General features: G+C 35.9%; 4 protein-coding genes across 4 annotated transcripts; 3 read left to right on the top strand and 1 right to left on the bottom strand.

The window, feature by feature from the left end:
* The first annotated feature begins 5220 nt into the window (after positions 1–5220).
* LOC143635982 (protein FAR1-RELATED SEQUENCE 5-like) lies at positions 5221–6572 on the top strand. The gene is made up of 3 exons (XM_077103687.1): positions 5221–5555; positions 5859–6006; positions 6288–6572. The coding sequence occupies exons 1-3, from the start codon at positions 5221–5223 to the stop codon at positions 6570–6572; spliced, it is 768 nt and encodes a 255-aa protein (XP_076959802.1).
* A 10942-nt stretch (positions 6573–17514) lies between these two features.
* Positions 17515–18848, bottom strand: LOC143635937 (uncharacterized). The gene is made up of 2 exons (XM_077103645.1): positions 18326–18848; positions 17515–18217 (listed from the first exon to the last, which is right to left on the bottom strand). Exon 1 carries the CDS (start codon positions 18830–18832, stop codon positions 18335–18337), a length of 498 nt encoding a protein of 165 aa, XP_076959760.1. The 5' UTR covers positions 18833–18848; the 3' UTR covers positions 17515–18217; positions 18326–18334.
* A 19760-nt stretch (positions 18849–38608) lies between these two features.
* On the top strand, positions 38609–39121 carry LOC143635936 (pathogenesis-related protein 1A-like). The gene has a single exon (XM_077103644.1). The coding sequence runs from the start codon at positions 38609–38611 to the stop codon at positions 39095–39097; it is 489 nt and encodes a 162-aa protein (XP_076959759.1). The 3' UTR covers positions 39098–39121.
* Positions 39122–69814: 30693 nt separating this feature from the next.
* On the top strand, positions 69815–70270 carry LOC143635981 (pathogenesis-related protein 1B-like). Its single transcript, XM_077103686.1, has one exon. It carries the CDS (start codon positions 69815–69817, stop codon positions 70268–70270), a length of 456 nt encoding a protein of 151 aa, XP_076959801.1.
* Positions 70271–72089: the final 1819 nt, after the last annotated feature.

Below are 72089 nucleotides of genomic sequence, written 5' to 3'. Positions count from 1 at the left end.
AGATTTGCTTTAAGACTCCTAATATCTTTCTCACTAGCTTTTATTTTTACTTTATAAGTGTTTTCTCTAGCTTTAGTGAAATGATGATCTTCTGTTAATGTTTTAAATTGAGCATCTAAACTAACAAACTGATCAGTTATAGTTGTCAATTGTTCAGACAGATTTTCACATTTAGTACAAGGGAGTTTAGTACTTACCTCGGAGAGCTGGTCTTTCACTTCTGCCATGAAAGCTTCATTTTCGCCAGTCACTTTCTCACTATCTGCAGCTTCGATGTTCGCCAAATTGGCCTGTTCGAAAACTTCCTCAACATGCAGATTCCAGTTGTACTCCCCGTTTTGTCTGGAAATCATGGCTCTATTCTCACTACCACCCCCATTCTGTTGTGTAGACCTGTTTTGACTGCGTTCTACACGTTCATTTGTGCACTCCTTCGCAAAGTGGCCATTCTGCTGACAATTATAACATCGCACCTTTGACTTGTCAAAACCCGGTCTCTCACCAACAAACTTTCTACCTGTCTTCTTCATAAACCTCTTAACCCTTCTCACAATCATCGCCATCTGCCACTGCAAATCCATCTCTTCCAGATCATCAGCATCGATCTGATCATAGTCTTCGTCTAACGTTGCAGGATCAACAATCTTACCTTGAATGTAATTTTCATACGAAGCAATGAAAGATGCATAGAGAGCAAACTGCTGTTCAGCAGATTTAACACTCATGGGCATCTTTGAGTAGTTGTTGTTCGAAACACTTGGGGAAAAACTACTCTTGGTTGCTTGAGGTTTAGAAGCATTTGATCCACCCGCTACAAAACACACATCACCATTCATGTTGAGAGATACATGACCTTCATGTGTTGAGTTAGCGCCCGAGTCTCCTTTTGAGTAGTAAGCAGACGATTCAGACTTCGAACTTGAACTTGAGTTAACTTTTGCACCATACATTCCTGGATCCTGAACCTGATCAGTTGGTGTCTCTTTACGAACCATGTTAAGTTCAAAAGTTCTTAGTTTGTTGACTGCTGTTTCCAAGTCATAGTCGGCAAACTCTTTGTCTTCTCTCATCAAGACAGTGTACATCTCCCATTTCGGTGGGAGAGCATCAAGAAGCTTTTCAACGATCTCATCTTCTTTGTAAGTAATGGAATAGTTGCTGAGTTCGGTCATCAGATGATAATATCTAGTGACGATATCATCAAGTGATTCATTCTTCAAGTACTTGAACACCGAGAATTGGGTTTTAAGTAGTTTAATCTTTGATGCACGAATCCCCACATTACCCTCAAAACGGTTTTCAAGTGCTTCCCAAAGCTCTCTAGCAGTTTTATACTTTCTGAAGGTGTGAAGAATCTCTTGTGGAAGAGCCATTGTTATCGCTGCATGAGCTTTGCTTTCAGCCTAATACATTTTCTTTTCTTCTTCTTCCATCTCTTTGTATTTCTTAATCTGATCACGACCCTCATACTCAGCAGTTGGTGGAATGTAACCATCTTGTATGCACACCCACATCTTAGCATCTTGGTATTTGACATATTGCTCAAACCGATCCTTCCATGCCACAAAATCGGTTCCCTTAAGCATCTTCGGTGCCTTTGTAGCTGAACCCGCTTCCACTTCCATCTTCACCAGTTCTGTAATATTTATTGAAGACATCTTTCACAAAACACAAAGAAACCCGAAAAATAAAAATTTTATTTTTAACAGTACTGTAGGCGAAGTTGTGGATAACTTCACGTAAGTCTGTACTTCGCTGATTCTGAACTTCGCTCCCTTTTTTTTTAAATTCGCCTGATTCGGCGAAGTTGTGTATAACTTCGCTTAAGGTAAGCGAACTTGTGAGGTAGGCGAAGTTGTGGGTAACTTCGCTTAACCTTATATCTTCGCCTAAACCCTACAAACAGTGACGGCAACTTCGCCTGATGAACACGATGGTTTTGCAGGTTTGATTTCTGGATTTTACGAGGTTTATGAAGGTGTAATGGGTTGTTTATGATGGTGGGAAGTGAGTAGGACACAAAAACTCGGTAAACTCGTCCCGCGAATAGTCGAACGGAACGATTTCTACACCCGCGTGATAATCCCGAACCACACAATCACGAGCAAAAGCTCTGATACCAATTGTAGGTTCCCAGCCGGATCTACACGGAATATCTCGTTCTACGTAGGTGCGGAATCCCTACGTAAGACGTTACGAGCGTAGAAGACGATATACGTTAACACGATCAAACACACGTTACAATAAGCAAAGACACGTTGTATATTGCAACTGGAAACACGTGATATCAATCACTGATTACAGGACCTCGTACAATAATGACTCGACCGCTTACAAACTCAGCCGTAACCTAATCCTTATAAACACGACAACTTCGCCTGGCATGTTCAGGCGAAGTTGTCACTAACTTCGCTTATCTAACAAGTTCGCCTATATCAGCGAACTTGTTAGCTAACTTCGCTTAACACAAAATACAAATCCAAACGACTCGATTACAGACACTATATACTGAACTACTGACATCATGTACCAACAATTTTAAATCACACTAACTTTTACTAATCCGTTACATTTAATTTCACTATAGATATAGAAAGTTTGTCCATAATTTAAAAAAAAAGCATATAGACGACTGAATATCTATCGTAAGTTTAAAATCAAACAGTGGAGTGTTAAATTAGTTAAATAATGATTTATGAACCATTATCGTATAATAATATTTATAATAGATATTTAATTATGTGTGTATTCAAATTTCGTTGAGTAAACACAAAATATTTATTCAACGAAATTTGAAACATAAACGAGTTATTTTGTGTTTTTATTTTTTAATCAAGTATTTTACTTCCGTAGCTTTTGTTTCAATTTACATATCATGATGTGCCTTTTTTACATAACTAAACTGAACCTCAAGTTTTGTTTTCATTGCTGATGCGATCATATTCACGTTTTAATCATTTTTTTTCAAACATTGATTATATTCACGGTTTAATAACATTCATGATTAAATAGCTTAAACACAATAAATTGGATGTGACTCAATGATAGAAACACTCACTTTATTAATGAGAGTTTGGGGGTTCAAACCTCATTATCACCAATTTATATGAGAGATATGAGGATGACCTTGTATTGCCAGGATTCGGGTCCTGATCTCACCCGGTTTTACCGGCCCCTCGTTGTCGTGCCGTTTGGCGGGCGTGCGGATATGGTTTTATTCGGAGGATCCCTCAATAGGTGGACCTCTAGGGGACGGACTCGTGGCTGGCTCGGGCTACCTTTAGCCAATGAGACCGCGTACGAAGTACCCGGCGTTACTTAATTGGTCATTAAAAAAAGCTTAAACACAAGATTTCACAATTTTGGCATCCGATGAGATTGCTTTTTTTTTTTTTAACATTATTGTTTTGGGGTAGTGTGATTATTTATTTGAAGTATTGTTTAATAAAAGGTAACAAATTACAATTTGATTTAACTTGCATTCGTAACAAAAGACTAGGAATAAAATCCAAGGTACCAGTTTGCATATTCGTGTTCATGGTTAGGTATGAAATCGTAAAACTGTCTAAATTAGTTATTGGTTTTGTTTCACGAACAATTTTTGTTTCTCAACATTGCCGGTCGGTTTAAAATTTTCAAAACGTAAGAACGGTTTTATTTGCAGAAAACCGTTTGTATAAACCGGACTAGACCTTAAGATTTAATTATATTTTAAAAAAAGTGATTAGTTTATTCAATAACTTTTTTAAATAAAAGAGAAAGAAAGAAAGAAAGAAAATACAAAAAAACCTAGAATCTTTTATCAATACCTATAGATATATATATATATATATATATAGAAAATGGTTAAAATATAAAGACATAGTTTTGTAAGAAGAGTAGAAATAACATAAAATTTAGAGTTAGGAAACTATGTAACCCTAAATCCTAGATCTTAGGAAACTATTTGGTAGTTTAAAAACTATCAATCTCAACCACTAGATCATAGATCCAATGGCTTAGATTTATTCTTACTCTTCCTAGGAAACTATTTTTTTTATTATAACTCACCGCTATATATATATATATATATATATATATATATATATATATATATATATATATATATATATATATAAAGGATCCAATACAAAAATTGGTTATTGTACATCACGTACGCGAGGCTGCCTATCGTTGATTACCAATTTTGATTAATTTGATCGCGTAAGTTAACAGAAGGGTGTTTTTGTCTTTTTACATTACTTTTAAAAGTTAATCGCGCCAGTATATTAAACAGTTTTTGCATAAGTTTTATTCAATTTGATCTTTGTATCCAAAAACTGCTTAACAATTGGCGAGTTTTGTTATTCGATTAGCTTTGACGGTCTTCGTTTGATTTTAACGTCATGTATTACGATCATCAAAGTAAGTAATTCTAGGTTTAATTCTAATCAACTGTTATTTATTTAGCTGTATACTGTAGGTTTTAATCGACGGATAAATTATTTTTCGATTTCTAGGTTATTTTTCTGTTGAATTGATGATCGATTTTTGTATTTTATAGTTGTCAACTAATTGTGATTCGATTAGACTTCAAATTATGTGTATTAATACCAAATCGTGTTTAGGATTGTTGTTTTTCTATTTAGAACGTATGAGAACGTATAGGTGGTTAGTAATTGTGGTTCGATTAGAACATCTTTATAATGTATTTAGCTGTATACTATAGGTTTTAATCGACCGATAAATTAATTTTTTGGATTTTAGGTTTTTTTTCTATTGAAATTTATGATCGATATTGTGTTTTATAGTTGTCAAGTAATTGTGATTTGATTAGACTTCAAATTATGTGTTTTAATAGCAAATCGTGGATAGGATTGTTGTTTTTTCTATTTAGAACGTATGGGAACGTATAGTTGGTTAGGAATTTTGATTCGGTTAGAACATATTATAACGTATTAGAACGTATTCATTTATTTTTGATGTTTAATTATATTTTAAATTGTATCTAGTTTCGTATGCATATTCAGATTCTTCATCAGATCTTGTTATACCGCAAGTTAATGCATCTTGTAAACCTGTAAAAGGAATGATTTTTGAATCTGTTCGTATTGTGAATATGCAAAGAAAGCTGGTTTTTGTGTTTGTAAAGGAGGTTCGTATATGAATGACGGTTTATTAAAGTCTAAATATTTTACCTGTTCGAAAGAAGGTCATAAACCTGCAAACATTTATGATTCTATGGCTGAAAAAGATGGTTCCAATAGACCGTATTATAAAAGAAGGAAGAGACCAACAATTCGGTGTGGTTGTCGAGCTCAATTTTTTCTAAAATCTGATGACGGTTTGAGGTTTGAAATAAACGATTTTGTCGAAGGACATAATCATGAACTGGTGGATGCAAAAGATATGCATTTTGTTCGATCAAATAGGGAGTTGACTCATGTACAACAAGATATTATATATGAGATGTCATCATTGAATTTGGGCCCTGTTAAGGCGTTTAATATTATGAGGACGAAGTTTGGAGGATTTGAGGAAGTTGGGGCTACAAAAGACGATTGTAAGAATTTCAAGTAGAGTTTAACTTATTATATTGGGGAGTAGGATGTTGAAATGGTTGTACAAAGATTAAGTGAGAAGAAAAACTGTTGTTGGTTATTCGCTTGAGTATACTGTTAATACTAATGGTGAATTAGATCGTTTGTTTTGGGCGGATGAAATTTCAAAGAAAAATTAATTGGATTTTGGAGATATTATATCATTTGATGCCACATTCAAGACCGACAAGTATGTCAATTTAATACATTTGTTTTTTAATTTTTTATAATTTTTATATATATTTTTTTAATTCGTTTCCTATAAATTTATTTTTACAGGTACAATATGGTTTTTGTACCATTTACTGCCATTGATAATCACTGTCGTAATGTTACTGTTGGTGCTGCGTTATTATCATCTGAATCTATTGAATCTTATTCATGGCTTTTGAAAGTTTTTCTTGATTATTCCGGTATTGCCCCAAAGGTGGTTGTTACTGATCAAGATCCAACAATGAAGCAAGCAATCTCTTTAGTTTTACCAAACTCGAGACATCGGTTATGTATGTGACACATTATGAAAAAACTTGCTGATAAGGTAACTTTTAATGTATTCAAACTACTATGCATATGTTTCAGAACGTATTAGAATGTATAAACATATTATCATCCATCACTATTTGATAGCTGTATATTTTTTAAATGTGTTAGAACATTTAAGGACATATAAACATATTATTACCAAATTATTAATTTTTGTTACATCAGGTTGGTGCTGCCCTTTGTAACAATGAAGATTTCAAATGTAAAATATGTGACACTGTTTGGACGAATGCAATTTCTCAATCCGATTTCAAAACGCAATGGGAACTTATAATGAAGGAATATGACATTGAAACAAATAAATGGTTGTGTGACATGTTTGAAATGAGATATGATTGGATTCCTGCTTATTATATGGATGAACCGTTGTCTGGTCTTATGAGAACTACGTCGAGATCAGAAAGCGAAAATCATTTTTTTGTCAAGTTGCTAACTCATAGTTATCACTAGTTGAGTTCTTTAGTCATTTTGATCATTGTATGGAGATTCAAAGGCACAATGGTAGGAAAAATGATCATGATACAAGGTACACGCATCCAGATCCGGTTAGTGAAAATCCTTTTGAGAAGGAAGCATAACTGATGTATACAAAGGCTATTTTTAATGATTTCCAATATGAAATGTATCATATTCGAAGCAGTGTTGCATGTTTGAAATCAACTGAAGAAGAAGATTTTGTGAGGTTTTCAGTATTTGACTTTAATGCATATGTTCCAGGCTGTTTGGAGGTATGAATTAGTTAAAGATTCTATTTTTTTTTGCTAGAACGTTGTAGAACGTATTAAAACATTTTTTTTGTAAGTTTGTTTTTTAATTTTGTAACAGACTGTTTTAAAGTATTTTAATATATTTTTGTGTGTCAGGTTTTGTTTAAGAAGGAAGGTGAAAAAGGAATTGATTCGACGATTTCATGCGGATGCAAAAGATTCGAACATTATGGGTTATTGTGTCGTCACAGCCTTTATATTTTAAATTTGTTTAGAGTTACAAGATTTCCAAAGAAATACACGGTGGATCGTTGGAAGAGAGATGCTGGTGTTAATCTTAGGACTGCTCCAATTTCAACTTTTGGTAATGACAAATATTTAAAAGTCAAAGAGATCTCAAGGGAAATAACATTGGCTGGTGAGTATCTCATAAATAGCTATGCAACTGATGTTGATGAACTAACTAAAGTCAGGGATCAAATGAATATAATGATCAAACAATCCGATGAGATAAGATACAAATGAACTTATTTATCAAAAAGGGATAGGTTTGCTGCTATTCTAGGGTATGATCAACCATTAGAGGTGACTGTCCATGTGCCTAGTGGTATAAAAAATAAGGGTTGCGGGTCACATAAACGGATTAAATCCCAGAAAGATATTGCTATAAGTCGGCTTGGGAAGAAATATAGGGAATGCAAAGTTTGTCATAAACAGGGTCATAACAGTCGAACTTGTCCTCAACTTCAACAAGATTAGTTTTTAGGGTTATTGTTTTGTTTATATTTTTTCTTTTTCTATACTTTTTATGTTTTATATTTCATGGAACGTGCAAGTTGCAATAATGGAACGTATAAGAACGTGTAAATAAACTGATACTAAACAGATTTATATAAAACCGGTTGAAAAATGAGGTTACAAAAGAGGATCAACACACCAAACCTATTCACAAATTTATTTTATTTCTACCACACCACCACACCATCACCACACCACACCACACCAAACCCTAGTAGTTGTTGATGATCTCTTGGGCCCCTTCACGCTTGACTCTTTTGTTCACCGTCACCTTGTTAGCCGTTCTCTCCAGCACATCTTGAAGCTGACCATAGTATGAAGCTTGCTTCTCCAGGTAGGTTATAGCCTCTGTTTTGAACCTGCTATCTGGTTGCTTCAGAACTTCTTGGTGAAGAGCAACGGTTTTTCTTGCTTCATCTGTCACACAACTTTTTGTATCTTCAACTACTCCTAGCCTGTTGCAGTCTTTTTCAAGCTCAATATTGATTCTTGCTCTGAAAATGCTTTTAACAGTAACATTTCCAGAATCCATTTTTTTTCAATTTTTTGTTGTGTGTTTGTGGGATTCGTTTGATATTCTTTTATAGACTTTGTTGATTTTTGTTGTTGGTGAATGAAGTTATTACATACTTAATATCTGAACTGAGTATAATTATATCTAGGCATATTAACATTTTAGTAGGCATGATTGCATTGCCATTTTTTTTCAAATTGAGTAGTTGAACGTATTAATGAAATTTTGTAATTACTTTTTTCTTTGTATTTTAATTGGTTGGAGATTTAACATATATCATAATTAAACTAAAATCTGATGAAAATTTTTTAATTACATGCAGTTGTCATTTCAGTAGGGTTATTTTTGTGACCAATCTTTTTAATACTTGGTTTTAGAACGTATGGGAACGTTTTGATAATGTATTCGAACGTGTAAGTGATTTCTTTTGTGTCAGATATTTAAATTATTAAAGTACAAACGATTCACTTTTCCCCAATAATTTATATTCACTGTAGTTTATTTTGTTTTTATGTGTCTTTATTATATCTATTTAATTACAACCACGTCTTTCATCTCACCACACAAAAATTGTGACACTCGTCAGTTTCAGGTTAACTTCATTAATCCGAACTCCGTTAATTCAAACTTAAGATCACACGAACTGTAACGCATGTCTCATTACATTTAAACTAGGGTTTAAATGACACATGACAATCACTACACAAGTAGTCTTTTGGAATTTCACCGAAACACACATGAGTCGACTCAAACTGTTGGTGAATAAATAATAAATATAATTAACAAGTACTTGGTACAATATGTATTAGGTTGTGATAATATTTGGTTATATGTGACTAAGTGCTTTGTTTGTGTAGAAATTGATTAACTAGAAGGTTAGGGGGGTTAAATGTAACATAATTAATATTATAATCAGATTATTACCCAACCCTAACTCCCTCTTTCCCCCCTACGATCGTTCTTGCCCCTCCTCTGTAAGGCCCCGAACCCGGTAGCCCTACTTTAGCGTTGGATTTACTCATAAACACAGTTCTACAAATCAGAGTTTATAAAAACTTTCGCGGAAACGTTAACTTAAATCATTCATTACAAAACATTAAATTTTTTCTTTAAAACCATGATAATAAACATCATATCTAAAACACCATTTCTTTCATCTTCAGATGCCTACCGCTCAATCCGTGCCATGTGCCAACCTCATGCTAGCTCTTTAATCATATTCACTTGCGTGCATACTAAAAGTCAGCTACGCTGAGTGAGTTCTAGTTAATCAGGCGACATACAATACATACACATATCTTACATAAATACATATCTTAACCTTGTATAAATATCCATAAGAGGAACGTGACATAATATCTATTAAAAGAACCATGGCTATTGCCCATGCTATATATATATATATTCCATTGAAGGACGCTCTGTATAAATTCTCCATAGAAGGACGCTCTATATACTTCCATAGAAGAACATCCTATATATTTCCATAGAAGAAACGCTATGCTTTCCATTAAAGGAACACTATGCTTTCCATTAAAGGAACACTGTACTTTCCATTAAAGGAACACTATGCTTTCCATTAAAGGAACATTGTGCTTTCCATAGAAGGAACACTCAATATATATTATCCGTAGAAGGAACTATGTACATAATTTATTATTTAATATCCATATAAGGAGACAACCACTATTCTTGGCAATACATGCAATATCCGAAGATCGTTCACGTACCGACAAGCAATCATCTTTACATTACATACAATATTCAAATCTATATTTATAACATGACAGTACGTGCAATATCCGAAGATCGTTCACGTACCGACAAACCCTCGTCTTTACATTACACACAATATTCATATCTATTTTATTAACCTGACAGTACGTGCAATATCCGAAGATTGTTCACGTACTGACAAGCTTTCATTCTCATTCAAGACATATATAGATAACATATAAATCATACATGGCATACACTTACCATTTAGGGTAAGTGTATTAACTATCACATCGAGTATGCACACAGCCCCGAAAACATGACAAGGAATGGGGCTAGAAACTCACCTGAACTCGGTTACGTTCATTGTTGATGGTTACTCCTTCCGAGAGATGTATACGGCTAACTGTTTAACAATTACACGTAACGATTAACTATCACTACCCATATCACGTTTCTAGTATAACAATAGCCCACAACGAACGAGGGTCCAGGGGCAGCGCCCCTGGCAGCAGGGTTCTAGGGGTGGCAGCCTCTAGCGGGGTCCAAGGGGCAGAGCCCCTGGCTGAGGTTAAGCTGCCAGGTCAGCTTGAAAAATATTTATTTCCATTAACTTTCCTAACACATTTTTCATTAGGATTTTAATATTATTATCCAATTCGCTAACTCATTTGCTATAACGAATTAAGCCTGATTCTCTATCTAATTCGTTATATAACATTCCTTAGTTCGTTATCCAGATTCGTCCCTTATTACCATCTGATTCGTCATCTCAAGACTTGATTCGTTATCTCAGCATAGCGAATGAGCCTATAACGAATCACCAGATTCGTTATCTTATTTAACGAATGAGCCTATAACGAATCACCAGATTCGTTATCTTATTTAATGAATGGGTGATTAATGAATTAAGGGATGATTCGTTATCAATTCACACGAATGCATCCCATTCGTTATGCACGCATAACGAATTGATCCACCATAACGAACTATCAACAGTTCTTATCCAGATCTTTGACTCTAGGGTCAAAGTCAAAATTGATAAGAACAAGAATAGTCAAATTATATCAGATATGCGATTAAACGTTCATTTCTTAACTAAACATCATGATTTAGGTATCATTGGAATCGTCTAAGCAACGCCTACAAACCCTAACCATTCAATCATCCAAATGTTCGTGTTTATAGGGTGCGATTTAGGCATATATATACAGGTTCTATTAGGTTAACAATTAACCCATCAAATGTTAATCAATTTCCATAAGATTTGTTGCCTTGGACTCGTTTATAACATACTAAAACAGATCTATGATTTCCCAAACCAAACCGAACCTATATGAACGATTTCTAAATATAGACGTACCTTAAACGATTCGGTTTACGAACACGGTTAAGCCTTGATGTTATTTTGGTTCTTCACGACGATCTAGCACCAACGGGTTCGGGTTTCCACCTTTGAATCTTGGCTCGGGTTATAGGATGGTGTTTGTGTGTGTTTACCAAGGTGTAGGCTATGGTGTAGATTTGGATAAAAATGGAAAGGATTAGGGTTTAAGGGGTATTTATACTCCCTTAAGCCCATGGACCTAAGACCCATCTTTCCCTTTTGGTCCATAATTAATTCCATCTAAAAGCCTACTTAACCTATCATATTTTATTATTATTATTAACCGAACGAAAAATTGGGATGTTACATTCTCCCTCTCTTGGCAGCCGTAACCCACACACACATACATACAAAGTGATTTCAAGCTTGTTGTGAAGGATTTAAGGTGCTAGATAGGTAATTAACATCCCTTTAGTCATTCTATGAGTTTAATTATGCTATTGAATGTGTTAATCAAAACCCTAAATCTTGAAAGTGATTATTGATGATGAGTTAGGGTTTAATTATGTGTTTGTTGATCATTTCTAGTGAATTGATAACTTGTTGTGTTATTAGTGATTGTTAATTGCATGTTTCTTGAAATTGAACTTTGAAGTAAAACCCTAATTGTGCATGTAAAGTGAAATTGAGATGCATGGTTGGTGGATTATGCATCTAGAGGGTTGTATGTATGAGTTATAGTGCATAGGTTAATTGTATGTTGAGTTTTGATGAAAACTGATGCTGTACAGATTCTTGAATTCGTGTTTAAATGGCTGTAACTCGATGTTAATTTTGTGTTTGTAAGTAATTATTGACTCTATTATGTAGTAGGTCGAGTCTAGTTTCAAAAAAGTCTGAATTTGTAATTTTTGGACGTGTAAAAGTTAGTTTTTATTATTTTACAAATCTGTTGTGCAAGTCTGATTCGGGAAGCCTACTGGTAGGCTGTTTTGCGATTAAGATATCTTATAAACGAAACGACCAATGGGGTTAATTCCACTTCTGGAAGTTAATATTTTGAGTTAAAAATCAAACCCAATTGGTCTTGCATTAATTGGATTTTCCATGTAACAAGAATAACAAATAACATTCTGTTGCGCATGATAATGACTTCTGTGTGTTTACTGTGATATTTTTATCACTGTGAGAAAATCGTATATGATAAAAATATAAAAAAAATATTTTTAGAAACCTAACTCAAGTGTGCTTCTGTGATGATTTTTGGTTATTTATTGGACATGCATTGATTTATGAAATAGAGTAATCTTGTCCAGTGAAAATCTGCTTGGATAAAATAGCTGCTGAATTACTTAAGTTAACATGAAAGGTGCATAGTTGAACGAAAACGCAAACGCTTTATTTATTTAAACCTGTGAACTCACCAACCTTGTGTTGAAACTTTTAGTATGTTATTCTCAGGTAGCCGAGGCGGGGCGCGCGGTATAGAGCATGCATTCGCTAAACACCATTGCTTTAAAAACTTCTTTTAATTTTTATCTTGATAACTTGGATTTTTAAGTCGTCCAGTATGGCGCAACTTTTTGGTTTAAAATTTACGCTTCCGCATTTCATTTAAGACTTGATGTCTTGTTGGTTTTGAAAACTTTAAATATGGTGTTTGATTATAACTAATGATTCCGATCCTGTTAGTTCACACCCTCTGACGGTAAAACTCCGTTAGTTGAATTTGAGGGTGTGACAGATTGGTATCCGAGCCATTGGTTATAGCGAACTAGAAATGCATTCATACTAGACTATAACCGCAACGACCCATTAGTTATAATTTTACGCACTGCATATATAAATGTGTATTATATATTTAGTTATTCGTTTTCTTTATCTCTTTACCTCATTCACTCATACGCGCGTAACCCATACACGACTTATCCTGTAAGGATGTCGACGCCATCATCATCATCATCCGACTCGGTGTCTCATGCCCTGGAAAGGAACCGCAGCTACCCGACCCATCACCACCCCGAGTAGTCCCGGCACTAGCAGCCCCCGCACCGAAAAGGCACCGCTCATCTGGAGACGTGTACGAGGAAAACGTAACTGGAGTTGCTACCCGAGTTTGATTGAGCGATTGGTTTACCGTGAGCAAGTTCCACAACTACCTCTCCCGGGCTGTCCTATGTCCTTCAACACACTACCACCTCTAACACTCCCGATGGAGCACGCTTTTGCAGCTCTCGCCTCCTGTTTAGAGCGTGAAGTTGACATTATGCACTCGACAAGAGCGAATGTTACTGGATTGATAGGGGATGGACCCGAGGATAGGAAGAGAATTTCCTACCTGACTGAAGCTATGAAGGAAGTTCAGGATGCTCATGTGCAGCATATGAAAGTAGTGATCAAGACACAATCAGAGACGATAGACTTGCATGAGGAAGCTAGAGACGTAAGAGGCCTTGCGGCAGAAGCTCTAGCTCGTTGCGAGACACTAGAGGCGCGAATTGCTTCGAACGCAGCGGGACAGGAAGAGGATCCTGAAGAAGATCCCGAGGAAGAACCCGAAGAAGGTCCCAAGGAGGAACCCGAAAAGGAACCGACGGAAGAGCCGGCTGAGGAGGAGGCGCACTCGGACGTGTCCTCAGATGACGACATCTCAGGATGAGATGTGCAACTGTCCACCAGCCAGCAGGGTCAAGTTTGCTGCTGGAACACTTCAAGATTATGCCCTCACCTGGTGGAATACTAATGTGCAGATTCTTGGGTTGGAATTGGCAAATGCTATGAACTGGGAGGAATTCAAGAACATGATGCGAGAAGAGTATTGTTGATGTGCTTGAAGTAGTCAAATAATTATTAACTAAAAATAAGCTAATCTAGACACTAAGTAATAATTCTAGACGCTTAAACTACTAACCGGCAAGTGTACTGGTCGACTCTAGTACAGCTAAGTAAGTCCGAATATCGAACCCACGAGACTCTATAAATTACGTATATTAGCTAATTAGACTTTACTACAAGACGCGACTATTTATTAATAATATTTGAGGGGAATTTAAACTAATTATTTAAACTCTAATAATAATAATTAACTAATGATTACTTAACTATTAAACTAATAATAAACTAATTAAACATAACCCTAATTAATATAATAATAATAAAACATAATCATTACTTATTTACTTATTAATTAACTAATAAAACTTAAACCCTAATTAGTTTTAACTAATAAATAATTTAGAAAACTTGGATTGATTCAGATGATTAAAATAACTACCCAGGCCGGAATCCTCAAAGTTACGGTTTTTAATTTAAATGGAAAAACGCAATTTATGGAACCGGGATCATAAGATAGACTCTTGACAGAAAACCCGAACATGACCCTTGAACTTCAAGAAGACGCCTATGGATTTCTAACAAGTTTTAAGACTCACCAGTTTTATATTAAACTTCCTTACGGTTATTTAATCGCTTATGTCTAAGTATTTTTTATGACGAAAACCTACCTTACAGCGCGGAATTCAAAGATAGCCAAGCAGATTCAATTAACTTAATAGACTAAGCTGACAATCAAACCTAGACGGACTCCTTACGAAGAACTAATATAGCAATCCCGACAAGCAAAGATCTATTAATAGCCTATCACTTTACAGCTTTTTAGACTAGCAGCTCACTTTTATCTATTTACTTGATTTTATTGTTTCTATGATGCATATTAATCACAAACTAGTCAAGAACACACAGTAAATGACCTAACAAAACCCTATCCTATGAAACAATCAACAAGGGCAATGTGAAACAATAAATTCAAGTAAACAAAACCAAGTAATTATATGCATTAATTGAATCAAACTCAACCGTTTACTTAAAACATAAAATCCATAACGAAACGAAAATCCAAATAAAATCAAACCGAACTAAGGTTCATCACGACCTAGGCAGTCTATGGAATTTAGCCTAGCATATTAAAATCTAAATCAAACAAAACAAATAATAACGAAAACATGGTGAAATAATAAAGAACGAAAGATTAAAGTCGATAAAACCCGTATTCTTCGATCTTAAACGTCTAGCTCTTCACCGGATGTTCTCTTGCCTTCAAAAATCACCACGAGACTCGTAAGATGGCTCCAAAGACTTTCTAATTCGGCTGGTGGCTTAAGGTTATGTCAGGTTTAAGTTAAAGGTGTTTAAATAGCGAAAACCAGGCCTGACAATAACCAAAAACGAGTTAAAAACCCATCAGCAGTGTCTAGACGCCGCGCCAAGGGCTTTTTGCCTTCTGCCTAGGCGCAGCGCGGCGTGCTCTTCCATGGGGGCCGGTCAGACAGGCCCGGTCTGACCGGTTCTCTGTCCGGTTCCTTCCTGATGCGTTCCGGATCTCCGTTTCGGCTCGTTTTAGCTCGTTTTTCGCCATTTTTCATCACGAACAAACCCCAGAACCTATGAAACATAAAAACGTTAGTAGTATACAAATCTCGACTAAAAACTAACAAAAACTATTAAAATATTAATTAAAATATATACGGGAAACATAAATATTTAGCATTATATCAAATATCCCCACACTTATTCTTTTTTCGTCCCTGAAAAAGTTTGATGCAGTTGGATCAGAATCGGAAAATATAGTCTAACAAACATATAGGTTAATTTTTAAAGCTCAGAAAAACGCAAAAACCGCGATCACCGATATTGTTGTCCACTTAAATCCATGCCTTAATCTTTACCGGGACAAATATGATCCGACAATTTTTTAGTCAAGGGTTTACACAATTAAGACCCGCTTATTTTTAGTTTTTACCGTACCAGACCACCCCAACTAGACTTAAACCTCAAAAATTAGCAGATTTAAAACTTTTGTTGCTCTATTTTTTCATGAATAGCTAAGACGATCAAGGGTATTGTTTATCCACCTAAGCTTAAGCATCAAAGTCTACCAAGAAGCCATTAGATACGATTAAGGTTCAATTATTTTATTGCTAGTGTTCCCCACAACATGACATACCCCCGTTATCAAGCAACACCCCGAACCCTTCACTATAGGTGAGTATGCAAAATTTCATCTGTAGGGCTTACATATAGCGTGTCCCTTGTGGTCCGTTTCTTAATGGTAATGAGACGCGAGTAAGGGGACCTCACATGGCTAACAGCGTGGATGATCAAGTCTGTAGTGAATTTTGTACTTTTGTACTCTTGTGATCATGTTTATAGACTTATAAGGGTTTGTTCTTTTTGGCTTTATTTGAAATATTCACAACCCCATTTAGGAATTGTGAATACCCAGATGAATAGTCGGCATATAGACCCATGGTCTCCGGACCCGAAGCATCCCATCAATACAGGATTTGAGGTTATAAAACCATACGCCGATGAGGTGTAAAACACTAAACTAGCAGTTTTAAGTTTATATCACAGGCTACACAGCATACTCTAACGTTAAACCTACCCAAGCATCATATGATAACGTATTCAGATTTTTGAAATTTATGATATTTAACTTTTTCATACCAAAATTTGAGGCTTGAGTATGGCCCGACCTTTCATTACTTATCTTCCACGGACAAAACGCTTTATCCACAAAAGATTTCCGTTTTAACCATTTTATCAAATTTTCCCTTTCATTTTCAAGGCGACACATCTCAAGTTAAGTGCGTTTTCTTTTATTTATCTCATATTATTAGTAGTTTAAAAAACCAATTTCCGATAAATATCACCATCTCCCACTTTAACGAAAAAAACTATATTCAAGGGACATTTTTAAAACATTTTTCAAAATTTTTTTTCCAAAATTTTTATTTTATTTTATTTTTTTGTTCAAACAAAAACTCAATTTAAACTACGACTCAAATATTTTATCCCCATACTTAAATTTTGCATTGTCCTCAATGCAAGGATAAGGACGACTTAAAACAAAAATAAAATAAAGTTGGACTACAAAACATTAAAAACCTAAAAATAAAAACAAAAATAATATAAAAAGTTAATAAGCTAGATAATGGAAAAGACTTAGCTGGTAATATGCGCATGAAATATGATGCCAAAGTCTTCTTCCATGAATGCCTTCCAACTACGAACGTGATCAGCAAATAGTAACTCCTTCTCTCACACACGAACGTAAGTGAAAAAAATTCAACAAACAGTATCTAGAAATATATCTTATCAAACTGATAGATATTAATCATTCAAAATATTTTCATCAACCGACACATATATAAAATAATCATGAATAATCAGGAGCAAATAATAAATATAAAGTATACGGCTCCACTGCTACATCATCCCCACACTTGTCTTTTTAATTATATTCTTCCTTGGGATCGTTTCTCTAGCTCACTCAATCTTCAAACTAGCAAAACTTAAAAACGCAAAAAAAAAAAAAAAAACAAAGACGAACTACAAAAACTACGTTAGTGACTCGATTAAATATAAAAACTCTGCGAAACCTCCCCACACTTGAACTTAATCAGGAGGTTTCTCCTTTATCTGGACCCTATCTAACCCGTTTAGTTCCACCCGGAATTTATCAAACATTAATATATCAATGATGGAACCGCAAAATATTAAATTAGAATTAAAAGTCAGTAACGGGTCAGACCACCTATATTTAAACTTACCTGGCAAGAGCCGAATGCGTTGTAAGTATCGAGAAGACTGGTCGTGTTTGACATGCAAAGGTTTTTTCACTCCCGTAGACCATCTCCTAAAATATACGCAACTTCGGTTTTCAGGTAACCTATCGTCCTTAACCTTCTTCCGTGGTTTTGATTCCTGATAAGCATTCAAAACACAGTCCACGGGCCGACAATAGTGTTCTTCCTCTAACACCACATCCTCATCTACACTATCCTCTACAAGGAGGGCCTCGAAAAACGCAACATCCTCATTAACGTCTAATGTGTCTCCCCCCGTCATAATCCGACAATCCATCCAACTCCAGATTCAAGAATTCATCTTCCTCATTAAGCTCATTATCAACCTTAACCATATCCTCAACACCAAACATTAGCTCGAATGACTCTCCCAATTCTATCTCTTCCTCAAACACAGGTTTCACCATAACTGATCTTAGATATGCAGCCCACTCCTCCTCGTCACAATCATCATTGGAGTCACTACAAAACTCAGTACAATTAGCAACATATACCTGTGAAACCTAAGGTGGGATTTCATCAGCCACCAGTGTCTCCGTATCCGGGATGAGCTCCTCTTCTTCATCTACATATTCCATGATTGGCTCTTTCCCTTCTTCTGGAAACGTCGGGAACAACTCGCCTAACCGATTCATGTATCCCAAATAGTTGCCTTCTGCATCATACTTATAACCAGGTGTCGGTTGCTCCTCCAGCTGCACACTCTCCTCTTCATTTATCTCCTCATCAGAGTCACTCCAAAAATCAATAATAGCATGTGAAACCGGAGGTGGAACTTCAACATCCATTTTTATCTCCGTTACTTGAATGATCTCCTCATCTGACTGCTCAACATATTCCAAGGATCTCAACCTCTCCATTTCATCTTCTTCATCCAGTCTTCTAGAAATTTCTTCTACTTGACGTTGGAGATCTGTAATAATATCCTGGTGATTTTTGAAGATGGTATCATGCTCAACAAGCATCTTTTGGGTATCTGTAGCCATGTATTGGACCAACATCTTTTCTATCCTACCCATAGCAACTACATCTTCATCAGAAAGGCTTTTAGAAATTTGATCGTAACACTGCTCATGGTTTTGCTGAGGTTGCTGATACGAATTATCAAAATAATACGGAAAAGGTCCCTGTGAAAAATTTTGTACCGGCTGCAAAGAAGGGTTAGTACGATTATATGAACATGCACGAGTTATATGACAACCAGCACATCTATAACAAATAAAGCGAGAACCCTTGTATGGACAATCATAGTGTAAATGAGGATCACCACACGTATCACAATTAAGGTTACTATTGTATGGACATTTAATGGTAGAGTGAGGTCCATTACAAATTTCACACATAACTACAATAATCTAAACAAGCAAAAGACACGGACAACTAGACACCTACGATTCAAAGAAAAAATAAATAAATAAATAAATAAATAAACACGTAATTATCTAATTAACTAAAACCCTAAAAACTCAAAAGCAAAAACAAAATAGCACGTATATAGCAAGTAAGTCCAATCAAAGCTAGCAATGCAATCGCCAAAAGTCCCCGGCAACGGCGCCAAAAACTTGATGTGCTTGAAGTAGTCAAATAATTATTAACTAAAAATAAGCTAATCTAGACACTAAGTAATAATTCTAGACGCTTAAACTACTAACCGGCAAGTGTACCGGTCGACTCTAATACAGCTAAGTAAGTCCGGATATCGAACCCACGAGACTCTATAAATTACGTATACTAGCTAATTAGACTTAACCACAAGACGCGACTATTTATTAATAATATTTGAGGGGAATTTAACTAATTATTTAACTCTAATAATAATTAACTAATGATTACTTAACTATTAAACTAATAATAAACTAATTAAACCTAACCCTAATTAATATAATAATAATAAAACATAATCATTACTTATTAATTAACTAATAAAACTTAAACCCTAATTAGTTTTAACTAATAAATAATTTAAAAAACTTGGATTGATTCATATGATTAAAATAACTACCCAGGCCGGAATCCCCAAAGTTACGGTTATTAATTTAAATGGAAAAACACAAGTTATGGAACCGGGATCATAAGATAGACTCTTGACAGAAAACCCGAACAAGACCCTTGAACTTCAAGAAGACGCCTATGGATTTCTAACAAGTTTTAAGACTCACCAGTTTTATATTAAACTTCCTTACGGTTATTTAATTGCTTATGTCTAAGTATTTTTTATGACGAAAACCTACCTTACAGCGCGGAATTCAAAGATAGCCAAGCAGATTCAATTAACTTAATAGACTAAGCTGACAATCAAACCTAGACGGACTCCTTACGAAGAACTAAATCTAGCAATCCCGACAAGCAAAGATCTATTAATAGCCTATCACTTTACAGCTTTTTAGACTAGCAGCTCACTTTTATCTATTTACTTGATTTTATTGTTCTATGATTTTAATGCATATTAATCACAAACTAGTCAAGAACACACTAATAAATGACCTAACAAAACCCTATCCTATGAAACAATCAACAAGGGCAATGTGAAACAATAAATTCAAGTAAACAAAACCAAGTAATTATATGCATTAATTGAATCAAACTCAACCGTTACTTAAAACATAAAATCCATAACGAAACGAAAATCCAAATAAAATCAAACCGAACTAAGGTTCATCACGACCTAGGCAGTCTATGGAATTTAGCCTAGCATATTAAAATCTAAATCAAACAAAACAAATAATAACGAAAACATGGTGAAATAATAAAGAACGAAAGATTAAAGGCAATAAAACCCGTATTATTCGATCTTAAACGTCTAGCTCTTAACCGGATGTTCTCTTGCCTTCAAAATCACCACGAGACTCGTAAGATGGCTCCAAAGACTCTCTAATTCGGCTGGTGGCTTAAGGTTATGTCAGGTTTAAGTTAAAGGTGTTTAAATAGCGAAAACCAGGCCCGACAATAACCAAAAACGAGTTAAAAACCCATCAGCAGTGCCTAGACGCCGCGCCAAAGGCTTTTTGCCTTCTGCCTAGGCGCAGCGCGGCGTGCTCCTCCATGGGGGCCGGTCAGACCGGTTCTCGGTCCGGTTCCTTCCTGATGCGTTCCGGATCTCCGTTCCGGCTCGTTTTAGCTCGTTTTTTGCCCTTTTTCATCACGATCAAACCCCAGAACCTACGAAACATAAAAACGTTAGTAGTATGCAAATCTCGACTAAAAACGAACAAAAACTATTAAAATATTAATTAAAATATACACGGGAAACATAAATATTTAGCATTATATCAGGAAGGATTGTCCGAAATTGAAGCCGAATGAGAGCAATGGAGGCAATAACAGTAACGGAAGCGGTAGTAAGGGTAGAGCTTTCGTCATTGGATCGGGCTACTCCCGCAGAGATCCGAATGTGGTTACCGGTAAGTTTCCTGTAAACGATTGTTTTGCTTCTATTTTGTTTGACACTGGAGCTGACAGGAGTTTTGTGTCGAAAGCCTTTAGTGAACTCTTGGACTTAACCCCAACCCCGTTAGATGCTAAGTTTCCTGTTGAATTAGCTAATGGTAAGTCCATAGAAACAACTCATGTACTAGCGGGATGTAAGTTGAAACTGTCGGGTCATACCTTCGATATCGACCTCATACCCTTTACGCTTTGTAGTTTTGACGTTGTTGTCAGCATGGACTGGCTATCCGAGAATAGAGCTGAAATTATATGCCATGATAAGATAGTTCAAATCACTACTCCTTCCGGCGATATCATCTCGGTACAGGGTGAGAAGAGCGGCATGACGACCAGCATCATCACCCTCATGAAGGCGCAAAAATATTTACGAAAGGGTCATCTGGCGATTTTAGCCCATGTTATTGAGAAACCCGCGGAAGAGAAGCGGATCGAAGATATACCGATCGTGCGAAATTTTCCCGAAGTTTTCCCGGAAGATTTGCCAGGACTCCCACCCATACGACAAGTCGAGTTCCAAATCGACTTAGCCCCCGGTGCGGCACCCATAGCACGAGCCCCGTATCGGCTCGCACCGGCGGAGCTTCAGGAGTTGTCCACTCAACTACAAGACTTGTAGGATAAGGGTTTCATCCGACCTAGCTCATCACCATGGGGAGCCCCTGTCCTATTTGTCTGAAAGAAGGACGAGACTTTTCGCATGTGCATCGACTACCGGGTGCTGAACAAGGTGACGATCAAGAACCGTTATCCCCTACCCCGAATTGATGATCTTTTCGACCAGCTTCAAGGATCGAGTTACTACTCGAAGATCGATATGAGATCTGGTTACCACCAATTGAGAGTGCGCGAAGAGGATATTTCAAAGACGACATTCAAAACTCGGTACAGTCACTATGATTTTTCGGTTATGCCTTTTGGCTTAACCAACACACCAGCCGTATTCATGGACCTCATGAACCGAGTATGCAAGGCGTACCTCGAAAAGTTTGTTATCGTTTTCATAGATGATATCCTCGTCTACTCCAAGAACAAGACCGACCATGAAGAACACCTGAGGTTAATCCTGGAATTGCTAAGGAAGGAACAATTGTAGGCAAAGCTTTCGAAATGCGAATTTTGGCTTCGCGAAGTTTACTTCTTAGGACATGTGATCAATGAGAGTGGTATCCATGTCGATCCAGGCAAGGTAGAGGCCATCAAAAATTGGGAAGTACCTAAGAATCCGACTGAGGTTCGACAATTCCTAGGGCTAGCTGGCTAATACCGACGTTTCATTGAGGGATTTTCAAAGATTGCTCAACCCCTCACCGCACCGACACACAAGGGTACTAAGTACAATTGGGGTGACGCGCATGAGTCTGCCTTCCAACTGTTGAAAACCAAACTTTGTAGAGCACCTATCCTAGCTCTCCCTGATGGAACGGAAAATTTTGAGGTGCATTGTGGCTCATCGATACAGGGTCTCGGTTGCGTGTTAATGCAACTCGATAAGGTTATAGCCTATGCCTCTCGACAGCTACGGATCTACGAGAAGAACTATACGACCCATGACTTAGAACTCGGAGCTGTGGTGTTTGCTCTTAAGATATGGAGACATTACATGTACGGTACCAGATTCACCATCTACACTGACCACAAGAGTCTCCAACATATCTACGATCAAAAGGAGTTGAACATGCGACAACGTCGTTGGGTCGAGCTACTTACGGATTATGATTGTGCCATCAAGTACCACCCTGGCAAGGCCAATGTAGTGGCCGATGCTCTCAGCAGAAAGGAAACCGTTAAGCCTAAAGGTGCGAGTATTACAACTCACGATTCATGCCAACATGCCTGATCGGATTTGTGATGCTCAACTCGAAGCTTTGAAAGACGATAATCTCCCTTCAGAAATCATGCGAGGCATGTATAAGCAACTTGAAACCAAAACGGACGGGCTCCGATATTTCGAAAACCGGATTTGGGTCCCTCGATACGGAGACTTGAGAAATCTGGTGATGGACGAGGCATACAAGTCCCGATATTCCATTCACCCTGGCTCAGATAAAATGTACCATGACCTAAAGGCACTTTACTGGTGGCCAAACATGAAAGCCGACATTGCCACCTACGTGAGCAAATGTTTAACCTGTGCAAGAGTCAAGGTGGAATATTAGAAACCATCTGGTCTATTGCAACAACCGGAACTCCCAACGTGGAAATGGGAACACATTTCCATTGATTTCATCACGGGATTATCCAAAACACCGACGGGATGCGATACTATCTGAGTGACCATTGACCGGTTGACGAAGTCTGCGCATTTCTTAGCGATCAAGGAATCCGACAAAATGGAAAAACTGACTCGCATACAAGATAGAAGTAGTGTCCAGACTCGGAGTGCCCGTCTCAATCATATTTGATCGAGATTCCCGTTACACTTTGCACCTTTGGAAGTCACAATAGAGCGCACTAGGCACCCGCCTTAATATGAGCACATCATACCATCCTCAAACGGATGAGCAGAGTGAACGCACTATTCAGACTTTGGAAGACATGTTGCGTGTTGGATTTCGGAAAAGTTGGGAACCCCACTTGCCCTTGGTAGAGTTTTCGTATAATAACAGCTACCACGCCATCATTTAAGCAGCGCCATTTGAAGCGTTGTACGGACGAAATTGTCGGTCACCCCTTTGCTGGGCAGAGGTGGGTGATAGCCAAATCAATGGTCCAGAATTAGTGCTTGAAACATCAGAGAAGATCGTCCAAATCCGGAATCGCATGACAGCAGCACGGGATCGCCAAAAGAGTTACGCCGAAAAGTGCCGAAAACCTCTGGAAATCCAAGTGGATGAAAAAAGTTTTACTGAAATTCTCACCTTGGAAAGGTGTAGTTCGCTTTGGAAAGCGAAACAAACTCAACCCACGATACGTTGGCCCATACCGGATAACTGAACGTATTGGTCCAGTAGCGTACCGATTGGACTTACCAACGGAACTCAGTGGCGTACACAACGTTTTTCCATGTATCCAACTTGAAGAAATACATTTCTGACGAAACACAAGCAGTTCCTTTGGGCGAGTTGCAAGTTGATGAACAGTTACGCTTCATTGAAGAACCAGTCGAAGTTTTGGATTGGGAAACCAAAACACTCAACACAACAAAATTTCCATCGTTAAAGTTCGTTGGAACTCAAGACGTGGACCAGAGTTCACGTGGGAACGCGAGGATCAAATGATGAAAAAGTATCCTCACCTTTTTGAAGGGCTAACCAAACACCGAAAACCGAGAAAGCCGACAAACCGTCAGAATACACCAGAGATATGAAATAAATTTCGGGAAGAAATTTCTTTCTACACGGGGATGATGTGACAAACAGAAAATTTTTGAGTTTTTCAGACACCCGTCGCGACTTGACACAAATTTTCGGGACGAAAATTCTTTCAACATGGGAATGATGTGACACTCGTCAATTTCAGGTTAACTCCGTTAATCCGAACTCCGTTAATTCAAACTTAAGATCAGACAAACTGTAACGCATATCTCATTACATTTAAACTAGGGTTTAAATGACGCATGACAATCACTACACAAGTAGTCTTTTGGAATTTCACCGAAACACACATGAGTCGACTCAAACCGTTGGTGAACAAATAATAAATATAATTAACAAGTACTTGGTACAATATGTATTAGGTTGTGATAATATATGGTTATATGTGATTAAGTGCTTTGTTTGTGCTAGAAATTGATTAACTAGAAGGTTAGGGGGTTAAATGTAACATAATTAATATTATAATCAGATTATTACCCAACCCTAACTCCCTCTTTCCCCCCTACGATCGTTCTTGCCCCCCTCTCCCTCTCTTGGCAGCCGTAACCCACACACACACATACAAAGTGATTTCAAGCTTGTTGTGAAGGATTCAAGGTGCTATATAGGTAAATAACATCCCCTTTAGTCATTCTATGAGTTTAATTATGCTATTGAAGGTGTTAATCAAAACCCTAAATCTTGAAAGTGATGATTGATGATGAGTTAGTGTTTAATTATGTGTTTGTTGATGATTTCTAGTGAATTGATAACTAGTTGTGTTATTAGTGATTGTTAATTGCATGTTTCTTGAAATTGAACTTTGAAGTAAAACCCTAATTGTGCATGTAAAGTGAAATTGAGATGCATGGTTGGTGGATTATGCATCTAGAGGGTTGTATGTATGAGTTATAGTGCATAGGTTAATTGTATGTTGAGTTTTGATGAAAACTGATGCTGTACAGATTCTTGAATTCGTGTTTAAATGGCTGTAACTCGATGTTAATTTTGTGTTTGGAAGTAATTATTGACTCTATGATGTAGTAAGTCAAGTCTAGTTTCTAAAAAGTCTGAATTTGTAATTTTTGAACGTGTAAAAGTTAGTTTTTATTATTTTACAAATCTGTTGTGCAAGTCTGATTCGGGAAGCCTGCTGGTAGGCTGTTTTGCGATTAAGATATCTCATAAACGACAAGACCAATGGGGTTAATTCCACTTCTGGAAGTTAATATTTTGAGTTATAAATCTAACCTAATTGGTCTTTCATTAATTGGATTTTCCATGTAACGGGAATAACAAATAACATTCTGTGGCGCATGATAATGACTTCTGTGTGTTTACTGTGATGTTTTTATCATTGTGAGAAAACCGTATATTATAAAAATATAATAAAAATATTTTTAGAAACCTAACTCAATTTTTCTTCTGTGATGATTTTTGGTGATTTATTGGACATGTATTGATTTATGAACTACAGTAATCTTTCCAGTGAAAATCTGCCTGGATAAAAGAGCTGCTGAATTACTTAAGTTAACATGAAAGGTGCATAGTTGATCGATGTTTGCTATGTGTATGACTTAACTGCCCTTGTGGGAGTTAGTTTACTAGTAATGTACAATAGTAACACTTGACACGATATTTGTTCACGCATGTAGCTTATCACCAACGTGTTTGTCGAGTCACACTTATTTCACAAACGAAACACGAAACGTATCTCATGAATAAGTTTATTGTGCTGAGTCTAGGGACTCACTCGTAGTATAAATACTTAGAAAATCTCATTTTTGTTTTAGAGCACTAGTGAGGATTTTCTGTGACGCACACCTCTCTCGGATTTTTTTTATCTTCGCAAACAGTGAGTTTCACGGCCCGTTTTACTCTTTTTAAACGTTTTTATTAGGGGGAGATAACATACTCCACGCTTTAGATATTGTTATTCTTTATATATCACTTGTAAGGCTAAGTGGAAACAAACCAACTAAAGTCCTTCATAACATCGAACCAGTTAATATTGGGATAATAGCGAGTCACTGTTGAGTAGTACTACTTGGTTTGACAAACCCCACCCAACTCTAAGCTCAACTGTAGGTCGAGTGGGTGTAATCTTGGCTAACACATTACCATGGTCGTGGTTGACATGGTGGCAAGGCAATTGATAAACAGTCAGCTTCGGTGTCAAACACTTAGTAATGCATGCTTGATAGGTTAGCTACCTATTGATATATAAATGACTTAACACTATCTGGTAACGCAAACGAAAACGCAAACGCTTTATTTATTTAAACATGTGAACTCACCAACCTTGTGTTGACACTTTTAGTATGTTATTCTCAGGTAGCCAAGGCGGGCGCGCGGTATAGGATATGCATTTGCTAAAAACCATTGCTTTAAAAACTTCTTTTAATTTTAATCTTGATAACTTGGATTTTTAAGTCGTCCGGTGTGGGGCAACTTTTTGGTTTAAAATTTACGCTTCCGCATTTCATTTAAGACTTGATGTCTTGTTGGTTTTGAAAACTTTAAATATGGTGTTTGATTATAACTAATGATTTCGATCCTGTTAGTTCACACCCTCTGACGGTAAAAGTCCGTTAGTGGAGTTTGAGGCTGTGACAAAAATCAGTACAAGATATGGATTGCGAGGGTTCCTCTTCTTCATCAGCTAAGGATTTTTTGTTGAAATAGATTCAAGCGCAAATCCTTGAAGATACAAAGAATTGGGCTGCTTTACAACATCAGTTTATCGTCACCGCTGGTGTAAACATGGATATGAAGGATGAAATAACAAAGTTGCTATCAAACATGCCTGATAGTACTATTAACTATTTGTGTGCTTTGTTTTTGATTGACACAGGTAAAAAGGAAGTAGATGAGTTGAAAGAGTTGTGTAAGGCGATAAAACTTCTGAACAGCTCTATTGAATTGAAGACCGAGTTTCTTAAATTTATCATGTAATAAATGGATTTTAGGCTGTCTGTTTCTGGTTACCCAAATAATTGTTGGTTGTTTATTTTGTATTTGTTTTATGTTTTATGTGGTTTTGATAACATTTCTATGTGTGTTTATGTTATTTGGTATTTTTATGTGTTTTCTTTTTTGATGAATAACTCTATGTTATCTTGTAAACAATTAAGCAAAAATAAGATATGTTAACTAGAACGTATAAGCAAAATACAATAACTCTAAGTTATCTTATAAACAATTAACCTAGAACGTATAAGCAATTATTGTAATAACTGAGAACGTATAAGCCAAATCTAATAAAACTTCATCATATTTCCATACAAGGTCTGTTAACTTCATCGTACAACCAAAATCTAACTAGAACGTATTAGCAAAATAAAGGCCATTTCTATACAAACATAATAAAGGTCAGTTTCTATTTATCTTGCCTCTCATCAATTTTAGCAGTTAAATTTGTTACTGAACAGTGTTTTCTCAGGTAATGCATCATATTCCTTTGCCAGTCTAACTAAATCTGATTTGGCTTTGCTGATATCGGATAGTAACACCTTTGACAAGTATTTTATCCTCAAATCGTTTAGTTGTAGTTTTTGCCTTGGACACTCTTTATAAAATCTGCATGTCCACGGATACTTCCCTTTGTAAGTTTCCATGTGTCTTATAGCGAAGACACCACAATCGAGTTCATTGTTGTTGTTCTCCAATCCATCTGCAGTCTCTTGATCTTTGATATCTCCAACCTCGACGCAATCGGGTGCTTCTTTATCGATAAGTACATGCAAAAAATATCTCTTTGCGGGCAATCAAACGTATTAATTTTTTTATATATTATTTAAATCAATTTTACAGAATGTTTAAATGTTTACCAGTTTTTCTGGGACACCCTTATATCTTACTTCCAAAGATTTTTTTGTGACATCTGCTCTTTCTTGAGCTGATTTAAAGCGAGCAGTTTTTGATATATCGACGTTAGCCATGTTGTCAATCAGCTCAATTGTACCTGTTTTTAAATTGAAAATAACCACATAGAAATGGTATTCCTAAAGTACTTGCACAACAAACAGTGTAACTGGGTGGAGTGACTTGAATTTATACAAAGCCATTATCTTGTCAAGGTTGTATGTGAAAACTTCCAGTATTTTATATTCCCTGACGTTAGCTCCCTTCAAATAGTAATCACTTGGCTTCATGTATCAAAAAGAAAATTTGATATAATTAATATGTGTATACATTTTTGTTAACGTATAAATAAACATGTAATACTTACTATAAGCGTTGATGTAGCAAAAAATCTTAACGGGGATAATTTTCATCTTTCTTCTTCTCTTCATGGTTCAGCAACTCTGTGTAAATGTCCATGGCACCAGACAAGATGTATATATCCGGACAAAAGCATTCAAACACAAATTTGAAAGCAGTGACAGATTTTGACTTGTAAATCACTTCAAATTTATGTTTATCAGAAAGATCACCAATAACAAATCTTGAAACAATCCGCTAATCTATTGTTATTTTTTCAGTCATTCCAATTTCCCGGTTCAGATAAGATGATTTTAATGCCGGTGCTAGTCTTTTTTCTCTTTCTTCTCGTTGCAATTTATCTATTTTATGATAACTTGCAGATGGTGTAGGAGATGTAACAACAAGGGGCAATTTTTTTGATTTAGATTCAGGAGTTCTAAGTTCTGTTGATTGATTGAAAAACGGAGTTTTCATTATCACTGAATCCAAATCTTCACTGTCATATTCATAATTTTCTTCAACATTAACATCAACCAGCCCTATAATACGACTAAGTTAGAATACACATTTATTTGTTTTTGTGTGTTTTTTGTGATTGTATATATAAAACTTTTTAATACTTTGAGTAGAGTTGTTGATACTTTCTTTGTCACAAATTTCTGCATTTAATTCTTCCACTTCTGTAACTACATACCATTTTTTGTTAGTATATTTTTTAAATAATATTTTAAACAACATGTTTTTTAATTAATTACCTCGATTGGGTTCTTCCGTTTGTCTTTCAGCATTTTCTTGTGTTGATGTACTTTGACTATATCTCTTTTCTTTATTCATTTCTTCAATTTCTACTATTGCAAATTATTTTTATAAGTTTTTTTTACTTTAAATGTACTATAATCAATAGTTTTTTTTTTTTTTTTAAAATTACCTTGAATTATATCAGTTGTTTGTCTTATAGCATCGTCATCCTCACATCCTTTGTCAGCTACATCATTCAATGGATTTTTGCTGCAATTGAATATTTTTTTATTAGAACGTATTGGAAAGTATTAGCATTTTTCCTTGGATAAAAAATTAATTAAAAATTATGTTATAATCTTAGAACGTATCAGAACGTTTGACCACCTTTTATTTTTTTTTGAAATTTTCTTGAAATTCTCTTCCACTTCCTTTTTGCTCATGGCATCAACAATGTCATAGTTTATTCCATTATCAATCAAGAAGCCACACTTCCCACTAAATCTTTTATATAATTCAGTGGTTCGTTTATGATCATCATCAAACTTTAATTTTATCCTATGCTTCTCTTTTTCATTAACCTCTTCTCTTGTAGTCTTGTACATCTTTTACAAATCTTCAAAGTTCAAGTGATCCGGGTGTTTCTCAGTGAAGTTGTTCATCCTGAGATATTTATGATATGTTTCTGTAAGTTTGTCTCTTTTATCCTTCAACTTACCTTGAGTTTGATCTTTCCTGTCTTCATATCCCTCATTTTTTTCAACTTTTTGGTTCTCATCAACTTCAAATAATTTTTTTAATATCAAATGAAACAAGATTTAATAAGCTAACAAAACAAAATTACTATCTTAGAACTTCTTAGAACGTATAAAATATATGCTTTTTACCTTGTTTTTTACTTTGTTTATTGGTTACCGCCATTTGATTCTCAACGTCCTTTTCTACTTCTTTTGTTAAGTTTTTTGGATTCTCATAGACTTGGCTAATATCTTTTTTGCTCATATTATCTGTCTCATTTACATACATATTAAATAAAAAAAATTTAGATGCAGATGGATAGAACGTATAAGAACTTATAAAGGATATAGTATTTTTTACCTTGTATTACCCCTTGATTCTGAACATTCTTTTTTTCCTCATTGGCTAAGGTTCTTGGATAACATTCTGAACATCTTTGTCATTTAAAATACCTAGTAAATAAAAAAAACCTAAACTGTCAAAATGTAGAACGTATAAAACGTATAAAGAAGATGGTATATTTTTTACCTTGAATTACCCCTTGCCCTTTGGTTACTTCAACTTGATTCTCAACATCATTTTCTATCTCATTGGCTAAGGTTCTTGGATTCTCATTGTCTTGGATAACATTATGAACATCTTTGTCATTTAAAATACCTAATAAATAAAAAAAAAATTAAACTGTAGATATGTAGAACATATTAGAACGTATAAAGAAGATGGTATTTTTTTACCTTCAATTACCCCTTGCCCTTTGGTTACTTCAACTTGTTTCTCAACATCAATTAATACCTCATCTTTTTGATTTAAAATACCTTATAAATAAAAAAAAATGTAGAGATGTAGAACGTATAAAAACGTTAAAGCAGGGTTCTTACCATCTTTCTCATTTGTTACATTGCCATCTTTCTTAACATTCTCAACATCATTTAATACCTCATCTTTTTCATTTGTTACATTGTCTTGATTCTGAACATCTTTCTCACGGTCAAGGCTCATTTTTTCGGTGCTCACATCATCTTTGTCATTTACACAAATAATAAATATAAAATTTTTGATCAGGACGTATAAGAAAGTGCATACGAGTAGAACGTATATGAACGTATTAAGAAGATGGTATTTAATACCTTGAATTCCCCCTTGCTTCTTGGTTACCTCATGGTCTTTGCTCACATCATTGTCTCCCTTGTTGGCATCCCATGAAACCACACCACAGTTGCTTTGACTTATTGAAAGATCAACATCTGCAACTAGAATTTTATACAGGGGTTTTGGTTAGGTATTGTAGTATACAATTAAGGTTTAGTTAGGTATTTTAGTATACAATCAAGGGAAACAAATGATGTTTACCTAATTCATTTAGACCTCCTCCTTCAGATTGAGATCCAAATGGTGTTTCTTTGGAATAATGGTTTTGATTGAGTTTAGCTTCCCAAGCACAACACTTGTAAAATAACCATGTGTTTGTTTCATGTCTTTCTTTACCTCTCTTTACCAACTCATTGATTTCAGAGACAATTTTATCAAATTCCTCTAATTTTGTGTCCATTTCTTTGTTCCAATTCTGTAATATATATTTTCGTTAATATTTTTTTATAAGGAAATATTTTGTATGTTTTAGAACTGTTACCTGTTCCTCTTCGGTGAAAGGTTCTTTAGGCATATATGTAGACAATCCAGACAACTGCGGTTAGGTAGAGTAGTAGTCATATTTTTAACATTTAAAAATATATAGTTACTTACATGAGTCTTCGTTGTCTTCCTCGGCATCAGTTAATGGACCATTTTTATACAAGTAGCTATCCATGCTCATAAGAGTTGCTGAGGTTATGTAGCTAATTTCTGGTCTTCTGATTGGCTTCTTAAATTCTCCATGACGTTTCTGATACTCGTGTGTGTAAATCACTGCAAGCAATGTTGCCGGACCATTGAATTGTTCTTGTTTTCCGTTTTCTTTTATACCTTTCTAGTCGTTTTTTGATTTCTTCAAATTATGAATCATGTAGCTGCACCAATTCATTTTTGAGATTCCTGAAAAGTCATCAATCAATCGATGTGACAAACATTAAATTCACCGTTGTAGACTTTGTTATCAACCAAATGCATGTTTTAAACAACACAAGGAAATTCAGTTTGAACTCTTCTCTTTTTCCATTATGTTTTTTCATTCTATCCAACACATTTTGTATACTCATCCTTGAATGCTCAAATTGATTTCTAAACATATCTGCACAAATGCTTGAGCCTACTATTGGTCTGTTTTTTTCTACCACTATTTCTCCACAAATTGGTATCCAAAAACCTCATAAACTAATTGTGGTGTTATCTTAACGATATGGTTTCCCATATTCAATTCATTCAAATCAGGATCGTAGTTCATAACCAACCAATATGCCAGTCGACCAGGAATTGTGGTAATCTTCATTTTTAACAAAGACCCAAATCCCATTTCTTCAATCCATATTTTTTTTCATTCATCACTTTAATTGCTTCAAAGATATTTCCAGGTGCACACCTCATCCAAATTTTTGTATCTATATATTCTTGAAAACTTTTTCTACAACGTGTTGTTTGAGGTTTTTGCTTTTTGGCTTTTTTCCTTGGTGTCTCAAAGTCTGAATCAGAATTTTGTAACTCTCTTTCTTTTCCCTTTTTTTTTCTTATTTTCATGTTGCTTGTTATCCACCATTTTCTTCTTACATTTCAATGATTTGATTGGTGTTTCAAAGTCGGAGTCGGAATTTCTTTCTTCAGCTTGTTTTGTTTTCGCTTTCTTATTTGCAGGTTCGTGCTCTTTTTCCTCATTTGCATCTTCATTTCTTTTTTTTATTTTCGACATCTTCATACACAAAATTATGACCAGTGTGATCTAATACACTTTTTAATACCTAAAATTTTTTAAATGTTCTCATAATTTCTGTCGATATTTTTTATTAACACAACCATTATTTTACTAAACAAATTTGAACATAAACACGTTCTGCTTCATTTCAAAAAAATTTTAGTAACTGCTTATGCTAATTTGTTTATTATTACATATAACAAACAACTAACAACTTCAAACCTAATTCAATATATGTTCTAGGTTAACAAAATACAAGATATATTACCTGATTTTTGTACGTTTTGATGTCGGTCGTTAATTGATTTTGACCTTCGTTCTTTATCCTTAACAACAAGCTTAGTTGAATTAGGATTTCCTGCCGAGCTCGCATTTAACTCCATTGTTTGTTTTACTGGTGTTTCGACATAATCGGTCTATTGCGAAAACGAAATTTGAGGTTTTTCTGAAAATTGATTTGGGGGAGGGTGGGGAATTTGGGGGAACTGATTCGCTAAGGGGGAGGTTAAGCTAATATATTTTTTGGACCGAATTGCCCTTTTGTTAACCGTTTTATTGTCAATTTCAAGTTAATTACAATTATGCCACCGCCTTCTTTTGTACGTTCTAGATCCTCTCGTATGTATTGTATGATAGCCTATTATTGTACATTAACCACCCTATATATATATATATATATATATATATATATATATATATATATATATATATATATATATATATATATATATATATATATATATAAACGAAAACATAAAAATCCTACATGTCGCGATGTGGTCGCTCCCCCTTTTTTTGGAGTCACCAGATTTGCTTGATTCTTAAATGGAGACTCCTCATGCATTTTACCCGAATTTATGGATATGGGTCTTACCAAACCCAGATATTCCTTAAACGGGTTATAACATCTCCATAAATAAAAAAATATTCTCACCAAATTATAAATTATTGATGTAAAAATCCTATAAAATAGGATATACTAAAAATTAATATCTTATTTATTTTAAAAAAAGATATATATATATATATATATATATTATTTAAATTAAAAAACCAATTTGATAGTAAAAAAATAAACGGGTCTTGGGTTTCATCAAACTATAAGTATATTATTAACTTTCATAAATATTATTTATAATTAAAAAACCAATTTTATAGTAAAAGAAATAAACGGGTCTTGGGTCTCATCAAAACCATATAATTTTTAAACTGAGTTATAACATCTCATTTATTTGTCAAACAATTTATCATCAAACCATAAGTATATTATTAACTTTCATAGAATAAAAAAATATAAATACAAAAAATAAATAAATATTAGAACAAATAATACAAAACAACCCCCGTAATACGAGGGATAAAAACTAATATATATATATATATATATATATATATATATATATTTGTGTTTTCTTTAACAGCCGCCATCATCGTGAGAATTCAACAACTGCACTCAAAGTTTCCAGAACAAATTGGTACAATATGGGTTCGTTAATTTCTAAATCTGTCTAATATAGTTATATCGAAAATTCTTCTATATACATATAATCCAACAGGATAAGGTTCGATAATATCAGTAGTGAAAACCTGGATATTTGATAAAACAAATAGACCATATAAAGTTTTAACATCCTATAAATTTTAAAGTGGTTACATGTGGTCTATTTTCCTGTACTTCCGTCGCTGTACAAATTTGTTGTTTTTGTATGTTTATGAACTTGCTAATCTGGATGTTCATGCTCCATATATTCATGACGCGTTTGTTTTAGCTGGATTGTATGTAACTTGTTTTCTACGTTATAATTTTGTTTTTGTTTTTCTTGTTCTAGCTAAAAAGTTGATGTTACATAAATCTTCCAGAAACCCTAGAATTTGGATGTTCATTAGGCATTTGGTTTTATCTTTGCTAGTTTCTTTCACATTTAGGAAAAGGTAATATTAGTTAGGTTTCCATGAAAATGTATGCATATTTTTGGGACATAGGTGTATATACACAAAATATTTGAATCATTTAGGGAAACATCTTGGAAATTCTCTTTACCGGCCGGTCGTGTTTGTTTGTTAAGGCGAAAGAAGGTATGCTTGGCTGTTATTATAGTTTTATCTTGTCTAATTTAACTAGGTAGTTATAATTTGGGACTTATTATTAACAGGTGATTGGTTTAGAATTTAGGCTAATTTGAAACACACGCACATAAATATGGTTGTTAAAAGGTACTCTTGTTTCTGTCGATTTCATTTTTTCCCTCTTTTACATTGAGATGAAAACCTATATTTTGCTTGAATAGAATACAAGTAGTGTTAACTCTATTTTATTGAATGTAACATGTGAATAGACTAGAGCATTGGATAAGAAGTTGAGAAGTGTATTGGAAGTTCAAGGTAAATATATATAATTTGGTTATTAAAACCTCACAATTCATGTAATTCAGTTTTGTTGTTGGTACATTTTCACTTGTTAAGAACTGCTTTTTGCATACTTTAGTTTCACTTTACATTTGTTAATGACAGGTGTTTCGACTAATAGCTAACCTGTTAATCAGTTCTTCATGTATATAATAGAAAACATGAATATTATGATAAACCTACAACTAAAACATACCTGTCACAGCAGAGAGAGAGGCCACGGCTAATGAGAACGATCCAGACAACATGACAGTCAGCTTGGTCGGGTTCCCCTTTAGGATGTATATTAGTGATGGGGATTAGGGTTCTTGAGAAACCGAATAATATAGAGGGAGAGAGGGTCACGAATTATATGTGAGGTTTAGGTTATTTTCAATGATATTAATTAGTCTATCCATATATTTATATACACCCAAGGGGAAACCCTTGATTAGTAAGAAAGGGTAATTTGGTCCATCAACAATTACCTAGCTAAATAATAATAAGGTATAATTAATTAACTTTGATCTTATTATAATATAAATAATCATATAGACCATTCATAAATATATATATCCATATATTTATTCTTACATAACCAACTACATTATGTTAATACCTTACACCAGTGCTTCTCTTACACTACAATCATGTTATAGGAGAATTAACCTTCTTAACAAATCAAATTCTAGAAGGCAAAACCTTGTTGTTCCTTTATGTTCCATGACTAATTTTACCAAGCTCACAAAGGATGTAGCTCAAAGGTACGTAAGCTAAGCACAACCAGTTGTCTAAAGTAGTGGTGTTTAATGAATTGAATTTCATATATTTGAATTTTAAAATTTTGAAGCTGAATTGTAGGACTCCAAATTTTTTAGTTATAACTAATCATGGTTTTAATGTTTAAAAGTTTTTTGTAAAATGATTATGTTTAGAATATTAAATTAATAATTCAAAAATTAAATAGTCACATGATTGAAAATTTAAATTAAATAGCATAATTAAAAAATTATACATATATAATGTGAGAAACTTTGTATAATTCAAACTGAATTCACGAGTTCTTTTTGTTTATAATTGTTAACTTCTTTAATAAAAACTAATGTATAGATTAAGTATATTTATATTTTAGATATTAAATTGTTGTAGATGATCATTAATGTGTGCATAATATCTTCAAACATATTGAAAATATGGTAACTCATGGGTCAAACTATTTTCTCCTGTGACCCATATATAGCATGGATTATAGAGAAGATAGATTAATAGATTTATGCTATGATTGAATGTGGTTGAAATAACAAACCAACACTATTTTTGTTTATCGGTATAGTAAGGTAATATAAGATGTAGTCTGATTATCTTTTTCCTTTTTAATCGAACAAAAAAAATTATTATATAGTGATAGAAAATTATCCGTAAATTTCCGCCCCTCGTAAAAAAAATTTTATTGGATCCATCACTTTCTATAACATTCCATATGTATTGATTCTTGTAATTTTATTTTGAAAAATATATAGAAGTTACAGTTTTACATCTCAGATTTCAAAATGTCAAAACGAGGCTCGTGTATGAACTAGATGAGAACCTCACGAGGACGATGACTGAAGGGATACGTGACTAACCTAAATCTTTTTAGTATCATAAATAATTGAGTTAATGGCCATTTTCGTCCCTGTGGTTTACTACTTTCGCCACTTCAGTCCAAAATTTTTAATTTTGTCAATTTAGTCCTCATAGTTTTAAATATTAGCCAATTACGTCCCATCCGTCTAACGGCATCCAGCTATGCCGTTAGTTTAAGGGTATTTTTGTCTTTCTCCTTTTAATTTTGAGTTAATGGTCATTTTAGTCCCTGTGGTTTGATATCTTTGCCAATTCAGTCCAAAGTTTAAAAATTTGTCAATTTAATGTTTAATTTAATTCAGTTTTTTTTATTTTTTATGTTTTTTGTTTATAACCCTGAAGAGCATAATTCAAGCCCAAAACCATCGAGCAACCTCAAATAATGGTATGCATTTACTCTGTTGACAACAGTAATCATACCCCCCCCCCTTATATTTAGTTTCTAGACATTTCCTAAAATCTTCTCCATGGTGGAATTCAATGGTAAAGTGGTCAAGGTAATTCCCTGAAACCGAATTATACAGAAAAAACTAAAAATTGTTTTGTTGATTAATGTATAATAGTTGATTACGACCCAGATTTTCGTTATGATATGTTAATCTCTAAACCCTAAATATTATGCATTCATCAAAGAAACGATTTTTAGTTTTTTCCGTACAATTCGGTTTCACAGAATTGCTTTGACCACTTTACCATTGAATTCCACCATGGGGGAGAGTTTAGGAACCGTCTAGAAACTAAATACGAGAGGAGGGGGTATGATTACTGTTGTCGACAGAGTAAATGCAGACTTGTTTTGGGCTTGGATAATGCTCTCTAGGGTTATAGAAAAAAAACTGACTTAAATTGACAAAATTTCAAACTTTGGACTGAATTGGCAAAAGTATCAAACCACAGGGACGAAAATGACCAATAACTCAAAATAAAAAGGAGAAAGACAAAAATACCCTTGAACTAACGGCATAGTTGGATGCCGTTAGACGGATAGGACGTAATTGGCTAATATTTAAAACTATGAGGACTAAATTGACAAAAATACAAATTTTGGACTGAAGTGGCGAAAGTAGCAAACCACAGGGACGAAAATGGCTATTAACTCTAAATAATTTGGTACATTTATCCAAATTGTTGGTGAAATTTATATACTTATTTTTTTGTTGATCGGCTAAGAACGAACTATATGCATTTGGAAACAACACAATATACAAAAGTAATATAATAGTAATTTATATACGCATCATGCACGTTATCATGAGATTGGGCGGTGTATATTGTATAAGCACAAATGGGGAATGAATTTGTAGCAAGTGGTGCATGTATTAATTTTAAGATTTGAAGCAAAGGCCACTTTGCTTATATTGGTATGCTTATTATTAACAACTAAATAAATAGCCATTTATATATATAGTAACACGTAAAACACATCCCATCTATAAATAGCTAAGCCATAGTCCATGTCTATCCATCATCAAACACCCACCGACCAATTATTAACTTACCAAATGACTTCACTACTTAACCTCTCGCTCGCTCTAATTTGTTTCTTAACTACTCTAGCCACCACCATCCATGCACAAAACTCGCAACAAGATTACTTAGATGCTCACAATGCGGCTCGTGCCCAAGTGGGCGTTGGAAACATGGTATGGAACGCCACTGTGGCCGCCTATGCTCAAAACTATGCTAATCAGAGAATAGCCGATTGCAACCTAATCCACTCTGGGGGACCTTATGGTGAGAACCTAGCCGAGGGTAGTGGTACCTTCACGGGCGCCGCAGCTGTGAATTTGTGGGTGAATGAGAAAATGTATTATGATTATACAACAAATACTTGTGCTAGCGGACATGTTTGTGGACACTATACTCAAGTGGTGTGGCGTAATTCGGTTCAACTTGGTTGTGCTAGGGTGCAATGCACTAATAATGGCTGGTGGTTTGTTATTTGCAGCTATTATCCTCGTGGAAATTACATTGGCCAAGCTCCTTACTAGTGAACACTCAACACTAAACTATATGTTTTGTCTATGTACGTTGGTTGATTGCAAGTATTTGAATCTATCTATCTACCTATCTACTTTAAACAAAAATAATAAAGATGATGTGTTTTAACCTTATTTAATCCTTACTTTAAATTCTTTCTTATTTTCTAATCTTTACTCTTCTTAATCCATGCTATCCATGAGTCATGGGCTTAATTAGTATGACCCATTAGTTGTAAGTTGTAAACCATATGAAAAAAATTGGTATTTCATGTAATTTTAAATCACAGTAACTTTTACTAATCTGTTACATTTAATTTCACTATAGATATAGAAAGTTGGACCATGATTTAAAAAAAACATATGGACTATTGAATATCTATCGTAAGTTTAAAATCAACAATGGAGTGTTAAATTAGTTAAATAATGATTTATGAACCGTTATCGTATAATAATAGCGACCAATGTTTATGATAGATATTTAATTATGTGTGTATTCAAATTTCGTTGAATAAATATAATATTTATAATCTTACAATTTGTAAAACACTATTTACCAAGTTATTTTGTGTTTATTCAACGAAATTTGAAGCGTAGACAAATCTGTTTACCGATTTTAATTAAGTATTTCACTTCCGTAGCTTTTGTTTCAATTTACATATCATGATGTACCATTTTTACATAACTAAACTGAACCTCAAGTTTTGTTTTCATTGCTGATGCGATCATATTCACGTTTAATCATTTTTTTTTTGTCAAACATTGATTATATTCACAGTTAATATTCATGATTTAATAACTTAAACACAATAAATTGGATGTCATTCAATGATAGAGCATTTACTTTATTAGTGGGAGGTTAGAGGTTCAAACCCTATTATCACCAATTTATATGGTAGATATGAGAGATGACCCTGGCTAGCCAGGATTCGAGTCCTGATCTCACCCAGTATTACCGGCCCCTCGCTGTCGCGTCGTTTGGCAAGCGTGGGGGTAGGGTTTTATCCGGGGGATCCCTCAATAGGTGGACCGCTAGGGGACGGACTCGTGGCCGGCTCGGGCTACCTTTAACCAATGGAAGCCGCGCACGAAGTACTCAACGTTACTTAGTTGATGATTAAAAAAAAAACTTTCACAAAATTTCACAAATTTGGCATCCAATTAGATTGCTTTTTCTTTTTTTTACATTATTGTTTTGGGGTGTTTGATTATTTATTTGAAGTATTGTTTAATAAAAGGTAACAAATTACAATTCGAGTTAACTTGCATTCGTAATAAAAGACTATGAATAAAATCCAAGGTACCAGTTTGCTTATTCGTGTTCACGGTTCAGTATGAAATCGTAAAACCGTCCAAACTGATTATTGGTTTGGTTTCACGAACAATTTCTTTTCTCAACGATTCCGGTCGGTTTAATAATTTTCAAAACATAAGAACGGTTTTATTTGTAGAAAACCGGTTGTATAAACCCGACAAGACCTAAAGATTTAATTATATTTTAAAAAAAGTGATAAGTTTATTCAATCATTTTTTTTTAAAGAAAGAAAGAAAATACAAAAAACCTAGAATCTTTATCAATACCTATATATATTTTTGTTTTTTTAACAGCCACCATCATCGTGTGAATTCAACAACTGCACTCAAAGTTTCTAGAACAAATTGGTACAATATGGGTTCGTTAACTTCTAAATCTGTCTAATATAGTTATATTGTAAATTCTTCTGTATACATATTATCCAACAAGATAATAATGATGATAAAACAAATAGACCATATGAAGTTTTAACCTCCTATAAATTTTAAGGTGGTTACATGTGGTTTATTTTCCTGTACTTCTGTCGCAGTACAAGTTTGTTGTCGTCGTATGTTTATGAACTTGCAAATCTGGATGTTCATGCTCAATATATTCATGACGCGTTTGTTTTAGCTGGATTGTATGTAACTTGTTTTCTACGTTATAATTTTGTTTTTGTTTTTCTTGTTCTAGTTAGAAAGTTGATGTTACATAAATCTTCCAGAAACCCTAGAATTTGGATGTTCATCAGGATATGTTAAGTAATCATTAGGCATTTGTTTTTTATCTTCTGCCTTGCTAGTTTCTTTCACATTTAGGAAAAGGTAATATTAGTTAGGTTTCCATGAAAATGTATGCATATTTTTGGGACATAGGTGTATAAATACAAAATATTTGAATCATTTAGGGAAACATCTTGGAAACTTTCTTTACCGACCGGTCGTGTTTGTTTGTTAAGGCGAAAGAAGGTATGCTTGGCTGTTATTATAGTTTATCTTGTCTAATTTAACTAGGTAGTTATAATTTGGGACTTATTATTAACAGGTGATTGGTTTAGAATTTAGGCTAATTTGAAACACGCACATATAATATGGTTGTTAAAAGGTACTCTTGTTTCTGTCGATTATTAGCTAACCAACTACATTATGTTAATACCTTACACCAGTGCTTCTCCTACACTACAATCATGTTATAGGAGAATTAACCTTCTTAACAAATCAAATTCTAGAAGGCAAAAACCTTGCGGTTCCTTCATGTTCCATGACTAATTTTACCAAGCTCACAAATGATGTAGCTCAAAGGTACGTAAGCTAAGCACAACCAGTTGTCTGAAACCAGTTGTCTGAAGTAGTGGCGTTTAGTGAATCAAATTTCATATATCTAAATTCTAAAATTTTGAAGCTGGATTCAAATTCAAATTGACTTTATTCGAATTCAGAAAAAAAAACTATATAAATAAGTTTATAAAACAAATATTCCGTTCAAGTTCAACATCCAAAACATCTTAAATTTCAAAATCAAAACACCCAAAATGTTTTAATGTAGTAACATCCAAATACATTTTTTTGAACGACTAACAAAATTTTTATTAATCAAACTAGCAAGACGCTAGAAACACCATTACAACCACAAACACCTAAATACAAAAAGCACGCCGCCAAAAGAACAAGAAAGACACAAGTAATGAAACCACAACCCGCTATACAATAAACCGACACCAATCCTTCCAAGTAAGACCCCTTCTTTTCCCCCTATTTTTTATCCAAAGAAATCCCAATACCTTTATTTCCTCCATCAAACTTACAAGACGAATTGGGCTTCCCTTGTGAACTAACGCATTCCTCATTTTCCACAAAATCCAAGTCGCAATCAAACACACCGCGTGGAAAACTCTTGCCTTTTCCTTTGGGAACTTCGAAAACTTATGAAGTTCTAAAACATCCCGAAAGCTAAAAAGGAAGAAGGCTGGTATTTTACACCATTGCGTAACCAAACTCCACATACACTGTGCAAGGCCACACGACAAAAACACATGTTCAACTGACTCTTCTGTCTCGCCACAAATTGGGCAAAGAAGCGACCAAACCGGGATATTCTTTTTTGTCAAAGCATCAAAAGTTGGCAACCGACCTAAGACTACCCACCACGCCACAAAACCCACCTTTGTTGGTACCAATTTGTTCCATTCGAAGACATAATTAGAGGTTACATAAGGGATCAATTGAAGGCCTTAACACTCCCAACCGAAAACATACCAGTAGGGTCACAAGCCCAAACCACCACATCCTGACCCGATACAATTAAAACCCCTTGACACAACTAAAGTAAATCTTTTAGTTCCTCAAATTCTGCCATACCAACCGGCTCCCTCGACCACTCCCAACGACCGCATATCCACCCATCTAGTATGAAAAGACGTTCTGCCACCAGACATTCTTTAAATTTCTCAAGAGCAAAAAGCTTTGGAAACCGAACCCTTAGCGGAACCGACCCTGTGCCAATCCATGTGTCTAGCCAAAACCAAGTCTTTTCTCTGTTCCTCACCACATGTTGAAAACAACTACCCAAGTCAACTCCTGATTCTTTTAACACCGTGATAGGGTTATAGAACAAGAAACTAATAGAGATAAAGAAGAAAAACCGATTTCTGAATAATTCAGAAAATAATCGGCTGCTAGGTTATATCATCAATCACAAACTTATTCAAAGTTACATAGACACCCCAACAATAAAAAGAAAATCCATACCGGTCCTTGACTCAGGCAAATAAAACAAAATAGCAAAAGATACGAAAGTAAACACTCTGTTCGTATCAATATTCCCTCCTTAACTCACTTCTTGTCCTCAAGAAGTAAGCTCGTCAAAGTCGGGAAAACGCAGCTTCAATTCATCAAGAAACTCCCATGTGGCATCTTGCACTGCTTGTCCATTCCAATGCACCAATACTTTCATCGCTGCCATGTTACCACGTTTGACTAATTTCCTTTCCAACACCTCATGTGGCTGCAAATGGAACCGAGCATCTGCGGAAAGTGGAACTATCTTGGTCGGCGGCCCGCCGACATCTTTCAGTAATGAAACATGGAAAACTTGGTGGATCTGAGCATCGTCCGTCAAATCCAACCGGTAAGCAACATTTCCCACCTTTTCCACAATAAGAAAGGGACCAAAATTCTTAGGAGTTAACTTGGAGTGCTTGTGAACCTGTAAGGAATTCTTCATATACGGTTGTAGCTTAAGATAAACCCACATGCCTACTTCAAATACCCTCTCAGTGTGGTGCTTATCCGCTTGTTGCTTCATACGGTTCTGAGCTTTAAGGAGTGATTGTTTCAGTACCTTCACCGCTGCCTCTAGATCTTGCATCATATCATCAACTTCCTTATCAGTAGTGTCCTTGGGAATATAGGGTATATGAAGAGGTGGACGGTACCCGTATAAAGCCTCAAAAGGCGATTTCCCCAGTGACGAATGAAAAGTAGTGTTGTACCACCATTCCGCCAACGAAACCCATTTCACCCAGGTGTGAGGACGCTCCATTACCATACATCTCAAGTAACCTTCTAAACACCTGTTAACCACTTCCGTTTGACCATCGGTCTGCGGGTGGTATGTCGTGGACAACTTGGCGGATACTCCTTGGAGCTTTAGAAATTCCGTCCAAAACGAACTTAAAAAAATAGGGTCTCGATCTGAAATTATAGAATTTGGACAACCATGCAATTTATAAATATTATCAATAAACACCTGGGCTACATCCTTGCCCGAGAATGGATGACCCAGTGTCATAAAGTGACCATATTTGGTGAGTCGATCGACCACCACAAATATGGTATCCTTTCCTTTCATCTTCGGTAACCCACCAATGAAATCCATAGAAATATCGGTGAAAATAGTGTCGGGTATAGGTAACGGTTGCAACAACCCCGGCGAAGACACGTTCTCATGCTTAGCCCGCATACACACATCACAACTCTGTACCATATGGGGCACCCCCTTTGAAATGCCTTTCCAAAAAAATAACCCTTTCACTCGTTGTACTGTTGCCCGAACCCCGGAGTGGCCGCCCATCGGCGAGTCATGACAGATCTTAATTATTTCAGCTCGTAGTTGTGTGTCACCCCCTACTACCATTCTGTTATCTTTAGTCAACCACTTACCATTCCATGCAAATCTTGGTAAGTTCACACCTGCTTTCACTTTATGAATAATAGATTGAGCTTCGATGTCATTACTTTGACTATCCATCACCCTTTGCAATAATAATGGTTCAATTTGTGATATAGAAGTAGTAAAAAGTGTGGCCCCTTGGAATCTTGATAGCGCGTCAGCTACAACATTCTCTCTACCCTTCTTGTATTCGATGCAATAATTATACCCCATGAGTTTCGCGAGCCATTTGTGTTGTGATGGAGTCGTCACCTTTTGTGTCAAAAGGTGTTTGAGGCTCCTTTGATCAGTACGAATCACGAACGGGCCGGTGATAAGGTAATAATGCCATTGTTTAACCGCAATCATGATGGCGAGTAACTTCTTTTCGTATACCGAAAATGCGTTTTGTTTCGGAGTAAGAGATTTTATTAGGAAAGAAATCGGGTGACGATTGAGAACCGCCCCTAGACCACCCGCCGAAGCATCGGTTTCGACTATAATCTGTTTGGTGGGATCGGGCAAGGATAAAACCGGTGCCGAGGATAAAGCTCCTTTAGCTGATCGAACGCGTTTGTGCGTCCTCCCCCCATCGAAAACCAACTTTTTTTAACAACTCGGTGAGTGGTTTAGCAATGATACCGAAGGACCGTATGAACCGACGGTAATACCCAGCTAACCCCAAGAAGCCCCGGAGCTGTTTAAGTGTTTTCGATATAGGCCATTGTTGAACCGCCTCAATTTTATTCGGGTTCGTCTTCACTCCCTCCCAGAAATAATATGACCCAGATACTCGACCGCGCGTCCTCCGAACACACATTTAGACTCCTTAGCAAACAATCTGTTTCCCTTCATCACAGATAGGGCCTGCCTCAAGTGTTTCATATGTTGCTCTTCATTCCGGCTATACACCAATATGTCATCAAAAAACACTAGAACCCCCTTTCGTAGCATTGGTCGAAAAACGTGATTCATTAGAGCTTGGAAAGTGGCCGGTGCGTTTGTAAGGCCAAACGACATGACAAGAAATTCATAGTGACCCTTGTGAGTTTGGAACACCGTTTTATGGACGTCTTCAAGTACCATTCGAACTTGGTGGTAACCGGAGCGCAAATCCAATTTCGAAAAAAATGTGGCTCCGAAAGCTCATCTAACAGTTCTTCTATTAAGGGAATAGGAAATTTATCTTTGATTGTGGCCTCGTTCAACCGCCGGTAGTCCATACACATCCGCCATTGCCCGTCTTTTTGCTTAACCAACACGACTGGTGCCGCAAAGGAGCTCTGACTATTATGTACTATTCCGGCATCCAGTAATTCGCGAGTCGTTATATCTATTACATCCTTCTGCACGGATGGGTATCTATAGGGCCTTTGACTAATGGGTTCGGTTCCATCCTTAAGAATAATCCGGTGGTCAAAGGGCCTTGTGGGGGGCAGCCCGTTTGGTATCTAAAACACCTCCGGAAACAAACGAATCACTTCCCTCCACTGAAGGTCCTCTTTTTTTTTTTTTTTTTTAATTTTTGTCACACACTATTTTGGATTGGTATGCGGGCTCCGAGCTTGCTAATTGGAGGCTGAACAATTGTAGTGAGCAATCCTTAGCATGCTGATGCACCAACCCATCCATTTTTTCCATCGAACAAAAACTGCCAGCTTATTATTTGGAGTCCTTTCAATTCATAATTTTTACCATCCACTACAAATTGCATAGTCATCTTCTGAAATTCCAAAGGATATCGTGTAATGGAAGGAGCCACTGCACGCTAAGTATCATGTAATAATTATCCAAGGCGAGAAGTAATACCTCGGTAGTGAACCAATGACCTTGCATGGTCCATTGAGTGAGGGAAGCGATCTCTTCCAAGGGATCCTCAAACATGGCGTTGGAGAACCTGCTCGAAATAGCTTGAACATAATCATTCCATGGAACCTCTGCAACGGTAGCCCCACGAGTGCGCATAAAAGACCGATGCCATTGTATTGCATCCCCTTCTAGGTGGACAACGACACACCTAAGTTTTACCTCTTCCGGCGTTTCATCAAGTTCGAAAAAATTCTCACAACGATAAACCCACGCGTCCACGTCTTCTCCCGAGAACTTGGGAAATTCCACCTTCCCGATCCGCATGAGTCTGCTACCTTTCGATTCAGCGTCAGCAAAAGAGAAGGAAGAACCCGAGCTACCATCGTTTTTCGGGCCGCTAACCACCTTGAGTATCTCTTCCTGATGTTTCATTAGAGCCGCTAAGGACCCTTGGATATCCGAGATTGCTTTATCGTGCTCCTTGAGAGTTTTGTCAACATCCTGATTACGAGTGTTCGTCATGACAGCGAGAGGGTTCCCGATCGGTGATCGAAACGGCTCTGATACCCTTGATAGGGTTATAGAACAAGAAACTAATAGGATAAAGAAGAAAAATCGATTTCTGAATAATTCAGAAAACAATTGGCTGCTAGGTTATATCATCAATCACAAACTTATTCAAAGTTACATACACCCCAACAATAAAAAGAAAAGCCATACTGGTCCTTGACTCATGCAAATAAAACAAAACAGCAAAAGATACGAAAGTAAACCCTCTGTTCGTATCACACCGAGTCGAGTTTTATAATATGAGTCCAAGGACACGACGTCGATAACCTTTCAAGTATATAAGACCATGACCTGGATGCATGATGTAACCTGATGTGTGCTGCGTGTGGTAGTAAAATTATAACAGATGGTTTGATTTGCTTTTGCACAAGATCGTGTTTTAAATTTATAAAAGTGATTTCTACAAAGACTAAACACACACAAAATAGGCAAGTGTACCTATCGTATATGTAGAACAGTATTGGTAAGAACCAAGTATCGATCCGTGGACACAAATGTTTCTAAAGATAAATCGTTGTTTTACTTTAATCAGAGGTTTTAATCATTTTAGGGTTAATTTTTTCGAACTTTTTTATAAAATATAAATGCTTATATATATATAATATAAGTGACCAAGACAAGAGATTCTAAACGTGTATTTCAATTACGTAAAGGTTACCATCTAAGATCAAGAATCCACTCCATTTTAGCATTGATAATTAATATTCAAACATGTGGTAAACTTGCAGTAGCAATATATGATAGATAGCTCCTTAAGCCTTAAGTGAGCATCTTTGGCACTGGGGAGGTAATGTGCGCATTTTAAAGTCGACCCTTTCCTAATGTCATGCCACCTCCAAAATGTCAATTTAAGTTGGCAAGTAGTTTCGTAAAGTAGAAAGATTAGGATTGACTTCGATTTCTCAAATACCAATTCTAACAACTTCGGGTGGTTGTAGTTTAGTCACACAACCTCCCCTTGGTTGATTTAAGTAGGTTGTACTTACACATTCCATTAACATATGATTTCTTTAACTAGCATGATATCCTAAGCAAAGCCATTTTCGGATTACCAAGACTTAGAGAAATACATCATACCTTATATCTCATCATTTCTAAGTACAATATAAGGATCCATGTTTTGATAATGTATCAAAGTATTTGATGCTTGCGTGCGTACGTGTAAAATTATAAGAGGTTGGATGATTTTCTTTTGCACAAGATCGTACTTTAAATTTATAAAGGTGATTTTTACAAAGACTAAACACACACAAAATAGGCAAGTGTACCTATCGTATATGTAGAATAGTATTGATAAGAACTAAGTATCGATCCGTGGACACAAATGTTTCTAATAATAATTCGTTGTTTTACTTTAATCGGAGGTTTTAATCATTTTGGGGTTAATTTTCTTCAAACTTCTTATAAAATATAAATACTTATATATATAATATATAGGTGACCAAAAAAAGAGATTCTAAACGAGTTGTTCAATTATGCGAAGGTTACCATCTAAGATCAATAATCCACTCCATTTTAGCATTGATAAATAATATTTAAACATGTGGTAAACTTGCCGTAGTAATATATGATAGATAGCTCCTTAAACCTTAAGTGAGCATCTTTGTCACTAAGGAGATAGCATGCGCATTTTAAAGTCCACCCTTTCCTAATGTCATGCCATCTCAATAATATCAATTTAAGTTGGCAAGTAGTTTCGTAAAGTAGAAAGATTAGGATTGACTTCGATTTCTCAAATACCAATTTTAACAACGTCGGGTGGTTGTAGTTCATCACACAACCTCCTCTTGGTTGATTTGTGTAGGTTATAATTACACATTCCATTAACATATGATTTCTTTAACTAGCTTGATATCCTAAGCAAAGCCATTTTCGGATTACCAAGATTTAGAGAAATACATCATAACTTATATCTCATCATTTCTAAGTACAATATAAGGATCCGTGTTTCGATAATGTATCAAAGTATTTCTATCTTTCAAGAACATGAATCGATCATGAACGATTGCCAATAGAATTGACAACCACCAACTTTGAATTAGTGATTTAAGATGGTGAAACATTTCTCATCAAAAGATAATTGTAATATAACCATGTACTTTACTAGACTACACGACATGTTTTTCATTTTTATCAAGCAAAACAAAGCTTCTTCATAGATTTTAGATGGTAAAAGGAGTTTAGCTCATAATGAGCATAATGATAAACATTAAGATGAATGATGAAACCAAATATATGATTAAACTTAGAATGATCTAACCAAATGTAGATGAATCTTCCTTGTTAATGATGGTGATGATGGATGATGATGATGGTTGATGGTGATGATCTCCAAACCTTCAAACTCTTCACTAAACCTTCTATATAAGTGTTAGTGTGTGTTTTTATAAGAGAGAATCGGATAGAAGTCTTTTCAAGGCACACTCTTCAAATGGCACAAGAGCCTCTATTTATAGGCAATCTAGAGTGTGAAGCACGGCCCCGTGCTAAGCGGGCACGCCCCCGTGTATTTTTATGACATGTGCCAGATTTGTTTTGTCTTTTCTGAAAGGTGACAACGACCCAGTGCTTACTGATGCACGGCCTCGTGCTTTGTAATGACATGTGCTAATTCTTTTTTATCTTTTATGTGTAGGCGTCCACGGCCCCGTGGTTGAGAGGCACGACCCCGTGCTTTTGCTTCTAGATTTTGTTTTTTCTTGTGTTCAGAAGCATAGGGGCGTGTTTCTTGAGGCGTGGGAGCGTGTTTCTTTGTCTTTCCTGTGCTTTCTTCCGTTTTTCTTCGTCTTTTCGCTTGTTTCTTCGTTTGGGGATTGGTTTCACCTGAAATCATATTTTATTATGATAAGTAGCCTTTTATGCTATGTTATTTGATAGAAATTGCAGTTTTTAGAGATTATTTGATGCTTAAAAGATGTATATTTCGATGTACATCAGTATTTCTATCTTTCAAGAACATGAATCGATCATGAATGATTGCCAATAGAATTGACAACCACCAACTTTGAATTAGTGATTTAAGATGGTGAAACATTTCTCATCAAAAGATAATTGTAAGATAACCATGTAATTTACTAGACTACACCACATGTTTTAAATAATCATCAAGTAAAACAAAGCTACTTCATAGATTTTAGATGGTAAAATGAGTTTAGCTCATAATGAGCATGATGATAAACATTAAGATGAATGATGATAACAAATACATGATTAAACTTGGAATGATCTAACCAAATGTAGATGAATCTTCCTTCTTAATGATGGTTGATGGTGATGACCTCAAAGCCTTCAAACTCTTCACTAAATCTTCTATGTGAGTGTTAGTGTGTGTTTTTATAAGAGAAAACTGGACATAATTCTTTTCAATGCACACTTCTCAAATGACACAAGAGCCTCTATTTATAGTTTGTCTGGAGATAGAAGCACGGCCTCGTGTCTACGTGTCCAAGTTGCATGTTGTCAGATCGTACATGATGACTCACCACGACCCCGTGCTTCCTAAGGCACGACCCCGTGCATTTTTATGACATGTGCTAATTTTATTTTGTCGTTTCTGAAAGGTGACCATGGCCCCGTGGGTGAGAGGCATGGTCCCGTGCTTTTGTTCCCAGTTTTTTGTCTTTTTTGGTGTTCAGAAGCATGGGGTCGTGTTTCTTGAGGCATGGGGGCGTGTTTCTTTGTTTTTCTTGTGTTTTCTTCTGTTTTTCTTCGTCTTTTCGCTTGTTTCTTCGTTTAGGGCTTGGTTTCACCTGAAATTACATTTTATTATGATAAGTAGCCTTTTATGCTATGTTATTTGATAGAAATTGTAGTTTTTAGAGATTATTTGATGCCGAAAAGATGTATAATTTTATGTACATCAAACATCCCCACACTTGAACATTGCTTTTCCTCAAGCAATCTTTTTATAAATATTCTCTAAAAACAGCAAACTTGGATTATAGCCATCCCTTAAGCGAGCTCCGAGAAAATGGAAACAAAATAACCATTCTTAATTAGTGATAAACTAAAAAAAATTTTGTTTTTATGAGCTTCCGTTCATGCAAAACGTCACGTTCTCACAATGTTCACTCACACTCGGTTTTATATCTGATCATACCTGTGATGTATGTATGTGAACACTCTTAGTCAGAATGAAACCTGTAATAAATAAGCTTGTAACAAGTTCAAACCTCCTCCTTTGTGAAGGGTTGCATAAATCAGAAGGTAATACGGGTTGGTTTTGTGTGAGTTGGAATTTTGGTATTTTTTGTGGTGGATAAGGGCTCTTGGTGGGGGATGGTAAATACAACTTTTCTGGTAATCGGGGATTCTGAGATGTCTTCAATAGTTAGCTTTTCATCCTAATGATAGATTTATTTTTTTTATTTTTTTAGAGAACTTGTGACTCTTATAAGGTCAGATCGTCAAGACCAGTTTTGTCGAGGATGTGGATCAGTTCTTCCTCAATCTTGTTCTAAACATAACTTCCAACTCTAGTGGACCGTTCGGCTTTGAGCCTAATAGCCCCCACCCTCATTAGTTCGGTATATTCATGCTGAGACTGAGTTTGACTCCTTCTACATCTTCCTTCGTGGGACCAGTTTCCGCAACCTAAGCATCGTTCGTATCTTTTTGCTCTTCTCTTCATTGCGTTTTTGGAAATTCCGCAAAATGGTGGCCTTTAATCCTCTTGGCGCCACTTTTACCTCACCTCATTGCTAAAGAGAAAGATTCTCTCCCTAAGTTCTGGAGGCAACCTAGGATTTGTGAATGTATGCAGCAAAGAAAATTGAAATCGAAAGAATGCATTTCCAGTTCTTTTAGGGTCTGCCAGTAAAAGACCAGTGTTCTATTTTACCTGTGAGATGGATGAAGTGGTAGGGTTTAGGTTAAGGTTTTTGGGTTTTGTAATTTGGCGAATGGTTTGATGGAATTGTGATAACAATACCTTCTTCCTTATACAACGCTTCGTGCGGTCTTGAAATGAATAATTGCAACAAGTTCTAAATCACATGAAACATATGACTCACTCAAAGCTTCCGAAAAATATTTATATGGCATGAGGTTTATCTCACAGTAACGGAGGAGTTGGGTATTAACGCCATATTTTGCATAAATTTATTCTCAATATTACAGAATTTCTTTTTACTTTTTTCACTTCCCTTTAGTAATTGGTTATTTGAAAAAAAAATTCTTGGATTTCTCTTCTGGTTTTCTAAAAATAATCTTAGTTTGCTGCAAAAATATTTGTTGATTAGAGAATTTTTTATAATTATTTGAACAAACAATTGGTCAAGTAATTCCCCTCCCCACACTTGAATCTCACATTGTCCTCAATGTGGAAAGATTCATTAAAAGATAAAAATTCTAATTGAGTATAGTGGGTTAAAATGGAGAGTTAGTTCCCTACGGGTTAACGAAATCTCGACAGAGCGTCCCCTGTTTATCGTCCGTTTTCCTGTTTTTGTACCTGTATAATATAAAACTGCAAACAACCACAAACAACCAAGCATAAATTGCTGAAAATTGGGTATGGAATCCTCCATCCCTTGCCCTATCGGGCTAAATTAGTACCTATAATAATGTCTCGGCACCTACGGCCATAAAAGTATTCAAACCAACAAATAAACAAACAAACAAGTACGACAGAAAGTAAATTATTTAAAAAACACACATAATAATGTCATAAAGTATTACCAAACCATGCCCATACCCATGCCCGACCTACCAGTGCTGCTAGTCATCAGTTACCCGTGTCCGGTTCAAATGGTCCCCACTGTCTGTCCATGCGATAGCCCGAACGATCAATCTCTCACCTCATCTCTGCATATTCGGCTGCTCGTTGTGCATCTGAGGCAACCATCTGCTTTGTAATCCTGTTAAATGAGGCGGTAGTGTTAGCTGAGAATTGATCAATGAGTCCATATTTACCCTCGAAAGAGTATCGGCTGTCGTGTGACGAGCTGGGGCCGGCCTTTGATGAAGATGGGCCTCCTCGCTGACGGTAGGTGCGGCGGTGGTATTGTCTGGGCGGTGATCCTCTCCTCTCGTGCACATCCTGAAGCATCATTTCTGCAGGGTCTTCGGGGTCCCAAACCCGGTTATATCTGTCACAAAATCTCCACACATCTGGGTTCTGCCCGATTTGCTGAATCATCTGCATGCTTTCACAATAGACAAGGCTGAGGGCTATCGGATCTGGGCTTCGGGTCCCTTCTGTGTCTGCATTGTAAGCCCTATAAAGGTTATAGATCCACAGGCCACCAAAATGGGGGTATTTCCTTTGGCAGCTGCATTTATCGTGAAAAGTTTGCAGAATAACATCGTGATATTGCAATGTATGTCATTCTTCATGCAGTACAGTGACCAAAGATCCCTCAGGTTAACCACCCCCTCACTTTGGCCTCGAGCCGTGGTAGTGTGACTGAGCAGATGGTGAATGTATCTCATGGGCGGGTCACGTAGTGCTGTGCTCTTTGAGACGCTTGCATTGTATTCTTCAGTTTCATAACTTAGTTGTTCCCAAGCCTCTAATCTCGTGTTTCCTGCTTCAGCTTCATCATCAGCATCTTCATCTGCAAAGTTTGTTTTAGCAGTAAACCAAATGTCTGAGTCGGTTTCCTCGGTCGTGTAGATTCCCAGATCAATTCCCAGTTGGGTGACAGAAGTTGTATGCCATTCACGCCCACATCTAAACTCGATTGCATCTTCATCCCACATGTCAAATTTCTTCTTCTTAATGTTGAAAGAGGCCAGGAACTCCTTTGTCAGTTCTGTCACCGCCTTTCCCATTTGTTCAAAAACCCTTTTCCACGGCCCTTTCACAAATGTGTTGTATCGGTCCCATTGGTTAACTTAGCGCAATGTGTCTTGGCAAGCGTAGAAATTTGGTTCTGGGAATCGTCTGTTTAGGTAGGTTAGTCTTGCATTAGCCTGTCTGTCCCTTGTTCTTCGTCCGGAAAAGACTAAGAATGCATGAACATCGTCTTCATACTCGGCCATCTGCAAATCATACCCAAATTGGTCAAAATTTTGACAAAAATTTTTAATTTGTTGGAACAGAGAGCAAAGCACGGCAGCGTTCTTTTAGAGGCACTGTACCGTGCTGTTGCTGCTGTTCATTTCCTGTTGATTTTGACTTTTGGTTGACTAATGGTTGACCACGATTCGTGTTGTTTCGGGCACGGCTCGTGTTTTTAATACTAATTTCTACCCTATTCAGATTCGAACCCTCGTTTCTAACCGGTTATAACAATTGGGTTTATTAGTTAGTTGGATATTCATCTCAAGATCCAAAACCCGAATTGTTCTTCTCAATAAACATTAACAAATAAACTTTCAATAATTCATCCATCCTATGCTAATAGAATAACCCATATTATTTTCGGGTTTAGACCTGATTTGGTTAACTCGAGAGTTTTTAGGGTTAAACTAAACCTGGAATGATGAAATTGAACAATATAATTGTTAGATTAACATACCTTTTTGAGGATTCGATGAAGAAATTAGTGTAATATGGAATGGTCGGCGGTTTATCGTCCAGAAACGAAGTTGGTGTTAGGGTTATTGGTCTGGAAAGTTATTTTATTAATTTAAAAACTCGTAACTGTATTGTAGTCAAAAGCATGGTGCCGTGCTTTTACAAGCACGGTACCGTGCTGCATTGTGCAGACAGTATTTCTTTTGATTTTTGTTTGTTTATAGAGTTGGTTCGTTTTTTTAACTGATTTTCCTTGCTGGTTAGTTTAAGATAGTAATTAAAAGTCATAAATTTCATTAAAACATCAAACATAAAACATAAAAACATAATTTAACCTAGTGGAAATGAAAAGTACAACCACAATCCAAGATCGTAATACATAACACTAGCGGGAGTAACTTCAACGTGAAACAAATTCGGGATTTCAACGACCACCATTCCGGAACAAGTCTTGGATGTGGGGAGGTGCTCGTTTGGCTTCCAAGAGTTCGGAGAGCTTTTTTTTCGAGCTTAACGATTTCTCGATTGAGAAAGTTGAGCTTGGAGGCCACATCTTTGTCGTGGCCATCCACAACATGGAAGTTTTCGAACCTCAGTAGTTCGACTTTGTTGATTAGCTCGATTACGCGAGCTTCGGTTTGAATGTTGCTTCCAACATGGTCTCTCATGATTCATTGTAGTCTCATGACCTCCTCCTCAAGATTTGAGGAAGATTCATGTTGCTTGTCTTTCCTCACTGGTCTCCATTCAACCTTCTTGCTTTCCATTTCGGTAATGTTGTGTTTTGTGTGAATGGAATAGTGAGTTTATGCATGCATTATATAGAGACTGGAAAGTTGAACACGGCCCCGTGGTTATGGAAACACGGCCCCGTGCTGCTAGGGGAATAAATGTTTCTGATTCAGAGAATTGTACGGAGTCAGCGCGTATCATGCTGAAGATTCTAGGGTGACCACGGCCTCGTGCTTATGGAAGCACGGCCCGTGCTTTTTTGTCACATATGATTTTCTTGTAATTTTCAGCAAAACGCGAGGGTTGGAATTCTTAGAATGATGTTTAGTATGATAATTTAGAAGTTTAGTCATCCTAAAAATTACTTTTCATTAAAATCAAAAGGTCCTAGAACAAATACGGGATAAGCTCGGTTTTCCTAAAATAAGAAAATATTCGGGTTAAGCCCGAAATCCTAACACATTGTGCGTAATACACTTGTTTAAATATAAAAGTAGAAAGTTAAGTTTCCTAGATGTTCCCGAAAGGTTCTCCTCCTCCGAATGGTCCTGGTGGTTGAAAGTACGTGAAACCGAGAACTTGGAACTGGTGTTGTTCGTTGATGTGAGCTAAATTATATAAAAATACAATAAGTATTTCCTACAATTTTAATAGTTTTTGAGTTAGTTTCTTATCAAATATTACTCTCATGTGGTTAGTATATAAATTTTAAAGATTTCATGAGACAATAAGCTAAAAAATGAAACAAATTAACTCAACAATAATAACTATTAATTTTGTTGTACCTATTTGTTGGTGATGCGTGCATTCATACTATATTTGAATCATATTTACTAGATTATAAATGCATGTATTATTTTTCTTTATTAGTTAATTTTGTTTTGTAGCGGAAGACAATATGAAGTAAAGTTTACTTGTGGTTACAATTTGAAGTTAATGAATTGGATTTAAGGTTGCACGTGGGAGTTGGACTTCAACGAAAATTCAAGTGGGCTGTAAATGCAAGGAAAAATAAACGAGTCTTTTTAGTGAAATTTTTATGAACTGTAAAAGATTAAATATAACAATTATTGGAGGCTTGGAGCCCATGAATAGAATAAACCCTATTACTCCCATTATATATGAGGCCGCAAGTTGCAGACGGAGGTTTTTGGTGATTATTATTGTTTACGTGATTTTTTTTTTTGGAGAGCCTCACTACAAGCAACTGCAGCACATTATTATTATTATTATTATTCTATTTTAGAGTGGTGATTGGGGTGAAGAAAGTGGGGGCCGCCATTAGTGAAAGGCAAACAATATCATTATTATTGTTATTCACGTGGGTGGAGACAAGGTCAAACAGCAACAGAACGCAAGATATTATTATTATTGTTCTATCCCTACTTTAAGGAGCAGACGAAATTTAAAGAGAAAGAGGAAGCGGTTTGGTGTTCGGGTTCACATCTACTTCAAGATTGGTTTGATTTTATTATCTTTATTATGAACTCCATTGTTGAACTTATTTATTTTATTGTTTTGAACATGATTATTGGCTAAACCCTTTTTAGTTATCTAGGCTTGTGATGATGTTTTGTTGATTGCTTTGGACTTGTCGGTTTGCGGGTTTTGTTTATGGGATTTTTATTAATTAAAAGTCTTGAATATATTTATTGCATGTGTCTCATGCGTATTTATTTTTAATTTGTGTCTAAATGAATGTTTCACATGTTACTTTATTGAATGTCATTCAATTATAGGTTGCATGTTAGGGTTGTTTACTGTGTGTTTGCAACTTGTTTATGGTTTATTGAGCTCATTTACCATAGAAACTGATTTTTGGCATATTATTAGAAGTTTATATTCTTACTAGCTTAAATATCCGACGGGTGATAAGTTGTCGGGTTTGTCTGCGTTGTTAGGGTTTTAGGTTAAATTATCTGACATGAGGTTTGCCTATTTTTGCCTTAATTTCACTGTTTACCCGTGTCCTTTGGACTGTTCAAAAACCACCCCGTGTACTTAGGACTGTTCAAAAACCACCCCGTGTACTTAGGTGCATTGAGATAGTGAAACCGACGGGTTAGCTGTTTTCTAGGGTAATTAGTCATAGTTGGTGAACTGACAGGTGAACCAATAAGCCGGTGTTTTTACGTGATCTCTAAGATTTCTTTTTAGGTGACATCTTGAGAGTGATTAAGGATCCATTAAGTTTTCTAGAGCTTCATATCCTTAGATTCCCGGTTCCCATAGCATTTTCCCGTAACCGATAAAAGCCCGAGTCGTCACAATTCGGATTCGTTGCCTAGGTAACTCTTTCTCATATTTGAATTTACTAAAGTTTTTATTCGGTAATTTAGTTTTCTAGTTTACTCTTATTTAATTAAGTAATTAGTTTAATTAATTATTAGCTTTTAAAATAAAATAAATAAAAATCCAAAAATATATATTTTCTTAATTATTACTTTAAATTAGCTTTTAGAACTAGTCTCGTTGATTTAATTAGTGTCTCTAGGGTTCGATATTCCCGATCTTCCCATAGCTATTCTATACCCGATAGGTTCACTTGCCTGTTGCTAGTGGTTTGGTTTAGGGTATTCTAGGTTTTTATTACTCGTTGTGCTTGGTCATTATTTGCTAAATTTTTATATACCACTTCACGCACATCATTCGTTGATATCTCGGAGGTCCATTTTCATATTTTCCACTGATTCAGTGAGTTGAACGAGGCGCATCTCGGCAAGGAGATTCATTTCGGTGAGCTCTTTGACGAGTTCTTGAAGTTTCAAGAGAAGCTCGGTTTTGGAAACATGACGGGCATCGTTTCTCGGGTGTCGAGAAACGGGGATTGCTTCACTCATTTCAGTCGGCATGTTGAATCTTCAGAGACTATTGGTTTGGTTTTGGTTGGTGCAAGGGATGCAATGACACAAGGTACCTTTTATAGCCAACCAGTGTCCTAAGCACGACCCCATGCTTTTAGAAGCACGGCCCGTGTCTTTGTTCTGGCAATTCTGTTACAAACCAGTCTGACTGAGATTTTTGCAGCGAAGATTCCGGTCCGCGATTTCTGGCACGGGGTCGTGCTTTTGAAAGCACGTCCCCGTGGTTTTAGCTTTTTAGTTTTTTTTTGTATAATTATTTACAAGGCCTAGTTTTACGAAGGTCTTGGCTAGACCTTGTTTTCTTGATTTCCTATTCAGGGAGTTGGAGGGTTAATACCTCCAGAACTTCTTCAAATGTTCCATTGATATATGTTTTTAATCGATGTCCATTTACTTTGAACTTTTGGTCATTTGAATTAGAGATCTCAACTGTCCCATAGTAAAAAACTGATTCAACTGTGTATGGACCTGTCCATCGAGATTTCAATTTTCCTGGGAAAAGACGTAAATGAGTGTTGTATAACAGTACACGGTCGCCAGCTTGGAATTTCTTTTTTCCTTTTAAATGGGTGTCGTGCTGGTGTTTAGTCTTTTCCTTGTAAGACCAGGAATTTTCATAGTCCAATGTCCTCAGTTCCTCGAGCTCGCGAATTTGATCTCCCCGGTTTATGCCGGCGGACGTTAGATCAAAATTTACTGCTCTGAGAGCCCAGTAGGCTTTGTGTTTTAATTCTACCGGTAGATGACATGCTTCCCATAAACGAGTTTGAAGGGGGTCGTTCCTATGGGAGTTTTGTAAGCCGTCCTGAGGGCCCACAAAGCGTCATCTAATTTTTATGCCCAATTCTTGTGATTCATTCCTACAGTTCTTTCTAGAATCCTTTTAATTCCTCGATTTGAGACCTCCACTTGCCCACTAGATTGAGGGTGAAATGGTGTTGCCAATCGGTGGTGAACCCTATATCTTTCTAAAGACTTTGTCCATCAGAGCGTTACAGAAGTGGGTACCTCTGTCGCTGATTAGGGCTTTTGGAGTGCCGAATCGTGAAAATAACATTTTCAGAAATCTCACAACTACTCGAGCATCGTTAGTGGGAAGAGCTTGTGCCTCTACCCATTTAGATATGTAATCGACTGCTACAATGATGTATTTATTTCCGAATGAGTTAGGAAATGAGCCCATGATATCTATTCCCCATACATCAAAGATTTCACAAATTTGAATGCCTTTTTGAGCCATCTCATTTTTGGATGAGATGTTCCCGGCTCTTTGACAAGCATCGCATGCTTGGATCAAAGTATGTGTATCTTTGTATATGGTGGGCCAGATGAATCCTGCATCAAACACTTTTTTGACCGTAGTGGCGGTACCGTGGTGTCCACCAGTTGGTCCTTCATGGCAGTGTTTGAGAATATCTAAGGCTTCCTTGCCTGCTACACACCTACGAATAACTTGATCAGCACCTATCCTAAACAAGTATGGATCTTCCCAGAAGTAGAACTTAAGGTCGGAGAAGAATTTCTTCCGCTGTTGATGAGTAAGTCCTTTTCTTAGGATTCTACAAGCTAGGTAGTTTGCGAAGTCAGCATACCAAGGACTTTCATCTTTCTCCTCTATGAATGCTTGGATATGCATGAGAACTTCACGTGGAAAATTGTCATTGATGATTTCCTCGTGATGTTCTTCTGAAGCTGGGCATCATGAGAGATGGTCTGCGGCGACATTCTCTGCTCCCTTTTTGTCTTTGACTTCTATGTCGAATTCTTGGAGTAGTACGATCCATCGGATAAGTCTGGGTTTGGCATCTTGTTTGTTGAAGAGGTAACGTATTGCGACATGGTTGGTGTAGACTATGGTTTTGGAAAGAACTAGGTAGGATCTAAACTTTTCAAAAGCAAAAACTACTGCTAGTAACTCTTTTTCTGTTGTGGTGTAATTCTCTTGGGCATCGTTAAAAGTCTTACTAGCATAGTAGATAGGGTGAAAGTGTTTTTCTTTGCGTTGTCCGAGTACGGCTCCAACTGCAAAGTCACTTGCATCGCACATGATTTTGAATGGAAGGGTCCAATCGGGTGTAGTCATGATTGGTTCATTGACAAGTTTGTCTTTCAATATGTTGAACGATTCAACACATTCTTCAGAGAATATGAAAGGTGCGTCTTTCTCCAGAAGTTTGGTCATAGGTCTAGAAATTTTGGAAAAGTATTTTACGAAACGTCGGTAGAAACCTGCGTGACCTAGAAAACTTCTAATGGCTTTAACTGAAGTTGGCGGTGGAAGTTTGGATATGGTTTCTATTTTGGCTCTATCAACTTCTAGTCCTTCTTAAGATATCATGTGACCTAGAACGATGTCTTCCTTTACCATAAAGTGGCATTTTTTCCACTTGAGCACTAGATTTACTTTTTCACATCTGGTTAACATTTTGTCGAGGTTGGTTAAACAATGATCGAAGGAATCTCCAAATACTGAGAAGTCGTCCATGAAGACTTCCATCGATTTTTCGATCATTTCATGAAAGATGGCCACCATGCAACGTTGGAAGGTAGCCGGAGCATTACATAGTCCAAATGGAATTCTTCGATAGGCGAAAGTTCCATACGGACATGTAAAGGTTGTTTTCTCCTGATCCTCAGGAGCAATGGGATTTTGAAAGTATCCGGAAAATCCATCAAGAAAACAGTAGAACATTTTTCCAGATAATCACTCAACCATTTGACCGATAAAAGGAAGTGGAAAATGATATTTTCTTGTGGCGTCATTAAGCTTCCGGTAGTCAATGCAAACTCGCCAGCCTGTGATGGTCCTCATTGGTATTAGCTCGTCCTTATCGTTCATTACGACCGTCATTCCTCTCTTCTTGGGTACTACTTGAACGGTACTTACCCAAGGTGAATCCGAGATTGGGTAGATTAATCCGGCATCAAGCAGTTTGATTACTTCCTTCTTCACCACATCTTGCATGTTGGGATTGAGACGTCTTTGATGTTGGACCACGGGTTTGTATTCTTCCTCCATGAGAATTTTGTGAGTACAAAAGGAGGGACTGATGACCTTGATATCCATGATCTTCCATGCGATGGCCTTCTTATGGTTCTTGAGAACCTTAAGAAGTTCGTCTTTCTCTTCTTTAGAAAGGTGAGATGAAATAATTACTGGGAGTTGAGAGTCTTTTTCTAGAAAGGCGCATTCGAGATGATTTGGTATTCTTTTAACTCTAAGGCTGGTGGTTCTTCGATTGATGGTTTTAATTTTTCATTACATTCAGTGATTTCATATAGTACTTCTGATGCTCCCTGATAATCATCTTTGATATTTTCGTTTTCTAACATGGATATGTTGAGTGTTTGTCTAAGACTTATGTTTCTAGCGGTTTATCGATGGAGGAATCTCGCATACAGCAACTTACGATGGAATCTATGATGTCAACACAGTATAATGTGTCATCATGCTGTTGCGGATATTGCATAGATTTTCCTATGTCAAAAGTGATTGCTTCGTCGTTGACCCTGAGAGTGAGTATGCCGGTGCAAACATCAATAATAGCCTTTACGGTGGCTAAAAAGAGTCTTCCTAAAATCAGAGGTATACTTTTGTCTATGTCTAAAATCACAAAATCTATTGGGAAAACAAATTTGTTAATCTTGACAAGCATGTTTTCAACAATGCCTCGAGGATATTTAACAGATCGGTCAGCTAATTGAATGCTCATGTGGGTGGGCTTTTGTTCTCCTATCCCTAGTTTTGCAAAAACCGCATAAGGCATTAAATTAATACTAGCTCCTAGGTCAGCCAACGAATTGCTAACAGACAAATTTCCTATAAGACAAGGGATAGTAAAGCTCCATGGATCGGTCATTTTTGTTGGCAGCTTGCTTTGGAGGACTGCTGAACATTCTTCACTTAGGGTGACATGCGAGAGTTCCTCCAGCTTCCTTTTGTTTGTCAGCACTTCTTTGAGAAACTTGGCATATTTTGGCATTTGAGCGATGGCTTCGACAAAAGGGATGTTGATATGGAGTTGTTTGAAGGGTTTTAAAAACTTCCCGTACTGAGCTTCCAATCGTTCCTGCTTCAGTATTTCAGGGTATGGAATATGTGGAACATAAGTTCGGACTGGCTCCTTGGGTTGTACGGTGCCCGCCGGGGTCAGTCTTTCCTGCGTTTCATTAGGGGACTCCTTTTCCGTAACTGGTTCTGAAGTGGGTGAGGTAACAGTAGTTGTACCGCTTCTGAGTGTAACACCATTAGCTGTTGCATTCAGGTTGGTGATTGTGTTGCTTGGAAGAGCGCCAGGTGGTCTTTCGGATAATTATCGGGCAATTTGTCCGATTTGAGTTTCTAGATTAAGTAGTGATGCTTGTTGACTTTTGAGATCGGCCTCATGTTTTAATAATACTCCGCTGATATCAGCAGCTCTTGAGTCGGCCTTCTTCTCTGCTTCATTTGTTTTCGTTATGAGTTGGATTAACATTTCTTCGATCTTTGAGTAGCTCGGGTTTTGATGGCTACTAGAACTTTGATCTTGAAATTGAGGTTTAGGCTGGAAGGGTTGATTTATCGGTCTTTTTTCGAATCCTGGTAAGGGTTGAGTGTTACCTCCGTCTTTCCAGATGAAATTCGGGTGGTTTCTCCATCCTGGATTGTAGTTGTTGCTGAAAGCGTTGTTCTGTCGAGCGATGAAATCGACTTCTTCCATGGCCATGATGACTTGTTTGCAGTCATTCATCTTATGACTTCCTCCACAAGTGTCACAGGTGAGTCTGGTTTTTGATAGCTCGGCTTGAAGTTGTTCAAATTTTTTAGAAAAAGCTTCAAGCTGTGTTGTGACAAGAGTATTGGAGTCGATGTGATGTATTCCTTTATGGGTAGGTCTAGATCTTGGTGGGTTGTAAGTGAAACTCTTCTTTGCGTCATTCTCCAGGACTTCAAATGCTTCGTTAGGTGATTTGGATCCCAGGTCTCCACCAGCGCTTTGGTCGATGGCCTGTTTGTTTTGATAGGATTGTGTGTCAAAGAAAGTTTGTACTTGCAACCATACGCTCAGTCCATGATGTGGGTATCTTCTCAGAAGACTTTTTGTATCTTTCTCATGCTGCGTGTAACGACTCATCATCATCGGTCCGGAATCCGGTAATGCTGGCTCGGTATTTGGCAGTTTTATCAGGCGGAAAATATTTGAGGAGAAACTGTTCAACCATCTGGTCCCAAGTGGTGATGGAACCAGAGGAAAGTGATTCTATCTATTCTAAGGCTTGAACCCTTAGAGAGAAAGGAAAGAGTTTGAGTTTGATTTGATCTTCTGAACAGTTTTGAATTTTAAAGGTTCTGCAGATTCGTAAGAATCGAGATATATGAGAAAGAGGGTCTTCATCATGGAGACCGTGAAATTGAACTGAATTTTCCATCATGTGAATGGTGCTTGATTTGATTTTTAAATGTTCGGTGATATCGGGTGGAGCCACTCCATTGACGTAGCCTTCGAGATTTGGCTTGGCATATTGGCTCATGTTCGGCTCATTGTTCTGGGCCGCCATCATTTCTTCGGTTTGATTTTCTCCTGATGTGGTGGCGTCTACTTATTCTTCTTTGATTGCTTCGGCGGTTTCTGTTGTCCGTTTACGTGTTCGTCACCGAAAGAGTTGTTCCGGTTCAGAAATTGGAGAAACAAGCTCGGGCTCAGAAGTAGAGGACATACATAGGACTAAATCAAAATGAAAACTAAAGTAAAAAAAATTAGCTAAAGTTAGTCTAAATTAAACTATGAGTTAGGCTAAGCTATTTTAAACTAAACTAAGGTCTAAATTAATTAAGCTAGAGTAAAGTAAGGTAATTAAAAGTAAAAAGTAGGCTAGCCGTAAAATTATATATTTTAGTATTTAGTAAAAAAAATGAAATAAAATAAAATAGAAGTTAGAAATTTGTACAATTATTGACAATGATTAAATTAAAACTTGGATCGTTCTTAGCAACGTACCGTGTCCCCGGCACGGCGCCAAAAACTTGATGTGTGCTGCGTGTGGTAGTAAAATTATAACGGATGGATTGATTTGATTTTGCACAAGATCATGTTTTAAATTTATAAAAGTGATTTCTACAAAGACTAAACACACACAAAATAGGCAAGTGTACCTATCGTATATGTAGAATAGTATTGGTAAGAACCAAATATCGATTCATGGACACAAATGTTTCTAAAGATAAATCATTGTTTTACTTTAATTGGAGGTTTTAATCATTTTAGGGTTAATTTTTTCGAACTTTTTATAAAATATAAATGTTTATATATATAATATAGGTGATCAAGACAAGAGATTCTAAACGAGTATTTCAATTACGTGAAGGTTACCATCTAAGATCAAGAATCCACTTCATTTTAACATTGATAATTAATATTCAAACATGTGGTAAACTTGCCGTAGCAATATATGATAGATAGCTCCTTAAGCCTTAAGTGAGCATCTTTGGCACTGGGGAGGTAACATGCGCATTTTAAAGTCGACCCTTTCCTAATGCCATGCCACCTCCAAAATGTCAATTTAAGTTGGCAAGTATTTTCATAAAGTAGAAATATTAGGATTGACTTCGATTTCTCAAATACCAATTCTAACAACTTCGGGTGGTTGTAGTTTAGTCACACAACCTCCCCTTGGTTGATTTAAGTAGGTTATACTTACACATTCCATTAACATATGATTTCTTTAACTATCATGATATCCTAAGCAAAGCCATTTTCGGATTACCAAGACTTAGAGAAATACATCATAACTTATATCTCATCATTTCTAAGTACAATATAAGGATCCATGTTTCGATAATGTATCAAAGTATTTCTATCTTTCAAGAACATGAATCGATCATGAACGATTGCCAATAGAATTGACAACCACCAACTTTGAATTAGTTATTTAATATGGTGAAACATTTCTCATCAAAAGATAATTGTAAGATAACCATGTACTTTACTAGACTACACCACATGTTTTAAATAATCATCAAGTAAAACAAAGCTACTTCATAGATTTTAGATGGTAAAATAAGTTTAGCTCATAATGAGCATGATGATAAACATTAAGATGAATGATGATAACAAATACACGATTAAACTTGGAATGATCTAACCAAATGTAGATGAATCTTCCTTCTTAATGATGGTTGATGGTGATGACCTCCAAGCCTTCAAACTCTTCACTAAATCTTCTATGTGAGTGTTAGTGTGTGTTTTTATAAGAGAAAACCGGTTAGAATTCTTTTCAATGCACACTTCTCAAATGACACAAGAGCCTCTATTTATAGGTTGTCTGGAGATAGAAGCACGACCCCGTGCTTTATCAAGCACGGCCTCGTGTCTACGTGTCCCAGTTGCATGTTGTCAGATCGTACATGATGACTCACCACGACCCCGTGCTTCCTGAGACACGGCCCCGTGCATTTTTATGACATGTGCTAATTTTATTTTGTCGTTTCTGAAAAGTGACCACGGCCCCGTGGTTGAGAGGCACGGTCCCGTGATTTTGTTCCCAGTTTTTTGTCTTTTCTTGTAGATTTTTGTCTTTTCTAGTGTTTAGAAGCATGGGGGCGTGTTTCTTTGTTTTTCTTGTGTTTTCTTCTGTTTTTCTTCGTCTTTTCGCTTGTTTCTTCATTTGGGGCTTGGTTGCACCTGAAATTACATTTTATTATGATAAGTAGCCTTTTATGCTATGTTATTTGATAGAAATTGCAGTTTTTAGAGATTAATTGATGCCGAAAAGATGTATAATTTTATGTACATCATAACCCCCATATAACTTTCCACCACAATCTTCCTTTTTCATTTTTAAAACACCACCACCATTTTACCAAAAATGATACATTTGAATCTCTTAACCGACCAAGTCCAAGACCACCGTAGTCAATCGGGGCAACTACCTTATCCCAGGCGAACCAATTCACCTTGGCTTTCTCTTCCATCCCCCCCCCCCAAAAAAAAAAAAACAATCTCCTTAAACTTTCCAGTTTATTCACAACGTCTTCTGGCGCTTTAAATAACGGAAAATGATGTCGGTAATGCATTAAGTATTGACTTTAAAACCGTTATGCGACCACCGATTGAGAGTTGTTTAGCCTTCCACGGTGACAAGCGTTTTCTGAAAATCTCAACTACCGGATCCCAAGCTTTGATTCCATTCATGTTTTTACCAACCTGCAAACCAAGATGAATAAATGGTAAATCACCCACTTTACACCGGAGCACCTCTGCCAAACTATTCTTTTCAAACTCAGACACCTCAGTTCCAAATACTCAGCACTTGGATAAATTAATCCTCAACCGCGATACGAGATAAAAACACCTTAAAATTCTGCACATATTTAGCGCATTCAAAATATTCCATTCACCAACAAAAATTACATCGTTCGCGTATAACAAATGTGATTATATTGGGCCGTCCAACCCACACTTCAGCCCATGAAACAACCCTTTATCCAGAGCTTGCTTCATCATGCTTGTGAGAGCTTCCATGGCAATAACGAATAAGAATGGGGACAACGGATCACCTTGTCGTAAGCCTCGGAAGCATTTAAACTCACGGGTTTGGTGAACCGTTCACCAAAACCGAGGCACGGCTCGTCGACAATATGGCTGACACCCACTTACGCCATCTATCCGGGAAATTCATTTGTTCCATAACCGAGTCTAAAAAAACCCAATTCAAAGAGTCGTATGCTTTCTCAATATAAACTTTGAAAATCATACCTCGTTTCTTTGCTTTGTTTAGCCATGATAACACTTCATTAAGAAGTAGGGGGCCATCGAGGATACTTCGGTTAGCTATAAACGCCGATTGCTCTTAAGAAATAAGACCTCCAATAACGTTTTTTAGCCTGCCAACCATCACCTTTGAGATCACTTTATTCACACACCCAATTAAACTAATAGGCCTAAACTCGTTTAGAGATACCGGATCATTTGCCTTCGGTATTAAAGCAATAAAAGATGACATACATCCGAAACTGAACGAGTCCGAGTTGAAAAAATCATCAAAAAGTCTAACGAAATCATGTTGTAAGCAATTCCAAAACCGCTTTAAAAACTCAAAATTAAACCCGTCCGGACCCGGAGCCCGGTCCCCAATACAATCCCACACGGCCTCCTTAATTTCCACTAACATAAACGGAGCTACCAGCGATCTTGCTTCCACCTCGCTCAACCTGGTGATATTGGCCAACTACATCTTTGGTCTAACAGAAACCGGTTCACGAAATCTTTCTTCAAAAAATTCAAATGCAATCTCCTTTAACAAGCTCGGATTTGATTCCCACACCCCGTTAACAACCGGACCATGTAGCCGCCTACTACTCAAATTCGCGTTAAGAATATTATGGAAATATTTCGAATTTTGGACCCTAGATTTTTTGCTTTATATCTTGTTGTTTCATGGAAGCACATTCCTTCACAAAAGCTAAACACTCTGATCTAATAGACAACTCCACCAAAAGCATTCTTGATTCACCCTCCATTTCAAGCCTGTGAATGATCTCCTTTCTCACTTTGTCTCCATCTTTTTATTCCATTTCAACCAACCTTTTATTTTTCGCTTTAGCCACCTTTGTTTGGTAGTTAAAGCCAAATCTGCAGGCCCATCAATCTCAAGCCATGAATTATAAAATCTAAATGGAATATGACCAAAGTTCGAGGCCACAGAAGAAAGTAGAATGTTCATACAAATTGAATACTATTATGAATTAATAACCATAATAATAAACTTCTAACTTTTATTAGTCTTTAGAACTTAAAAGGTTAGTGTAATATTATGATAAACATGTGAACATGTCTATATTTTCTTTTGACCGGAACATATACTATGGTTTATTCAAATTCGATTTTTTATCGAATCGAGAATCATAAATTCTCATTTGATTTGAAATTTGAGTTTATCAAGCCTTATATTTCAATTCCATTGACAACCTTTGTTTTTTAAATCATGACAGGAAGTACTATATGTGGTCTATTTTTCCTCCACCATTCTCACTCCCTTTGCCAAAACTGTCTTCTGTCCAAATCCTCGAGTAAGTTTTTATATTGATTATAATAATATTTAAATGCTTTGGCTAAAGAGTGAATGACCACCCTCTCAAAATTCCATCATAACAGGTGGTCTGATTTTTGTCATCATTTAAGTTACTTTAACTTTTTATTTTCTTTTACATAATAATAACTCGTCTTAGTCGATTTGTAAAAGTCAGAATTTGTGTGTGACTAGTTGCTCATTGTTAGGATACTGATTAACTTTTTGCTGATCCACGAAATTAGTCGGCAGTAGGATACAAAAAGTTTTGCTGATTAACATAAACACAAATTAAATAATTCTATGAGTTCAATACCACTATAAGTTCAAAGAAGCAGTAAAACATATTCAAATGGATTCACAACAATGATAAAACCAAAAAATTAGAAGTACATAGAATAATTAATACATGTCATTTGAAAGTAACTAATATTGAAAGTTGTTTTTGTATATGATCTTATTTTATTTCGTTGAAATTGATTATGTGATAGGTGTTTATGAAGTAAAAAAAAAAAGAATTGACGGTTTCTAACGAAGATTTATAACTTTTCAGCAAAAAAACATGAATTGTAGGACTCCAAATTTTTTAGTTATAATTAATCATGGTTTTAATATTTAAAAGTTTTTTGTAAAATGATTATGTTTAGAATATTAAATTAAAAATTCAAAATTAAATAGTCACATGATTGAAAATTTAAATTAAATAGTATAATTAAAAAATTATACATATATAATATGAGAAACTTTGTATAATTCAAACTGAATTCACGAGTCTTTATTGTTTATAATTGTTAACTTCTTTAATAAAAACTAACGTATACATTATTTATAATTTAGATAATAAATTGTTGTAAATGGTCATTAATTTGTGCATAATATCTTCAAATATATTAAAAACGTGGTAACTCATGAATCAAATTATTTTCACGCATGACTCATGTATAGCATGGATTATGGAGAAGATAGATTAGAAGATTTATGCTACGATTGATTGTAATTGAAACAACAAATCAACACTATTTTTGTTTATTAGTATAGTAAGATAAGATAATATAAGATGTAGTTTGATTATCTTAATTTTTCTGAATCAAACAACAAAAATTATTATATATATAGTGATAGAAAAACACCCATAAATTTCCGCCCCTCATAATAATTTTTTTTTTGGATCCATCACTTTCTATAACATTCCATATATATTGATTCTTGTTATTTTATTTTGAAAAATATATAGAAGTTACAGTTTTACACCTCAAAAATCAAAATGTCAAAACGAGGCTCTTGTACGAACTAGATGAGAACCTCGCGAGGACGATGACTGAAGGAATACGTGACTAACCTAAATCTTTTTAGTATCACAATTAATTTGGTACATTTACTATCATAATTGTTGGTGAAAATTATATACTTATATTTTTGTTGATCGGCTAAGAAAGAACTAAATGCATTTGGAAACAACACAATATACAAAAGTAATATAATAGTAATTTATATACACATCATGCACGTTATCATGAGATTGGGCGGTGTATATTGTATAAGCACAAATGGGGAATGAATTTGCAGCAACTGGTGCATGCATTTATTTTGAGTTATGAAACAAAGGTCATTATGTGAAAAGAGGAAGCTTTCTTCTTGACTTTGCTTATATTGGTATGCTTATTATTAACCTTTAAGTAACTAAATAAATAGCCATTTATATATATAGTAACACGTAAAACCCATCCCATCTATAAATAGCTAAGCCATAGTCCATGTCTATCCATCATCAAACACCCACCGACCAATTATTAACTTACCAAATGACTTCACTACTTAACCTCTCGCTTGCTCTAATTTGTTTCTTAACTACTCTAGCCACCACCACCCATGCACAAAACACGCAACAAGATTACTTAGATGCTCACAATGCAGCTCGTGCCCAAGTGGGCGTTGGAAACATGGTATGGAACGCCACTGTGGCCGCCTATGCTCAAAACTATGCTAATCAGAGAATAACCGATTGCAACCTAATCCACTCTGGTGGACCTTATGGTGAGAACCTAGCCGAGGGTAGTGGTACCTTCACGGGCGCCGCAGCTGTGAATTTGTGGGTGAATGAAAAAATGTATTATGACTATACAACAAATACATGTGCTAGCGGACATGTTTGTGGACACTATACTCAAGTGGTGTGGCGTAATTCTGTTCAACTTGGTTGTGCTAGGGTTCGAGCCGGGGGTCTCACCGGAAGCAGCCTCTCTATCCCTATGGGATAGAGGTAAGGCTGTCTACATCTTACCCTCCTCAGACCCTACCATAGCATTGCTATTGGTGGGATATACTGAGTACGATGATGATGATGATCCTTGAAAATTACATTGGCCAAGCTCCTTACTAGTGAACACTCAACACTAAACTATATGTTTTGTCTATGTACGTTGGTTGATTGCAAACATGTTTGTAACACTCAGAATATAATATTAAATAATTGAGTTGCATGGAAAATTGTCCCAAATTTACTTTTTTTTCTTTTTATAAAGATGATTAGGGGTATTCAAAAAAATCTGAATTCGTATAAAAAACATTTAAAAATCCGAATACAAATCCGAATTATCCGAAATTTCATATCTCAAAATCTCGGATATCCGAATTTTCATATTCGGATACGGTTAGTGATTTTGAAAATTTTGGATAGTTCGGATATCTGAACTATACGAACGAAATATATTTTTAATTGATTAAATAGCAAATATTATTTATAAATTTCGGATAGTTTTGGATATTTCGGATAATAGTACTCATATGGGTAATACATGAGCGGGCCAACACATTTGGGTTTGATTACAGGCTCATTTGTGAATAATTAACCTCGCATTCTTCACTGGTCTACGAAGGGTTGTCGCTACTTGATTAGGTTATTGTATTCGTCATTTAATGTTACAAATTTTATTTAGGGGTTTTTAATTCATAATCGCGAATTCCAAGCGTTTTCATAGACAAAAGGCATTAATAGCATATCTATAATATATATAAACGAAAACATAAAAATCCTACATGTCGCGATGTGGTCGCTCCCTTTTCTTTTGAGTCACCAGATTTGCTTGATTTTTAAATGGAGGATTCTCATGTATTTGACCTGAATTCACGGGTATAGGTCGCATCAAATCCATATATTTATTAAACGGGTTATAACATCTCATTAAATTAAAAACTAATCTCACCAAATATTTGATATAAAAATCCTATAAAGTAGAGATATACTAAAAATTAATATATGATTTATTTATAAAAAGATATATATTTTTTATAATTAAAAAACCAATTTTTTAGTAAAAATAAATAAACGGGTCTTGAGATGCATCAAACTCATATAATTTTTAAACCAGGTTATTACATCTCATTTTTTTGTGAAACAATTCATTATCAAACTATAAGTATATTATTAACTTTCATATAATAAAAAAATAAAAATTCAAAAAATATATAAATATTAAAAACAAATTATATAAAACAACCCCCGTAATACGGGGATAAAAACTAGTAGTAAATAAAGGTGTTCATGAGAAAAACTCTCCCATTATAAATATTTATTCATCATCGAGTTTTCAAGAAAAAAGGTTTCACATTATGAATGTATATTGGGTGCTGCTAAACGTACCCCCTTTACACCATTTTTATTAAGTATACACACCCCTTAACTTATTAGATAAATTACTATTATCTCTTAACATTATTTATATACATATTAGTCTCTATAACATTTTTTTCACTTAATAATCTCCACTATATATATCAAATTAAAAACTATCAAGTATTACTATTTATTTATTTTTTTAGTATTAATATTGTAAATATTTATAATATCTATTTTTTATTTTTAATAGTATATAAATTTATAATATCCTTATTTTACCTCTTTATCTTTTACAAAATAAACCCGAAACTCGATAAGCTAAAACCCTAAACCCCGAAACCCGAAACCCGAAAACCTAAACCCTAAACCGAATCCTAAACCCTAAGCCCGGAACCCTAAACCCGAACCCTAAACCTGAAACCCTAAACTAGAATTATAAAAAAACGCAACTTGTAAAAACA

Source organism: Bidens hawaiensis, unplaced genomic scaffold, assembly GCF_021521415.1.
Source record: "Bidens hawaiensis isolate Kalapana, Puna unplaced genomic scaffold, B.hawaiensis_p1.1 tig00007743_1, whole genome shotgun sequence".
NCBI classification, from domain to species: domain Eukaryota; kingdom Viridiplantae; phylum Streptophyta; class Magnoliopsida; order Asterales; family Asteraceae; genus Bidens; species Bidens hawaiensis.
Note: the sequence above shows the minus strand (reverse complement) of the source record. Positions and strands in the feature narration are given on the sequence as shown.

Bases quoted from the DNA above. Each gene is read 5' to 3' on its own strand.
- LOC143635982 (XM_077103687.1), top strand. From the start codon at position 5,221: ATGGCTGAAAAAGATGGTTCCAATAGACCGTATTATAAAAGAAGGAAG. The intron at 5,556-5,858 runs GTAGAGTTTAAC...TTATTTTTACAG, and splicing joins GACGATTGTAAGAATTTCAA to GTACAATATGGTTTTTGTAC. The intron at 6,007-6,287 runs GTGGTTGTTACT...TTGTTACATCAG, and splicing joins ATTCCGGTATTGCCCCAAAG to GTTGGTGCTGCCCTTTGTAA.
- LOC143635937 (XM_077103645.1), bottom strand. From the start codon at position 18,832: ATGTTGGTCCAATACATGGCTACAGATACCCAAAAGATGCTTGTTGAG.
- LOC143635936 (XM_077103644.1), top strand. From the start codon at position 38,609: ATGACTTCACTACTTAACCTCTCGCTCGCTCTAATTTGTTTCTTAACT.
- LOC143635981 (XM_077103686.1), top strand. From the start codon at position 69,815: ATGACTTCACTACTTAACCTCTCGCTTGCTCTAATTTGTTTCTTAACT.